Source organism: Cavia porcellus, unplaced genomic scaffold (assembly GCF_034190915.1).
Source record: "Cavia porcellus strain 051 isolate PalLab524CR breed Dunkin Hartley unplaced genomic scaffold, mCavPor4.1 scaffold_10, whole genome shotgun sequence".
NCBI classification, from domain to species: domain Eukaryota; kingdom Metazoa; phylum Chordata; class Mammalia; order Rodentia; family Caviidae; genus Cavia; species Cavia porcellus.
The window spans coordinates 41,998,141-42,062,582 of NW_026947493.1; the positions used below are offsets into that span (position 1 = coordinate 41,998,141).

At 37.6% G+C, this 64,442-nt stretch overlaps 1 protein-coding gene across 3 annotated transcripts; it reads right to left on the reverse strand.

Annotated features, from left to right (window-relative positions):
• Positions 1-18,914: 18,914 nt before the first annotated feature.
• On the reverse strand, positions 18,915-55,686 carry Armc1 (armadillo repeat containing 1). Of its 3 annotated transcripts, none has more exons than XM_063257384.1 (7): positions 55,497-55,686; positions 49,435-49,654; positions 42,696-42,787; positions 34,016-34,205; positions 22,420-22,536; positions 22,260-22,334; positions 18,915-21,043 (listed from the first exon to the last, which is right to left on the reverse strand). In XM_063257384.1, the coding sequence occupies exons 2-7, from the start codon at positions 49,615-49,617 to the stop codon at positions 20,852-20,854; spliced, it is 849 nt and encodes a 282-aa protein (XP_063113454.1). In that variant the 5' UTR covers positions 49,618-49,654; positions 55,497-55,686; the 3' UTR covers positions 18,915-20,851. The 3 variants fall into 3 exon arrangements, with proteins under 3 accessions (XP_063113454.1, XP_063113455.1, XP_063113456.1); XM_063257385.1 differs by lacking the exon at positions 55,497-55,686 and adding an exon at positions 51,516-51,592; XM_063257386.1 differs by lacking the exon at positions 34,016-34,205.
• Positions 55,687-64,442: the final 8,756 nt, after the last annotated feature.

Sequence of the window (64,442 nt, forward strand, 5' to 3'; positions counted from 1 at the left end):
TCAAAAATAATTGCAAGCAAGTCAGATCATTAGAAAAAGACATTTTTACACTAACATTTTGCTTTTTTCCTAATGTGTCTTTTATTATATACTTATGTATTGGTCTTCTATGTGTGATTTAGTTTATTAAACATTTTGATCTCAAGATGCATCCATTTTCCTACAAATGGCTCAAATTTATCATTCGTTATGGCAGAATAGTACTCTATTATGCATAAATGCCACATTTTCTTTATCATTTCTTCTATAGATAGACACAAAGACTGCTTCTAAGATTTAGCTATTGTCAACTATGCTGCTCTAAATATTAGCATGCATACATCATGATATGAAGTCTTTTAACTCTTTTGGGAAGATACTTAGAAGGGGAATTGCTGGGTCAAATTGAATTTCTAGTTTTCATGTTTTGAGGAATCTCCATACTGATTTTCATAGTGATTACCCTAGTTTACACTCCCACAAATATTGAAGAAAGGGTCCTTTTGCCCTGCAGCCTCTCTAGTGATTGTTATTGGCTGATTTCTTGATGACAGCCATACTTTATGGAGTAAAACAGTGTTATGGTTTGTGTTCCAATGTCCCTGCAAAGCTTCATGAAGTCATGGGAGATAGGCTTTTCCAAGGCAACTAAATCTAGAGTTTGTGATTATCTCATTGTCTAGTGCTGGGATGGGGCTATGAGTGCTACACCTACCTAAGGCAGGCAACTAGCATACAGTATAAGGGAGGGGAAAAGGCTCGCTTCCCCATTTTTGCTCTTGTTGCTTTTGCTGTCTTCTGCCACCATGAACTGTTGCCCCTCTGCCATGCCACTCTGCCGTGGAAACAGCCAGTTATGGATTAAAACCTCTACAAACCGTGAGCTAAATAAAATTTTACTCCTTTAATTCTGGCTATCAAATGTTTTGTATCAGCAATGAAAGAAAAGTAACTAAGACAGATAAAATCTCAGTATTGCTTTAATTTGCATTTCTCAAATGGTCAGTGATTTTGAACATTTTCATGTATGCATTAGTTACTTTTTTTCACAGCTAGGATAAAATACCTGACATCCAAAGTTAAAGGAGGAGAGGTTTATTCATAGCTCATGGCTTGTGGTGGTTTCAGTCCATACCCAGCTGATTCCAAGGCAGGATGGCATATGGCAGAGGGCAATAGTTCACGGCAGTGCAAGACAGCAAAAGCAACAAGAGCAAAAAGGGAGGAGCATAAAGACTGGGGGCTGCGGATTTAGCTCAGCGGCATAAGCACCTGCTTTGCAAGCAGGTGTCATGAGTTCAATCCCCGGTACCGATAAAGAAGAAAAAGACAGATTTAAGTGTTTCTATTTTAATGTTTAGGACTTTGATCCATTTAGATTTTTAGATTTTAGTTAGCATAGGGTTAGCTTTGTGCCTGGAGTTGTTTCTGTTTTATTCTATTAAGTCTGATTTTTTCTCAATGTCATGCTAGTTTTATCACTATAGCTTTGTAGTATAACTTGTACTCCCAGACTGTGATGCCCTCTGCCTTGTTCTTGTTGTTCAGAATTGGTTTTTCTATTAATTTTCTATTCCGTCTCTGCCTGTTCCATATAAATTCTGTGATTTCTCTAGCTCTGTGAGGAATGCCACCAGTATTTTGACTGGGACTGTGTTAAATCTGTAACAGTTTTGAAAACAGCCATTTTGATTCTATTGGTTCTGCCTATGCAAGAACAGGGGATGTCTTTCACTTTCTGATCCTCTCTTCAATCTCCTATTTCAGAATACTGTAGTTTTCACTGGTCTTTTACTTCCTTTTAAGGTTAACTACTAAGTATTTAATTTTTCTTGATGTTATTGTGGAAGATATTATTTAACTAATGTGTCTCTCAGTGAGCTTATTATTCATGTACAGGAATGCTACTGATTTTTTAAGTATTGACTTTATATCCTTCTGTACTATTGAATTTGTTAATTCTAGGGGTTTTGGGGGTCTTCTATGTAGAGGACCATGCCATCTGCATAGTGGTAATTTAAATTCTTTCTTTCCTATCTATATCATTTTTATTTCTTCCTCTTATCTAATTGCTCTGGCCAATATTTCAAGAACTACACTGACCAGGAGAGATGATAGCAGACACTTCTCTTGTTCCTGATTTTAGAGGAAAAACTTTGTTTCTATTTAGTGTGATGTTGGCTGTAGGACTGTCATACATTGCGTTTATCAGATTGAGATAAACACCTTCTATACCTATTTTCTTCAGGGTATTTTTTTTATCATGCATGGTTGTTGGATTTTGTTAAATGCCATTTCTTCTATTGAGATCATTTTTATGAGATCATTCTGTTTATGTGGTATTTATTAATTTGCTTATGTTGAAACTTCCTCCCTGTATCCCTGGAATGAATACTATTTGGTAATGATGAATGATCTCTTTGATGATTTCAGATCTTTATATATTTAACAGTATCCTACTGAGGATTTTTTTTTAATATCCATATGTTCATTAAAGAGATTGGCCTGTCTAGTTAGGTCCTTTACTGGTTTTGGTACCAGGGTAATTTGCTTGCAGCAATCACTTTGGGAATACTATTTTCCTTTCAATTTCATTAAAAAGTTTGAGGTGTATTGACATTAGCTATTCTCTAAAGTTCTTGTATAGTGTGGAAGTAAATCTGGCAGAATCTAAGCCTTTCCTCATTGACAGTTTCCTTTTTATGATACCTTTAATTTCACTGATACTGGATTATTCTGGATTTTTATATCTTCTTAGTTCAGTTTTGGTAGTTCATTATGTATCTAGGAATCTACTCATTTCTGAATTTTTCATTTTATCAGAATATAGGTTCTCAACATAGTTATCAATGATTTTCTGGATTTCAGCAGAATGCTTTGCTACCTATTTCGTTTCTATTTGCATGGATTTGAGTCTTTTCTTTCCTTACTTGAGGAAGACTGACTGAGGATTTTCTACTTTATTCTTTCAAAGAACCAACTCTGATCCACTGATTCATAATTATTCATAATTATTACTCAAATTCAGGAGAATTCTGGCTATGTGGGCAGGGCTTGGGGCCTTTAGTGAACTCCCTCAGGGGGTCCCTTTCTAGCCTGACCATGACTCTTTGATCACAACTGTCTACTATGACTACCTCTGACTCAATCACTATAGGACTATAACATTGGGAGCCCTGAACTGAAGCTGTCCTGTGGCTGCTGAGTCTCAGGTTCAAACAATCAGCCCTTCCTTGAATGATATCCAACCAAGCCCTCTCTGTCTGTGGGACATGGCAGATGCTTGGACTGGAGACACTCACCAGCTGTTGTCTGTCGAAGGATTCATGTGGGCGCAGTCACAGGCTCTCACCTAAGCTCACACCCACCAGTAGTTCCTGCGCATTTCTTCTTGCAGTCTCCTGGAATCTCCAGGTTTCACTTTGTTTCTGTATGTTTGGTCCCCCTTTCACACGAGTCAGGAGCCAGGAGAAAGTGCAGATTGTTCCTTCCCTTCTACTCTTATGTTATATCTCTTCAATTTCTCTGTCAGTATTACTTTCCCTGTCAGAAATTTCCTGGTTCCCAAGGATCAGCTTTTTTTCCCCCCTCACGCTGTTACTTTCTAGTGTCTAAGTTTTAAATTTTGAGGAGGCTGAGTTGTTGCTTACCACTCCACCATTTTGTCCTGTTTCTTATGTTTAATATTTACAAGTGGAAATTTTTGAAACTGATCAGCTCACCCTGCAAAAGATCATCTGTCAGTAAGAAAACATCTTTAGGGCTAATTTCCCAATAGCGATTTCTCTGTGAAATTTAATGAACAGATAACATGCAATTCATGTCCCAAATGTAAAATCTGAGGCAGTTCTAATTTATAGCAGGATAAAATGTAAAGCACCTACTTGAAACTTTGTTACACTGGCCAGTAAAAGTAGTTGTATGTGTTCACTGTATTACTATTATCTGTGTGCACTCACTGTGTTATCATTTCTTTACTTGTATTTTGAACAGACTGATCTTCAATATTTGGGACTTTCCTAAGTACTTAAAGACTTTTAGCATCCTCTGCCCCAAGAATTCCTCCAGTTACTATATATAAACCATGCATGTTTCTCCAGTCATTTCCAGAACCTTCACACACTCCTCTTCATACCTCTGTGATGAACATGACAGTACATTTGAACAAAGCTGACAAAGTTGGTCAGTTCTCTAAAACAGATCTTTAAGGTACAAGACATATTCAGTGTTACATTTTAGCTGAGAGATTTTTTTATAAACTATAGTTTGACTTGACTTGTCACTGAGATGCATTTAGTTTTGATGGAACTATTATACCAACTAGGAATAATGAACATTAAGTAAATGATTGGTTTCATTTACATTATAGTAGTCTGACTCATAATTCTAAACTCAGGAATTATACTTCATGTCTACCATATCCCTCATAACCAACCCCAATCACCATAGTTAAATTTATCTCATTGCTGAGAAAAATACCCAACATTCAAAGTTAAAGGGGGAAAGGTATATTTAGCTCAGTTTGTAGAGGAGTCAGTCCATAACCAGCTGGCTCCAAGGCAGGGTGGTACATGGCAGTGGGGCAGCGGTTCATGGTGGTGAAGATAGCAAAAGCAACAAGCAAGAGCAAAAGAGGAAAACAAGCCTCTTTCTGCCCCCTTTTAGCTTATCCAGACTGCTGGGATTGGAGTGGTGCCAACTAATCAGTAGAGTGATCCAGCAACCCCTAGCTTTAATCCCAGCACTGCACTATGAATTGTTACAAGATCTAGATTCAGCTACTTCCACAAAAGCCTGCCTTCCATGACTTCATGAGGCTTTGGGGGGACATCTAGATATAAACCACAACACTCTTCTTTTAAATGAAAACCTGTATATCTATATATTTAAATTTTACATATCATATAAAAATTTCTTTAAAGTACTTGAGCTTTAGTATTAATTTTGTAGTATATAAACATTTATATACTAATTTTAAGTTTAATTTTGGAAAATTGTTAAGCCTATGTATATCACAATTATATTATACTGCAGAGCCCTTGTACAAGTACAAACCAGGAAGCTTTAAATGAATAAACCTGCATAGAGGCAATTATTAAAATACATTTGAATCTGAATCTGAAATCTAAAAAGTAAATGTAAAACCAGTCTGTTTTGTCTTCAGTAGTTCATCTGCAAAAAGAAAAAAGGTAAACGTTCACAAGAAACTTTAAAATCTTATTGAAATTGAAACCATTTCTTTCATAACACACAGGCACAGAATGTTTTATATATACTTGTATTAAAAATAGGCCAGAATACTCATTGTAATTATATATTTAGTTGTTACAACTTGTAATAGACACTTGCAACTGCATATGTACATACCCTGGCTATATTTATTAGTGAGACTGCCTCTGTACAGTAAATGATATAATAAAGTGTTCAACTATTTTGAATGACTGCTACTCCCATTTTATGATTGAGTGATATGTGTTCATTGTTTTGGAAATGTGGGAATCTGAAAGTAAGTAGTCAGTTGAATTCCTAATTAACAAGCACTAATAATTATACATGAATAAAAAGGTTTAAAAACACATCTTATTCATTCCTTAGGAACAGGTAAAGAGAACAGCTAAAACTTGCTAAACTTTTAAAAAATAGTTGTCTTTCTACTGATAACATTTTTCTTTGTGGCATTTCAGATTAATATTTTACATTTGAAGAGTTTATAAATATATGGTAAGCATATGGCATTCACTAACCAACATTTATAGTCCAACACAAATAAATAAAACTATAACCTATAAAATACCAAATAATGATACAAGCTTATTACAACTATCAAGGCTGCTTCTTTATTTTAAAACATTTATGCTTTTAATTGCTGGTTCTAAGTTTTTCTATCCATTTTGTTAGGTATTAGATTATGCAAATTTATTAAGTATTTGATCCTGCAGAGTACTGAAAACTTTTAACCAATATTTTTCTCTTTAATATCTTTTCACTTTGACCATATTCTCGAATGTGGTATCTAGAAAATCCATCTACTTCAGGGCATATATGCAACAAGACATTTATTTGTATATCAAACAATACTACTTGGGGCTAAAGTAAAGCAGAATTTAAAGGTTCAAAGACTAAATTTATAAAGTATACGTGCCATGAAACTGATGGCACTGCACTAGTTGCTGGGAGAACAGGGTCTTGACGTTTATATTGTGAAGTATGTTAGATATACGCCCAAGAACAAAATGAGCAAACTAAAAAATCCTACAAAGATGAATAATTAATGAAATAGAAAAGACATCCAACTAACAATCAAAGGCCTTGTATACAAGATTTTGTTCTATATTATGATTCATGTAGTTTCTTAAAGTAACACAAGCAAAGGGCCATGTTTAGAGCCGGGGAGCCCTAGAAGATGGTAAATGCCCAAGTAATATAAAATGTTATTAGCAAGCCAGTAACAGTGATCCAGATGTGCAACAACTGAGATCCAAAGATTCAGCCCTACCACAGAAATACACTCTTATGATTTTTATCATTACAACTCATTCAATAAACACTTTCCAAATGCTCAGCATACAGAGTTAGGCTATATATCGTGGAAAATAGAAACAAAACCTAAGAAACACTCCCTCCCCGTTATAGAGCTTTGATCTTAATAAGAAATGTATTTACAGAAAGCAAAGAACCATAATAGGTCCCAAACAAGTGTAAGTCCATAGCAGATAGGAGAAAAAAAGATGGTTAAGTTTCAAATATTTGTATTCAGAAAACAGGAAAGAAATCTTTTTAGCATATTAGTTTCTAAAACAAGTAAGGAGATTAACTCCCCTCCCATTAAAAAAAAAAAAAAACAGCTCACAAGGAAGAAAATATTTAAACATCTATATATATCTCTTTCATTCATGAGGGATGCCATTACAGTGGTACCATGGCTTACGAGCTTAATTTGTTGTACAATTTGGGAAAAGATAGCCATGTTTCTTTCTGTTTGTATGAGAAAAATGGCCATGGTTTGTCGATGTCGCTCCCGGCCGGCAGGAAGGACACACGACAAAGTCTGGCAGTGGACAACCTTTTCTTTTATTTTCCTTCTCCGTACAGCCTGCCCTGGGATCGCTCCCAGCCGAAGCCTCCTTTGGTCCGCTCCCCGCGGCTCCTTTTGGGCTTCTACTTCCGGGCTTTTTCCTGGCTTCTTCTTTCGCCCAGGGGTGGCACCAGTATATATACGGATACAGTGTCCAATCATGTTAAAGTAAGCAAGGCAAGCTGATTGGCTAACATCATCAGTTGCCAGGCAGACTATATTGTTGAGCGGGTTGCTTACGCGGTGAGCAGGAAACTAACGTGCTCGATGGGAGGGGTAATCTACCTCAGGCTTTACTCTTTACTACAGGCCTCACGTCCGCCAAGTGAGGCGACCGGGCTCGGGGCTGCGGCTCCCAACATCTCCCCCTTTTTTATTTTTTATGAATGTGCGCATCGTAGCCCTTCCTGGACTGGGTGCAGAGGCTTATGCCCTATGCGTAGGCCCACCGTAGGTCCTTGGCTTAGACCCTGGTCGGCCGTCCCATGGTCCGCCAAGGCCCTGAGGCCCTCGTCCTTTTTCTAGGGCCAGGCACAAACTGGACGGAACCTGGATGCACACAAGCTTGCACTCATTTCCTCTCCGTAAAGAAATCCCCTCGGAGAGAAATTTAGACCTGGGCAGCGTCTAACAGTCCAGCGGCTTACGTGCAGGATGGGGTAGGGCCTGGCTTAGGTTGAGTCGCACCGGGGGAGTACGCTCTTACCCGTCATTGACTCTCCTACCCAGCTATGTCATAATTTTTTAGAGGAGTGTGGGAAGCTCACCGTCCCTAGACTCGGTCGTAGGCTAGGCGAGCGAGCCATGCATATGCCTGAGGATCTTCTTGTCCATTTCGGGCTACCGCTATTTCTATTCATCTTGTTAGTTGGTCTGTGATGGATCTCCGGTAGGGCAGGTCTGATCTTCAGTCGAGGGCTTTGTCGCCCATGTCAGTCTCTCCGGTACCCACAGTGGTTCTCGTCCCGATTCCTGTGGGAAAACACAAACCGCGCCTCGGTTCCAGCTGATTACCGGATCCGGGCCCATCCATTGTCATGCCATAGATAACCGCGCCTTTGGAGGCAGGCCTTGGCTTACTCCCCCTTTTTGTTTTTTATTTTTTATTTTTTATTTTTATCTTTTTCTTTTTTTTTTTTTGTTTTTTTTTTTGTTTTTTTTTTGTTTTTTTTGTTATTGGTACCAGGGATCGAACTGGCGATTGCCTGCTTGCAAGACAGGCGCTTATGCCGCTGAGCTAAAACCCCAGCCCCCATTTCCTCGACCGGCGTTTTTCTCAGCCTGCTCGGCAGAGAACTCTGTGTACCAGGCTCGCCAATCCAGGTAACTACCCGAGGGCAGACACGCCTTTGCCAGCTGAATCCAGTCCGCGGGGGTGAGGGGCCCAGAAGACAGGTTCTCCAGCATGGCAATGGTGTAAGGCGCAGTCGGCCCAAAGGTTGTAACTGCATTTTTAAGTTCTCTAATCTGCTTTATCTCAAAAGGCTCCCATGCATTACGTCCCTGGCCCATAGCTACTTGTACAGGAAATATCCCGTAGGGGCCACTATCTATCCCAGGTGGTGGATGTACCTCATGAGACAAACGTCCCCCCTGCCATAGCCGCCTGTAAAAATACCGACCCGCCAGCGGCGGAGCATAAGACGGCGGCCATGATTGGGCGGAAAATGGGGGCCCGTGCATCACTTCCTGTTCTGGCGAAGGGGAAGGGAGCTCCCGGGCGGCCGCCTCGCGGCGAGGGATCGCCTCCGGGAACAGCCCCCAAGGTGGGGCGGAAGGCTTCGCCTCCCTCTCGCGCCGGGGAGCGCTCAGGAGCTCCCTACTCCTCCGCAGACCAAGTTGAGCAGAGCGCAATTCGCGGCGCAACGCTGGGAAAGAACCCTGCGACTCCTTATCGAGCGACTTAGGCTCCTGACAGCTGGTCTCTTTGGCCTCCTTGCCATTCAACTTTCCCTCGTCCTCGGAGTCAGACGACTCCGAGGCTAGAGCCCCGTCCTTCTCCTTAGCATCTTTGTTCCCCTTAACGGGCCCCTCTCGGGAGCTCCCTGACTGGGCCTGCTCAAATACCCTGCGTACTTTTGTAAGCTCTTGAGAGCTTTCTCCACAACCACCCTCGCTCTTAGTGTTGCTACCTAGCATGTTTCCCATCTTTTAATATGTTACTCACCGCGTGAGGCCCAAGGAATCCGCCACTTACGCGTGAGCCTGAGGGGAGTCTAAAAGCCCTGTAGGTGCGCGCCACCCAGAGCCCAGGCTTATCCCCAACTCACCTGTCTCGCAGCTCTGTACTGGAGCGTTGTCCGCTGTCACGTCTCGGGGGTGATCAGTCCCCGTGCGGGCCTCCAAATGTCGATGTCCGCTCCCGGCCGGCAGGAAGGACACACGACAAAGTCTGGCAGTGGACAACCTTTTCTTTTATTTTCCTTCTCCGTACAGCCTGCCCTGGGATCGCTCCCAGCCGAAGCCTCCTTTGGTCCGCTCCCCACGGCTCCTTTTGGGCTTCTACTTCCGGGCTTCTTCTTCCCCCCCAGGGGTGGCACCAGTATATATACGGATACAGTGTCCAATCATGTTAAAGTAAGCAAGGCAAGCTGATTGGCTAACATATATATATATCTCTTTCATTCATGAGGGATGCCATTACAGTGGTACCATGGCTTACGAGCTTAATTTGTTGTACAATTTGGGAAAAGATAGCCATGTTTCTTTCTGTTTGTATGAGAAAAATGGCCATGGTTAAGTTTGTCACCCAGTGCAGAGCTAGTAAACAAAACAAATTTTGCCAAACATTTCTGTTTGCAAACCAAAATGTTTGCAAACAAAACTGTTTGTGAACCAAAATACCATTATATACCTAAATAGTAAAGAGCTACCTTTGGGGTGAGGCTGAGGAGTAACCCAGGAATCCACACCTTGATGATGAGAATAAAAACAGGAATAATCTCCAAGGAGGCAGAAACCATCCAAATTAAAAACACGGGCTTTGACTCAGCAATTACACAGCAGGAATCCATCCTACAGATGTGCTTTCATAACATCGTTTGTTAAAAGCAAAAAAAAAAAAAAAAATTTTTTTAAACACCAGTTAAATATATTATAGAATATTAATATGGTATATAATACTGTGAATCTGTGAATTGAGGAAGTTATTTTATCATGAACATGGAATAATTTCAAGGCGCAAGTTAAATGAGAAAAAGTGTAAGGCACTTTATTCCATTTGCATAGGAAAAAATATAAAAATTTTGGAAACTAACCAAAATTAGTTGACAGTGGCTAAGAGGAACCAGTGACCAAGGTAAGGTCCAAAAGGAATAGTGTGACTTTCCACTGGATGCTCAGTGCAGCCTACTGAGAGTATAGACTCAGGACCAGACTGCCAAGGGTTTGAGTCCTGGCCCTGCCACTGACTAGCTCTGATCTAGCACTAATGAGTGACTGAATCTGCCACTTTTCTCCATCTCTAAAATGCTAACTGAAAGGTATATTAGTCAGCTTTTTAGTCAATGGGACAAAATATCCAATACTCACAACTTAAAGGTAGGGAGGGACTTCTGGGAAGATGGTGGCATGGTAAACAGCAGAGAAAACAGTGTATCTGAGAGTCACCATGCCAATCCTGGAATATAGCATTGTGAGGAAGATAAGAAGGAAAAAGTGGGTCCCTTGGGCCCAGGAAGAATCTGAAGTACAAACTGAAGCGCATGGAGTGAAAAGAAAAATTTTACGAAAGAAGGTGGTGTCTGACAGCATCTTCATCCTGAGATGGGACTCACTGTGTGAGAGGAGCTGTTTCAACCTGGGGACTCATGGTCATGTTGATGGTGATGACTGGAGACTCCAGAGGACTCTGCAGAGACACGGCAGTGGAGGGGAGCAGCAGACCCTAGAACTGCACTGGCTGGTGGTGAGTACAGAGGACTCAGTCCTCCTGCAGGGAGAGAGGGATTAGCTGGGAGTCATTTTGGAGATGGGCCAGCTGAACTCAGAACCCAGAATTGCTATCACTTACACTAGCAGCTCCCAGCTGTGCACAGACAAGTGGAAATTGCTTGGTCCGTGGCAAGCACAATGAGTTGGGTCTCAGGGTAGCCCTACTGAAAGTATCCACTACTCTGCCATAAAGCAACTGCTGGCTTACAGTGATAGATCAGCAAAATTCAGGACTGCATCTCCCAAGGTTGTCTACTAGTGAAACCAGAGTATCCTAGAAGTGGACCAGTTTTTTTGTTTGCCCGTTTTTGTTTTTTCCCCTTCCCCCTTCATATTTTTATATAAATGTGAAAGTGGTTCTTAATCTCTTTTTTGAAATGGTTCTGGTGTATTCTTCCTTTTATCTCTTCCACCTCTCTTTTCCTTCATTCTTCTTGCACTAGTACCCCCAAGTTGGTATGATGCCTTTTTGTTCTCTAACCTTACTTTTAATCTCTTTTTCTTCTTCCACTTTTCTATTTTCTCCTTAATCCATTTTAAATTTTAACTCTCAAAAGCAAAACTGACACATTATGGACTATATTGCACAGAATTATCTGGTTTGTTTCACATTTTGTTATATAATCACAAATCTAGTTCATATGGTTAAAAGTTGCAAACCACAGATTAGCTCAATTTGTTGTTTGCTGTGTTTGATGCTCTTGGTACCACACTATAGCCAAAATTGTCATAATTACTCTAACCAGCTGTTGGCCCTGATAATCCATGGCTGAGATTGACTAAGGGTCACAGAAAACGCTGTAGCACAGTGCCAAACAACCAGAGATGAGGCCAAACAAATAACTCTTTATCTCTTACAAACTGGAAAGGTAAAATCTTCCAATAGACTTGAAATAATAAACCAGCTACATCTGGAAGATACCTTAAAGTAATCATCACCTAAGAGTCCTAAGTACTACCAATAAAGCAACTCACCATAGGCAACTTTACAAGTATCACCCCAGGAATTAAACTAAAACAAAGAGAAAAGATAAAATGAAAAGATATTTAAGCAAAATGCAAGTCCAGACATCTAGTTCACCACAGATAAATCCAGGAGTCAATGAGGTGGGACCCCACCAGGTCTCTGTGAAGTGGTAACAACCAAGCAATTGAATGAGGCTCTGGAAATAATGAAATCAGAAATAATCTCTCAGATAGCCACAAAGAATATCAAAATATACAACATGCTTAGCAATGGTGGAGCAGACCCAGACAAAAAAATAGATGATCTTAAGAAATTATGAAATCTCAGCATAGGAAAGAAATGGAATCCATAAAGCAGATTCAAGCAGATTGTCTTGGTTACTTTTCCCTCCTTGCTGAGACAAAATATCTGACACTCAAAATTAGGGAAGAAAATAAGCTCACTGTTTGTGGAGTTTCCGCTAGCTCCAAGGCAGGGTGGCACAGCACTGGGACAATACTTTAAGGCAGCAGCCAGAGCAAAAGGGGAAAACAGGCCTCTTCTCCCCCCTTATGTTGTATGCAGGCCCACCTCCTAGCCCCCAGGACAGATGTATTTCTCACAAAATCTCCTTGCCCTCCTTTGCACAGGATGAAGATATTTGCAAAATAAGATCCCTAGCTCTCTGCTGAGTCTCTCAGTTAAACTTCTACAATGCTCGAGTTAACACAATATATCAACCATAACACAGATATCCAGAAGAATAAAAACTCCACTGAAACTATTTAAAGCAGAGTAGGCCAATGTGAGAACAGGATCTCAGATATTAAAGACTTGCGGGCTGGGGTTATTTAGCTCAGCAGCTCAAGCCCTTGCCTGGTAAGCATGAGGTCATGAGTTCAATCCCCAGTACCAAAAAAACAAAACCAAGCAAAAAACAGGCTTGCAATTAGTGACCAGGAAAAGAAAGATTTCTCAAAAATAGCAAAGGAAGAAATCAATCCACCAGCTGCTAGATGAGATAAAAAAGAACAACTTAAGATTTATTGGAGTCAACGAAAAAGCAGGCGATACCACAAATGATATTAAAAATTTTTTCACAGACTTCGTGGCAGAAAACTTTCCTGGTAGAGAAAAAGAATTTGACGACAGATAAATGAGGCATATGGAACTCACTAGCAATAACCAAAAAAGAAAAAATCCACAGCCAGGCATATCATAGTCAAGGTTCCAGAAATTCTGCTCAAAAACAGAATCTTAAAAGCTATTAGGGAAAAGAAGCAAACCACCTATAATGGAAAACCCATCAGAATCACAATTGACTTAGCACAAGCTCTCAAGTCAAGGACAACTTGGAGTGAAGTACTCTGAATTCTAAAGGGAAACAATTTTCGACCCAGATTGATGTACCCCACAAAACTATCTTTCAAAATTGATGGAGAAATAAGGTACTTCCATGACAAAGAACATCTGAGGAAATTTATGACCATCAAATCAGCACTCCAGAATGTTCTCAAGGACATTCTAGAGAGAGATAACAAGGACTACAAGTCCAAGACCAGGAAAAGCAAACAATTAAACAGAGGTGGGGGGGGGAGCCAACAACAGGAAAATAATAAGACAAGGATAAGTTAGTGTATATCAGTTAAAACCATCAATTTTAATAATCTCAATTCAACAATCAAAAGACACAGACTGTCAGATGGATCAAAAAGAAAGATCCAACAATATGCTACATACAAGTAACATTTAATTCAAACAAGTTCATAGGCTGAATGCCAAACCATGGAAAACAATATTCCATGTGACAGGAACCCGGAGAAAAGTAGGGGTAGTTATTCTATTTGCAGAAAAAGTGAAATTTCAAGTGAAGACTGATTAAGAGAGATAAACAAGGTCCTTGCATCCTTGCAAAGAGAACAATCCAAGAAAAAGAAGTCATAAATATATGTGCAACAAATACCAGTGCACCCAACTATATAAAACAAATACTACAAGGCATGAAAAAATCAAATAAGCCCTAATACAGTTGTATTGGAGAATCTAAATATCCCACTGTCACAAAAAGATAAATCAACTAGATAAAAAATCAACAGTGAAATATAAGAACTGAACCAAAGTTCTGAACAAATGGATTTAGTAGATGTCCAGGGAGTATTCCCAACCCTCAACACCAGAATACATATTCTTTTCAACTGCACATAGAACCTTTTCCAAAATAGATCACATAATAGCTCATAGAACATGCTTAAATAAATTCAAAGGAACTGAAATTATCCCACATATATTATCAGACCATAGTGAAATGAAATTGGAAATCCATGGCAAAAGAAACCACAAAAACTTCATAAACACATGAAAATTAAATAGCACCCTACTGAACAACCAATGGGTCACAGATGAAAATAAAGAAGAAATTAGACAGTTTTTACAGTTGAATAATGACAATACAACATACCAAAACTTATAGGACACAATGAAAGCAGTTGTAAGAGGGAAATTTGTATCAGTAAACACCCATAGCAGGAAAACAGAGCAAACATATAACATAATAGTGAACCTCAAACTTCTAGAAAAAGAACAGGCTAAACCAAAAGCTCATACGTGGGAGGAAATTATACAGTTCAGAGCAGAAATTAACACACTGGATACTAAGGAAAAAAAAATAATACTAAGAATCAATGAACTAAAAAGTTGGTTTTTTGAAAGATTAAATAAAATCAACAAACCCTTATCCAACCTTCTCAAAAAAGGGGTGGGGGGTGGGGAAGAAGAGAAAATACTCAAATCTACACAACTTGAATGAAAAGGATGAAATCACAATGGACCCTGCAGAAATTCAAAAGATCATCTATACACATTTTGAAAACTTGTATTATAATAAGATGGAAAATGCAAAAGATATGGACAGAATCATCGAAAGTATATATATGAATCATCAAAAGTAACTTAAGAAGGTATAAGAATCCTAAATAAACCAGTATCAATCAATGAAATCAAAGACATAGTTAAAAAACCTACCAACAAAAGAAAAGCCCAACCCCTAACAGATTCACTGCTGAATTCTCCAAGAAATTTAGAGAAAATATAACATCTCTACTTCTCAAAATCTTTAACAAAATTGAAAAGGAAGCGATACTCCCAAATTCATTACTGGAAGCAAGCATTACCCTGAAACCAAAATTGGAGAAAGACCTAACTAAAAAAGAGAATTACAGGTCAATTTTCCTAATGAACACAGATGTCAAAGTCCTCAATAAGATACTGGCAAACAGAATACAGCCATGAATATTTTGCACCATGACTAGGTGGAATTCATCCTAGGGATGCAAGGATGGTTCAACATATGTAAATCAATAAAATATATATTAGCAGAGCTAAGGACAAAAATCATATGACCATCTCAATAGATGTAGAAAGAGCATTTGACAAAGTTGAACAATGATTAGTGAAAAACATTCTACAGAGAATTGGAACACATGGTCTTTATCACAATCAGATAAAAGCTATCTATGACAAACCAATAGTCAACAACATACCAAGTGGAAAAACACTGAAATCTTTCTAAAATCAGGAACAAGACAAGAATGTCCACTGTCTCCACTCTTATCCAACATAGTCCTGGAAATTTTAACTGGAGCAATTACACAAAAGAACAACATAAAAGGAGATTAATGCACACTTCTCAGATGAAGAAATACAAACAGCAAATAAATATACGAAAAATGTTTAACAACACTGCTCATTTGAGAGATACAAATTAAGACAACACTGAGATTCCATCTCACCCTAGAAAGAATGGCTAGTATCACAAAATCAACCAATAACAAATCCTGGAAGGCTGCGAGGGAAAAGGAACCCTTCTCCACTGTTGATGGAATTGCAGACTGGCACAACCACTGAGGAAATCAGTGTAAAGATTCCTCAAAAAATTAGAATTGGAGGTCCCATTTGATCCAGCTATTACCTACTCTTCTGTATATCTTCCCAGAAGAATTAAAAACATCATACCACAGCTATGCATGTGTATCCATGTTTACAGCAGCACAATTTGTAATAACTCTATCTTGGAACAACCTAAATGCCCGTCAACCAAAGAATGGATAAAAAAGTTGTGGTGTTTTTATACAATGGATTACCACTCAGACATAAAGGACAAACTTGAGGTTTCTGCAGGTAAACAGATGCAGCTGAAGACCATACTCATAAGTGAAATAAATCAGACTTGCATGTGTAAAGATCACCCTAGTGTGAGAAGCTGAAAGAAATGTGTGTGGATATGTACGATAGTTATCCTAATTTCTCTTAGTTCATTCAAAATAATGGTTTGTGCTAATATTGGTTGGGCAAATAAATGCAGACATTTTGCACTCAGAGTAACTAAAGATAACCATACACTGTGTACTAACAATTTTTACTCTCTATCTTGTTCTGAAATTTTGTTTTTTCTCTTTAAAAAGTCTCCTCTGAAACTTAAGGCCAACTGAAAGGCACCCTGAGGTTCTTCTCAAAGCAATCTTTCAATTTTGCAATTTTGAGCCTGTGATGGGTGGGACTTTGATGGTCCATCACATACACTCAAGACATCTTTCATATTGTCCTGATGCAAATTACTTGGCTTTTTTTTTTTTTTTTTTTAATGTCCATTGTTTTAACAACCACGCTCTCCTATGCTTCAGTTTTACAGGTGCTTCCTTTCTGGCCAGGCTACAAATTTTCCAAATCACTTCTCAATTCACACTGTACACCTGGCTAGAAGTATCCATACCACAACCTGAACAGTGTGCTGACTTGAAATTTCCTCCCCCAAATCAATTTGCTCACCAACTTTAATCTTAGTTTCCTGCAAACTCTTGGGGTCTGGGCAATATGTAGTCAAGTTCTTTAACAAAATTAAATACACCTGACCTCTAGTATAGTTTCTGATAGAGTCTGTGTTCCCAACTAAAACTTCATGAGTCTCACTTTTACTTTTCATATTCCTGTCAGCATTGTACTCTTCTGAGCTCCCACCAGCAATACCTATCAACTTCTACTTACAGAATCTTAAGGCTCTTCTAACCAGCATCTCTAACCTTTCCTAACTCCTCCCACAAACCATTTCCAATGGCTTCTAAACCACCAGGTAAGGATATAGTCACCCCAACAATTCTACTCCTGGTACCAAATTTTTGTATTAGGCACTTTTCTACTGCTAGGCCAAAACACTGAACACCTCCAACTTAAAGGAGAGGTCTATTTTGGCTCATGGTTTTCAAAGAATTCAGTCCATGGTCAAAGAATTCAATCCATGGTCACAGGCTCCAAGGTAGAAACATACTATAAAAGGATGTTGGAGGAAAGCTGCCCACCACATGGCAGCCAGGAAACACCATGGAGGACCTACAGACTAAAATACACCCACCCAGCTGACACCTGTAACCCTAGCACTTGGGAGACCAAGGCAGGAGGATCACTGGGAGTTCAAGGCCAGCCTGGGCTACCTAAATTTACACTGAGACTAAATTACAAAGTGAGATCCTGTCAAAAGACAGACAGACAGACAGACATCTAGGTCATGCTCCCTCTGACCAGGTCTTACCTCTGAGAACATGAGACTTCTGGGGGATACTTTAGATCTAAGTCTTTATAAATCACAGAATACTGATGTCAAATATTTGCTAAGAATTTGTAAATATTTGTAGAACAATTATAAAAGTCCTTGGCACATAATTAGCTTTTAAATGCATTGAGACTGCATCTAATAGACATAAAACTTCAGACTTTACATTTGGTAGATAATGCAAAGGAAAGAAGAGTTGTCAAAGGTGACAGGAGAGTTAGAGGTTACCTAAACAAAAATAACTGAAATCTTAGAACAGATGAATTGTTCAATGAAGAAAATTTAAGTAACAGCATATATGAACAAATTTTTTAAAAAACCCTCTGAGTTAATCTAGTTAGAGCATGATTACAAACTATAGTGCATGAGAATCAAGGATAAGAAAATCATGTCAAATAGCTAGTAGCAATAATTCCACTACATGATGGTAAGCTTTGTTTTCAAAGCACTCATGTTACTGAATTCTAACAGTGATGCCAAGTAGAAGTTCAGAGATCAAATTATTGTATAGCATCACATAGTATAACACAAGAAATAAAAAACTATTTTACATCTATAGAACATCCTCTTGTATCAATTCTTTAAGAATGATGATAAAATGAAGGATGACAGGGTACATACCGTAATTCCAGGTACTCAGAAAACTGAAGCAGGAGGATCCCAAGTTCAGTCAGCTGGGCAACTCAGTGAAATGGTATCTAAAAAGATACTTTTTAAAGGACTGGAATGAAGTTCATAAAAATGCTTGCCTAGCATGTGTAAGGCCCACGGTTCAACCTCTACTAGCACACACATACACATAGAATGAGTTAATCCTAACTTTATTCAATGTAGTATGTACCCCTTTTCACATCAAAGAAACAAATCTCAAATCAAAATTAATGGAAGCATTTTTAAAATAATAAATGAGTAAGTATGTTCATTTGTAGTTTTCTAAAGAATTTTTTGTTCATTCTTTTGACCAAATTTGACCTTCTATTATTGGCCAAGTAGAGTTAAAATGTTAATATAAAGACTTAAAAAACTCATTCTCTTCTCAAAGAACTTAGTAAGGGAGAGACACTAGTCAATATGCAAATTTTAACATAATGTGATAAGTGCTACAATCAGTACATGACCAGAAGCAACCTTCCCAGCCCTAGGAGAGGCACATATGGTGTGGGAAAGAAGGTGAATAAAAGGCAGAAATGAGTCAGGTAATACAGGGATAAAGAACTGGGAGAATGTACCAAGCAGTGTGTATACAAATAGACTTAAGAGTAATCAGTGGGCAGAGAGTATAGCTCACTATGATAGCACTTGTCTAGCATGAGATTTAATCCCCAGCACTGATGGCAAATAAATAAATGCTTATATAAGGACAAGAATGTCACATTCACTCAATTTTAATTATGTTGCCTTTTATTACTGTACAATATATTTCAAAAAACGTCATTACATTTGCCTTAACTGCTCTATAAGACCTGGAATAAAAGAACACTTAAAACACATAAACATCAAGCTGAAATATCTACTTATACTGAACCATTACTTCCAAATTAAATAAGCAGATGTGTGGCAATGCAAAATAAAATAACTTGTTAAAACAGAAAAGTAAACTTTGTTTTAATGGCTGTAGAAAGGAGGTGGTTTTGTTTGCTTTCTTTCAACACATCTGGTTCTGGCAGCAAGTAGTAGTATGCATTAACGCAATATGTGCCCTGGAAGCCTGTATTTTCTGTTTGTGCGTATTACTTGAATCAGAGACCAGACACATGAAAAATTATTGTTCTCAATACCCTCAATACCTCTTCCTCTCCCTCCAGAATAACCCAATGTTAGCAAACACTAGACTCTTTTTGGTGGTAGTATTTTACAATTACTTTTCTCCAGTAATACTGGATGCTTTTAATTTTCTCTAAAAGAGAAATGATGAAAACATAAGGAAACCCTCCAGGGTCCAAATTTTTTTCACATTCTCTGAGTAGTAAAATAGCAGCTCTACAAGGTGATGAAAATGGACTTCAATTTCTATTAGTTTTTAATCATGTTAACATTACAACATATCTGGATATGGCTGGACTTCTAAAACAAATTGCCAAGTATTTTAGAGCTTTAATAATGCATTACATAGATGTAATTAGCTCTTACCTACCAAAAGATACCATCTATCTGTGTATATTTATTTACCTTACCTTCACTGGAGTTCTTTTCTTTGGGCTAGACATGAGAAACAAGATTAAGTGATCAATGCTGGCTTTATTTCTTTATAAGCAATAAATTGGGTTGCTTTTTTCCTCCAATATGACTGCAGCATTTTCATTATGTTCACAAAGGCAATACAAAGAAATACCTACTGAGTAGGTCTCAGCCAGGCAATTCGTCTTTTAAAGTTAGATTCTACCAGAGTGGCACTATGGCATTATAGGCATTCAGTTTTTGTTTTCCTTTTTTCAAGTTCGTCAGTTCTTTACTACTCTTTTTTCCCTCTAGCAGGGAATGTTCTGTAATCTCAATGTAAGGCCAAGAGACCATTTATAATTACAATATCATGGTGGACCTCATCTTATGAGCTAACATAAACAGTAAACAATTAGAACCACATTTGGTCATATCCAAATAGGTCAAAAAATACTTTAATACAACATGTTTCCTTCTTCTGACTGATTTTGCATTATTCTTATTAAAATAATGAGATTGCAAAATTTTTATTGAGTTGTATTTTTAGATAACTACTATGTTTCAATGAATAAATTGTTTGCAAATTGTCATTAGTAACATCCTTTCTATAAACATGGTTGGCAAAATAAAAAAGGCACAAAAGGGAATAAACTCTTTTGGGAAAAACCAAAAACATTTTCAACTTTCAGTGACAAGTACCAAAGCATGTATTTGTTCATGAAGAAAAGCAGAGAAAACTGTTCAGTAATTCATGCACAAATTGAACTACAAAAAAACTTCTCTTCAGATAGATCCTGAGGCTTGAGGAGAAATGAGTTTTCCTAATCTCGTGCTTGATATAAAATAAAATGTAAAGCTGCACATACATGTTTGGTTTAACAGTGGACCCACTTTTTTTTCTTTAAAGTGACACAAATAAAGGAAAACAAAACCAAAATACTTTCCCAAGCAAATAAATTCCACCTATAACCTGTGTTCTTTTTACCACTCAGTGGAGTAAAATGTCCAAGAAAATGTAAAATGCAGCATACACAATCATATAATCTAAAAACTTTTCATGATAACTTATTGCAAATTGCACCTGACAGTTCACCACAATGGAACACTGGCCCCTTGTTGGTTCACACAGTCCTTGAGCCCCAAACTGAAGACGAAGTCACCAGTAAAATGATCGGGATAGAAAGTTTGCAGCGGTGCTCAGCCAGCTAGCGCCACCTTCAGGGTGGGAGCCAACCCGGGACACTGCTCTGTCCTGCTCCTTTGTGGGGCTCTCATCTTCAGGCAAGTAATCAGGCAGCTCTGTGTTCTCCTCTACTTCCACAGGAGTATCCTGGAACGGGACCAGCATCTGATACAGAAAGCACATTAAAAGCTATTACAAAATCAACTTAATGTGATGTAATGCACATGTATATGTGTCAAGTTTTTGTTGTGTTTCTTTGCGGGGGGTGTTGAGCTTTGTTTCTTTGTTCGAGCCAGGGCTAGTTCAGGCTGGTCTTTAAAAATATGTAGCCAGGCTGGCCTCAAACTTGTGATCCTCCTGCTTCAGCCTCCCAAGTATTGGGATTACAGGTGTGCACCACCACACCTAGCTGTCTTAATGGTCAACTTTATTCCTCATTCTGATTACCTTGTCTGTTTATTTACTTGTTTTTGTTGTGCAGGAACTTCACATTGAACTACATCCCCAGCCATTTTTATTTTTTAAGACATGGTCTTACGTAAGTCATTAAGTAGTCCAGGCTAGGCCTAAACTTGTAGTCCTTCTGCCCAGGGTGTCACAGTGCTGGGATATCAAGTTTGTGGCACACACTTGGCTCCATATTTATTTTTCTCAGAAGCACTAGCTCTCCTGAAATTTTCCTCCTATGTGATAGCAGGAGGAATACTATGTAAAAATGGAATACTATGTAAAAATGGAAGAATTACAAATGCTGATCTGCACAGGTTCAAAGAGTAAATGAACAACCTTTGTCTATCTAAAAATAACTAAGCCAAAGGTTGGGACCCTTTGGGCCCCCAAGGACCCACAGAACCCAAATGAGTTTAAGGTACATAAACTGATATTCGCAATCACAAACTATTGGAAAGAATAGCAACAGCCAGGAATTTTTCCATAGGTACTAGTCCAACAGTTGCACATTTATTTTCTGGATTGCCAAGACTATTTAAGGTAGGGCAAAACACTTTTTAAAAGATCAATGCAAGGAAACTTTTATTTCCATTTAAAATCAGTAAGGCATCTACAATGAGTTAAAAGAAGTTTTCTTCACAACAGTGGACAGTGAAATCCACAAAACACTTCAATATTTCTAAAACAGGCATTAACCAAGATCATCACATTTATTATACATTTGTTAACTATGGACCTACAAATATTAGCAGTCTGCTAGCCACAAAAATAATCAGAGTCTAAAATTAAGTATTTAAAAAATGAACTGAGGGGCTGGGGATTTAGCTCAGTGGCATAAGCACCTGCCTTGCAAGCAGGTTGTCGTGAGTTCAATCCCCGGTACCGATAAAAAGGAAAAAGAAAAAAAAAAAAAATGAACTGAAACTCTTACCTCTTCGCCACTTTCACTTTTCACAACTTGCTGAGCTTTCATGACCTTGGTTGATGCTATTGCTGATGCCAACGCCTGGGCCAGAATGAAAAGGAACAGTTTTGAACACTGATTTGTTTGCCTGTAACCTCAAGCATTTTCAGATATTAAAAATACTAACCTCTGCTTTCAAATCTGAACGAATGCGCACCACACATCTCTGAACGGCCATTTGAAAAGTAAAGCTAATGACACCTTTAATTTTTAACAAAGCCTCTTCACAAAGATTTCTTCGAGACTGAAAAAGAAAGAGCAAATTGTTATTAAAATAGATAAAATAATTAAAGGCAACCAATCAACTTAAGCCACATTAAACTCATTATAATCATTTGTCACTTAGCACTGGGATACTGTCTGAGAAACAGATCATTAGGTGATAGACTGTACTTACATAAATCTAGATGGTATAGCCTACTACTCTATACACTCAGGCTAAGTTGGATACCCCACTGTTTTTAGACTACAAACATATACAGCATGTTATGGACTAAATTCCATAGGAAAACTATAACATATTGGCAAGTACTTACATGTCAAATTATAGGAAAGGTACAGTAAAAATACCGGGTGACAGGAATTTTTCAGTTTCACTAAAATCTCATGGGACCACGATTACATATGTAGCCAAATGTCGACCAAACATCATTATGTCCTATATATATGACTGTCTGTTTTGAGATATGAAGAGCAAATATACTTACAATGGATGAAGGGGGAATGCTTAGTCAAGCTTATTACTGTTTATAGGATCAACAGAATAATTCCTGCTAATTTTGAAAGCTTCAATATTATTATAAAGTTTCAGTAACTTTTATCAGAAAGACATTCGTCAATGTTAATTTACATGTTAAAATAAACAGAACAAATGAATAATACAAAAAACTACCAAAAACTAGAGGCTCCTTTTCAAGGGTACACATACTAGATAGCCTATCAGCTGTTTCAATAGGACTTTATTGAAACACTGTCATCCTGACTTGTTTACACACCATCAAATACTAGTTACATGCTAAGGCCAGGTTAGTAGCTGTTACAGAGACCGATATGGTCTATAAAATCTGAAATACTTACTCTCTAGCCCTATAAAGAAAAGGCTTACTGGTCTCCAAGATATTCAAAATCTGTAGGGCCACAAGAGGCATTATGGTAACCATTGTTGATCACCTTGTATTCTGTTTTTACATCATGTACTATGTCCATCCTTTTGATTTGACTGACTCTGTTTTGTCACATTTAGTTTTATTCTCTTCAAAAAAAAGTAATAAGAACTATGGGAGTAATAAAACCCAAAATATGTAATTGTTATTATAAAAAAGACAGGAAAAGAAAGTGCTCTAAAGGACACAACTGCATGTATATTTAAGTGTATAAGATATATAACCATATTACTGAGTTTTTGTTGGATCATTGAACAGAACTGTTGGCAGTCTCACAGTTTGAATGTCCACTTTGTATGCTTTAATTTTGTAACTTGAACAACTATTTCTAAGATGACAATATGTAATCTATTAACTAGTGATTTCTGACTGTTTATTTTTTTGAAATTCTGTATTACTTGTACACTTTTCTGTTTTGTTTGTTTTTTTTTTTTTTTTCTTTTTCTCTTTAAATAAAATTTAAAAAAAAAATCTCTAGGGCCGTGTCCTAATAGATTAAAACTGAATTCATAAGCATTCAGTGTTTTAGTTACCAATCCTTAAATTTCAAACTATTTGATGTATGCACTCAGTTCAGCAACACATATGTAAACTATTTGGTATGAATAAATATTATTGCAATCTTCATTTATGGCAATCTCAATCATTCCCTCTGCATTCTCAAGAACCATCAACATTTTTATTTTTCCTGTGATTATGTTCACAACACAACATAACATACAATCTTTGATATTAGATGCAGGGTACTACACTATCCTGGTCTCCCACCTTACACCACTGATGATTCCATCTCTCTTCTCACCTCCAAGGTGTAGTGCCTATACCTGAGTTACTTTCTTCGTTGACCCTCAGGAAACTATTTTTATCATTTTGACCATCACTAATTCCAATAGTACTATACTTGCTTATTTTTGTCTGTCAGACATATCCAGTGATCATCTCAATATAAGAACCTAAGTGAAAATAGATTCCGAAGTACAGTAACTGCATTTTCTCTTCATTTTCCTTCTACTTTGGGTTCACAAAATCACTACCTCTGAGTTTTCCTGTGTCTGTATTGAAACCAGATTCTGATTCAGTACTTCAGAGGGGATAAAAGACTAAAACTGACCTCTATGAAAGTACATAGAGGATACTGTTTTCAAATTTATTCTAACAGCCTGAAAAACATTTCATATCATTGCTCATTTCCTTACTTAAACCACTTTCTGCCTCAGCTTTTCAACACCACTCAGGGAGGAATCTTGGACACAACAGTCTATAGCAGAACACAGGCCCACAGTGGGCTTCCCTGTCTCTGGACTCCACTCTGCCCAGGAATGGATTCTGTGAAGTGCTTTTAGGAAACTGGCACCAAACAGTTTCATGCTTCTCATCTCCATGAATTCTATGCTACTTGTACTTAGAAGGATGTACAGTAAATGTAACATAAGAGAACAATGCCACTTTAATGACATTTCTATAATTTTGACATCTCCTATCTAGAAAAGAGCAGTCCATTCCATTTATTCAAGTCTTATACTATTTTTTTTTCTTTTTTTCGTTTTTATCGGTACCAAGGATCAAACTCACAACTGCCTGCTTGCAAGGCAGGTGCTTATGCCACTGAGCTAAATTCCCCAGCCCCAAGTCTTATACTACTGAAGACCTTTAGCTTACTTACATACAGCTCCTCTATTTTCTGGTTAAAAATATCCTTTTATTCTTCCTAATTTATTTTATACTATTTTGTTTCACAGAATTAAAATTACTTCTCCCCATTCCAGAAGTGACTAGCTTCCATATGCTTAATATTTGCCTGAGATTTTTAAAAAGTTGCATTAATTTTAAGAAATTTCACAATTCTCCCGAGTTTTCTGTATTTACAATCCTATCAACAGCAAATTACCAAACATTTCATTATATTAAATCATATTTACATTCTCAAGATAAAACTGCTTCTAGGAAGTTATACTACAGTTAAAAGTTCAATGCTGGAGCCATGCTATTTAGATTGAAATCTTAACGATTCCCTCTATACCTAAGTGAGTTTGGCAATTTTACAACTCTAAAATTCAATTTCCCTTTCTGTAAAAGGAAGATAATGTTCCTCTCTTTGTGTGTTAATGATCAGAACCAAACAAGAATCAATATACTACCAAAAATGCCAGCTTGTCACAAAAAAATGTTAACTAGCATGATAGTGCAGTACTACTATACTAGACTTTAACTTGCTAATACTTTATTTTGGGTTTTGCTGTGGGGTAGGAAAGACTGAACCCAGGGCCATCTGTGTTCAAAGCAAGTGCTCTCCCACAGAGCTTCAGGCCAAGCTCTCATTTTGGCAATAAAATTCTTCCTATATTCTTTCTCTATTTTTGTATGTGCTTTGTTAGGTTTATTCCTTGGTTTCTGGTTTAAAAAGAACTATACTATTCTTCTACTAGACTCAGGATCTTATGGCCCCAGTTTTATTAAGATGGTTGTTCACTTATTTGGATATACAAATTCAGAGCATGGATACTTGCAGATATCCATAAGCATAGACACTTGTTTACTACTCTTTACTAAGTCTTAAATCCTAAGTTCTAGGTAAGTCCAACAATTATAAAAGGTTCTACACAATCTAATATAAACTATCTGCCACAGCTAAAGAGATAGTTTTATGTTGCCATATCTAAATACATATATGTGTGTGTGTGCGCGTGCATACATATATATATATAAAACATCTCCTATCTAGAAAAGAGCAGTTCTTTTGTACATAATATAACTTATCACTGTATAAGGAACTTCAAGGGGACTTTCAATTCCAGTCAAGATGGAGTATTGCAGACTAGATTTACCCACTCACTGGGATTAAATAACAAAAATATACTTTTAAAAACAATGATGTCCAAACATTGAAAAAAAATCACCCTTAAAAAAAAATAAAAGAAATGAAATGAACTCCATACACCACACCAGCTTATTGCTTAGAAAAGTTCCTGGTTACAACTCAGGAAGAGAAAGCTAAACAGATCCAGCAGTCTTCCTGAGCTAAAGACAGATTTGAGGATTCAGGAAGAGTCAAAAGTGCTCAGTAAATCAGACCTACAGCTACAAAATGAAAAGGAGCTGGAGAGAGATGCCTGCTACGGAGTACAGGGTGCCCCTTTGAAAAACAGATCATCAGTAGATGTCATGCTAGGAAAAAATTTAGGCTGGGGAAACTACTACTGGAAGGAAATAGAACAGTTCTGTGAGCTTAGAGTAGACTGGAAATATATCATGTTCCCACCAAAAACTGGGGGAAAAGAAGCCCTGAGACACATAAAGGTACAGAGAACCCAAGAGTATTGCCTCAACAGTATAGGCAAAACTGCGTCCAAGTTAAGGGGTACATGGTCTGCCTAACAAAGTTTAAAATTAAGGCTTAAAAAGATCCACTAGTTTACAAGTAACTTAACTGTGATCCAGAATAAAGTTGAAAAATATTTAAAGGCTGTTTGGAAAACATGGGCTCTATTCAACAACATAATATTCACAATATATGACCTTCAATCAAAAATTACCAGGTGGGCAATAAAGCAGGAAAATACAACATACAATTAGAAAAGTCAGTGAGTAGGAACACACTTAGAAGTAACACAGATAACATAGTCAAAAGACAGGGTATTAAACAGTTATTCTAACTGTATTTTGTATACTGGAAAAGACAGAGAAAAGTATAAATATATTAAGACAAAAAAAAGGTCTAAAAAGATACAATAAAACAATGTGTGGTGGTGACAGAAAATGCACTGGGTGAGATTCACAGTAAATTAAATACTTGCAGATGGAAAAAAGTGAATAAAGCAACAGAAAATATCCAAAATGAAAGAGGGAAAAAAAAGACTGAAAAAAATTTAACAGAATATCAATAAGCTGTGTGAGAACCTCAAGTGGTAAAATATACATAAAGCTGGAATTCCTGAAAGACTCAAGAGACTGGAAAACAGAAAACATTTGCAGATATCTGGAAAAACTCATCCAAATTTGTTGTAAACTATAAATCCAAAGTATCAAGAAACTAAAATGAAGAAAATTATATCAAAGCACATCATGAACAAACTGATTTAAAATACAGTGCTAAAACAGAAAATCTGAAAATTGAGAAAGAGGGAAGATGGAAATATAAAACAAAAAACTACAATAGACAGGAGAATGCTAAATAGAAACAGAAGAAGGTAGAGAGGATCATGGAGCAATATCTTAAAAGTGCAGAAAAGAAAAAAAATGTCCACTTTGGATTTTATGCCTGTCAAAAATATCTTTTTTATAAAAAATAAAATAAGAGTTTTCAAATATACAAAGAATGAAACATTGGAGACTTCAAACCTTAAGTTTCAAAAATGAATGGAATAGCACGATGAAAGAGCTAAAGGAAAAAAGAGACTATAATCCACCTGTGGAATACTGCAACCAAGAGTACACACAATGTCAAGTACACATGAACGCCCCAAGACAGACCATCTGTTAGATAATGAAATAAACCTCAATATATTTAAAGGAACTGAAACCACAAAGTATATAGTCTCATCACATGGAATCCATAATGGAAGGAAACCTGAAACATTACTGAAAACACTCCAAATAACCAATGAATCAAAGAAGAAATCATGTGAGAAATTAGAAAATACACTGAGGTGAATGACAGCAATGCCAAAACTCACAGGATGCAGTGGTTTCTCTTACTGGGGAAACCCAAGTATAAATAAAGAGCCAAATCAAAGGTAGAGAGTGGGAAGCAGGGAGATCTTTTTGAAACAGAATAGGGAACAAGAGATGGAGGGAGAAGGATAGAAAGAAAGGAAAAGGGATTTTTTTTTTTAAAGAAGAATTGAAGAAAATGATGGAAATAGAGTTTTTTGCAAATAGGAAGGGAAACAAGACCGGAAGGAGCAAGGAGGGATGGGAAGACAAAAAAAAAGGAATTAATGTACTAACTCCCTGCAACAAATATAAACATTATACACTGCAAACATGTACTATAAAGTTTTAAAAACATGTGACTGAAAGAAATTAGTACTCAAGATGGAAATTTATGGGACTGTACTTTAAAAGAGAAAAATCTCAAATCAATAGCCCAACTTTTTCAACCCTGAAAACAAGAAGGAAGAGACAGGGGCTGGGGATTTAGCTCAGCGGCATAAGCACCTGCTTTGCAAGCAGGCAGTCATGAGTTCGATCCCCGGTACTGATATAAATAAATAAATAAATAAATAAAAAGAAGGAAGAAACGAGGAAAAACAGAGAGATGGGGGAGGGGTGGCCTTAAACCTAAAACAAAGGAAATTAATAAATTACAGCAGGGCATGTGGGATAGGATAGACTGAGAAGTGAAAAATAGGGAAAAAGGAGAGAAACAGAGACAAACCAGCATCAAAAGTTAGTTCTTTAAAAAGAGTCAACAACCAGGTATGGTGGCACACACTGGGGAGGCTGAGGTGGGCGGATTATCAGGAGTTTAAGACCAGGCGGGCCACCTATAGAGTCCAAGGTCAGCCTCCACAACAAATCAAAACCCTGTCTCCAAAAAAAAAAAAAAAAAAAAAAATCAAGGAAAGAAAGAAGGAAGGAAACCTGCTTCACTGGTGAATTCTCTGAAATGTTTCACAACCAATGCATCATAAACTCATCCAAATATTTCCCAACTCATTTTATTAAGTCAGAATTACCTTAATACCAACACCAGAAAAACATATCACAAGGAAAGAAACTAAAGTCCAACATGAACATAAATCCCAAATTTCTAAAAAAATCCCTAAATTCATCAGTATACTGAAATGATTATACAACATGGACAACTGTGATTTTCTCCAGGAATAAAATGTTGGTTCAATACATGAAAATGAATCAATGTACTGTATCATATTAAGAAAACATTTAAAAACAAAAAAATAAGTCATTTAAAATTGGACACAATGTGAATGGGCTTTGCTCTCAAAGATAAAATAAATGAAGAAGGTACAACATAAAACTTAGCTATTAGAATCACAATATTAGAAAAGATGGCATTACTAGTTGTAGGAAACCACAAATAAAAACCGCTTCACACCTAACAGAATGCAAATTTTAAAAACCTGGAAAATAAGAGAAGAGGTTGAAGAGAAACTACACCCTCATCCAATGCTGGGTGGAATGCAATATGATATAACCATTGTGAAAACAGCCACGCAGTTTATCGGAAAGTTAAATAAGATCACCAAATAACAGCAATTCTATTCCCCAGGTATATGCCCAAGAGAACAGAAAATACATGTTAATTGAACAACATATATTCATAAACAGACATATATCATCAGTCAAACTGAAATATTCACCAAGTGATTAAAAAATATGGTACGTCCATACAATAGAATGCTATAAAAAGAAATGGCATACTCATACATGTGACAACACAGATGAACTTAAAAGATTATGCTAACTGAAGGACAGACATATAAATCACACATTGTATGGTTTCGGCTATATTTGAAATGTTCAAAATAAATCAATACAGACAAAAAAAAAAAAGATTAGTGGTTCCCTGATACTACAAATAATAATCACTATTAAGTATTAAGAATGAAGTATCATTTGGGGGTGGGCAAAAGTGGTGGCTGCACAGCCTAATAATATAAAAGCTTCTGAACTCTACACTTTACAGTAGTGAATAGTATATGAATTACATTCCAATTAAAAACAAAAGCCAGGGGCCAGGATGTAGCTCACTGATAAAGTGCTTAACCAGCACATGGGCATCCATGGTTTAATGCCCCTAGCAATGGGAAAAGGTTTCAGTCCCAGTCAATAGGTACTATAAAAAATGTTAGAGGACGTTCTCCAGGTAGAAAGTAATGATGTGAAGAAAACCTTAATCAACACAAAGGAATAAAGAGCCCTAGAAACAGTAAGTATGTGAGTAGATATAAAAATGTGGGTTTTTTTTGGGGGGGGGGGCAGTACTGATAACCAAACCCAGGGCTCACACTGAGCTATACCCCTAATATTTTTATTTTGTAATTTTCAGATGGAGTCTCACTAAGTTGCTAAGTTGCCTAGGTTGAACTCAAACTTGCAATCTTCCTGTCTCAGCTTTCCAGAGTGCTAGGATTACAAGGAGTGCGCTACAATGCCCACCCCATTTTCTTATTCTTTAAATTTCTTTTTAAAAGGTCAGCTTTTGCCAGGTGTGGTGGTGCACTCCTGTAATTCCAGCACTTGGGAGGCTGAGGCAGGTAGATTATAGCAAGTTTGAGACCTGCTTGAGCTACAAAGTGAGCCCAAGGACAGCCTACACCCTATAGCAAGACCCTGTCTCAAAAAGACAAAAAAAAAAGGTCAGCTTTTTAAAGCAAAAGTAATAATAATGAAGTTTATGTCATATGTAGAAGTAAAATCCATAACAGCACAAAGGTGGAGACATAAAATTCATAAAATATCTTTTGCCAGGCAGGGTAGTGCATGCCTGTAATTCTGACATTCAGGAGGCTGAAGCAGAAGGACTGCCATGAATACAAGGCAGTCAGGGTTACAGAGTGAGTTCAGGCCACCCTGAACTGCATAGGGAGACCATGTCTCAAAAAAAAAAAAGGAAAAAGTAACTTAAGATACATGAAATGATATAGCATTAATTGACGACAGATTGGAACAAGTCAAAGATACAGAAAACAAGCCTTAAACCAATAAATGAAAGAGAATTATAGCTAATAAATCAGCAAAGGAGGTAAAATAGAAGCATAAAAGTCATCTAGCTAGGCCAAAAGGAAGGAGAAAAGGAAAAGGAAATGAAGAAACAGGCCAAACAGAAAGCAATTAATAAGATTTTTTTAAATCCAACCATATACATATGTATATAATAAATGTAAGTGATTCAAATATTCTAGTTAAAAGGCAGAGATGTTCAGAATGGATAAAGAAGCAAGACCCAAATATATGATACCCAGAAGATATTCAGACTACAGACACAATTAGAAGATAATCAAAAGGAAGTTTATATAACTAAACTTTATATAACAAAAAGAAACAAATTAAAATGTTTTAATTTTATGTTTACATAACATGTTTATATGGTTATAATATGTTTATATAACAAAAAGAAACAAATTAAAATGACTTCAGGAAAAAAGGCACAAACTATGCAGGACCAGTGAAGCACTACAGACTAAAGTATTTTATATAATTGGCATTACTTCTTCCTTAAAAGGTATAATCTACTAATAAAGCTATATGTGCCTGAAATTTTCTGAGGTTTTAACTACAAAGTTAATCTCTCTCGGGGCTGGGGATTTAGCTCAGCGGCATAAGTGCCTGCTTTGCAAGCGCATGGTCGTGAGTTCGATTCCCAGTACCTACTAAAAAAAAAAAGTTAATCTCTCTAGTAGATACACAGCTAATCATGCTATCTGTTTCTTCTTGAGTGAGATTTCCAATTTATATCTTACAAGAAATTATCATTATCAGAGTTAGGCAGTGATGCACACCTGTAATCCCAGCACTCAGGAGAGTGAAGCAGGAGGATCATGCAAGTTCTAGGTCAGCCTGGGCTATATGAGATCTTATCTCAAAGAAAAATCATTATCAAATTTTATTAACATAAATTTATTTAGTTGTTATCCCTTTAACATCTGTAATATCTAGTTATGTTCTCTTACACTTCTCATTTTGATAATTTGTAAATTCTCTTTTATTCTTGACCAGTTGACTAGGGTTTCACATATTTTGGTGATTGTATCAGGGACCTGCTTTTGAATTCATTAATTTTTGTTTTGCATATCATCGATTGCTGCTTCTATTTCCTCTCTTCTCTTTATTTCGAGTTTTATTTATTCTTCATTTAGCAGTTTCACAAGGAAGATTAAGTTGAAATCTTTTGTGCATAAACATTTAGACACTGGGCACTAACGGATTTCTGTTCAAAACACTGTTTTAGAAATGTGTTAGTTCCGGAGCTGGGGATTTAGCTCAGTGGCATAAGCACCTGCCTTGTAAGCAGGCAGTCGTGAGTTCAATCCCTGGTAAAATGAAAAAGACAATCCCGATAAAAATGAAAAAGACAAAAAAAAAAAAAAAAAAAAGGAATGTGTTAGTTCCACAAATTTTGGGAAGGTTTTTCAGGTTGTCTTTTTGTTCCTACTTTTCTAATTTGATTTCATTGTGCTCAGTTTGTAAGGTTTCAAACTTTTAAAATTCATTAACACTTGTTATATGGCCAACAATATGGCCTATTTTGGTTAAATTTTTCTTGCACATGTGAGTATTACCCTGTTGCTGGCTAGGCTGTTCTACAAATATTAATTACATTTAAGTTGACTGGAAGCATTATTCAAATCTTCTAAAGCTTGATTTTCTGTATACTTGTTCTATTAATATAGAACATGGTACTGAAATATAAATCTGTGACTCTATTTCTTCTTGCATTTCTGTCAGTTTCTGCCTCACATATTTTGAAGTTCTATACTTAGTGGCATAAATATTTTAAATTGCTATGTCCACTGGGCATGGTGATGCACTCCTGTAATCCCAGCACTGCATTTACGAGACTAAGGCAGGAGGATTCTTGCCAGTTCCAGGCCAGCCTAAGCTCCACAGTGAGTTCAAGACCAGCCTGGACTACATAGTGAGACTTTGTCTCAAAAACACATACAAACACTCATACCACCTTGTTTTGAAGGCCTGTATTGTCAAGTGCTCTGGGCTCTTTGATATTGTTGTTAATATGCCTTTTTCGTTTGATGTTTTCTAGGAACTTTTTGTCTTTGTGTTTTTTCCTCTAATATAGAAAGAATAGGTATACATATAGAGACTCATGCATGCACAGAACTTCTAAATAGTTTATGAGAATCAATTTTATACATGATGAAATGAACAGCTATTTTGAAGAAAAAGAGACACTAAGGTACCCAGTGCTGATTCCCAGTAGCGTCATGATGTGAAATGTTTGTTTCACATCAGCCTTAATAGTATTGCTGGATTTCACATCATGTAAGGTATCCAGTAGCGTCATGATGTGAAATCCAGCAATATTATTATTCTTTTTTCAGAGTGATTTTAGTCTATTTTGTTTTGTTTAATTTCAACTTATGTGAAGGTATGGACAGCTATTTTGAAGAGAATGAGAAACATTACGGCAGCTATTGTTGACTTCTTACTGTCTGGTCTTGAAGACCTAAAATGCCTTCATCATCCTGTTCCGATCAGTTTTATACTATTTTGTTTGAACTCATCATATGTGAAGATATGGACAACTATTTGGAAGAAAACAAGAAACAGTGTGATACAGTGAAGATCTGTGGTTGTCTTGCTTTGAAATCTGTCTCTTACATTGTTTCCTTATGATCTGTTTTGTTCTGTTTAATTTACCCTCTTTAAAATAAAAATTAAAAAAAAAACATATACAAACAAAAAATTTGTTATATCTTATTAATTCACCCCTTTAATACAAAATGGCCTTCTTCAATAAACACTGATAATGGGTCTTACTCGTAAAGACAATTAGGAAGTAACACTGAAGAAAATGGCTAGTTGACATGACTTCTCTTTCCCATCTTATGAGCCACATGTTTATAGAATTCTTACCGTATCATCAAGACCATCTATGTGCAAAACTACTGTTTTGGCACGTTTGTTTGTAGTTCCTAGAAAAAACTGAGCTTTCCTCCGACGTGAATTCATTTCATTAAAACTATCACCATCTGCCATATTGGAAGACTGAAGAATGTCATAGACTTCAGAGGCCAGAAGTTTTGTTTCACCAGGCGTTGTAGTCCTTACAAAAACACAAATTAATAAATCAGTCATTTCCACAGAGTCTCTAATTTTATTTTTCAATTTTTGAGGAGCCTTGTTTCTTTCATACTGTTTTGTTCAAATTAAATACAGTAATGTAGGCCAGATATGGTGGCACTGACCTATAATCCCAGCACTCAGAAGGCTGATGAAGGAAAATCAAGAGTTTGAGGCCAACTTAGGTTACATAGCAAATTCAAGGCCAGCCTATGCTATATAGCAAGATTCTGTCTCAAAAAAAAAAAAAAAAAGGTAGAAAGTAATTTAAACTTAAAAGCAATAATGCAAAAAAGACATCAACTCTATAGCAGTCTTCTAATGTGTTTAAAATCCATCATTTATTGAAATTCAAAATCTATACTGCAATACAAAAAGTACATTTAACCAAAATCATTAATTAAATAGGAAACAAACTAGTAAAATCAGGTTATGACATGTCCTTATTTTTCACTGATACTCAGCGTTCAAGACTAAAGTATCCTGACGTTCAAAAAAATCACAATATATAATAATAAAAAAAGAGAAAACAAAGATAGGATCATTCACATTATTAGCTTTTTAAACTTTCTTAGCATATTCAAAATGATTCTATTTCTTAACTTACAATTTTACATATCTTCTACAAAGCATGTATTGTATATGTCATAAACCACAACTCAAAAGTTTTTATTCTTAAACATTCAAATCCTACCATTAACTCTTTACATCAACATCTAGTACTCTGCTGCCTAACAACTACAGAGCACTTGAAATGCAGCTAGTGCAAAAAAAGGAATGAATTTTATTTATTTTTAACTAATTTAAACAGCACATTAGTAAGTGGCTACTATACTGGATAGATCTAATGGTCCTTAATTAGTTTGACAAATAATAAGTGCAAACAACTGAAGAAATTCACTTCACTTACAAATGGGCTCAATTAAGACCCAACTTTTTTTTTTTTATCAGTACCAGGGAGCCAACTCAGGACACCTACTTGCAAGGCAGGTTCTTATGCCGCTAAGCTAAATCCCCAGCCCCCATTACCCCCTAGGAGGGCAAGGCAGAATACTAGGCTCAGATGTAGCCTGGGTAACTTAACAAGACCCAACCTTAAAATATAAAAAGGATGCGAGTGTGGTAGCTCAGTGGTACAACACTTGCATAGCATATATGAGGCTCTAGGTTCAATCCACAGTATGCCAAAAAGAAAAAGAGTAAGCTAAAATCAACAAAATTGGGGGCTGGGGATTTAGCTCAGCGGCATAAGCACCTGCCTTGCAAGCAGGCAGTCGTGAGTTCGATCCCTGGTACAAATAAAAAGGAAAAAGACCAAAAAAAAAAAAAAAACCACACACAACAAAATTTTATAGAATCATGTGGCGGTTACTTAGGTTAGCAAAACAATTATTTGAAATGTTAAATACCCATACTAGAACTATTCTAAAATTCCATACTTTTACCATGCTCATATAGTAATAAATTACTTTCTGAACAATTTTTTTACTTTTTGGTAAAACCATGTGAACCATGATTTTTCTATGCTTTTTACAGTTGCTGTTCAGTGCTGAGGATCAAACCCAGGGCCTCATGCATGCAAGGCAAAGGGCTCTACTACTGAGCAGTCCGAATTTTTCTCCACCTAAAATAGAAAGATTTTATCCAGGCATGGTGACACACACTTGTAATCCCAACACTCTGGAGAAAGAAGCAGGCATTAACAACTTGGAGTTGGTGTCAGAGTTTACAAGTTTAATGCTTCCACAAACTTCCCCATTTCAAATGTCAGTTGCAGGTATTGGGTCCCTAGAATTGCCCACATTTCTGTCCAACTTAGCTACAAAATTTGGAAGGTATACACAACTTCCCTTTCCAAGTTCAAAGCTTTGCTAGCAAACAATTCACAGAATACAGGAAGACAGTTTAACTATGTTTACTTGCTTATCATGGTGGCTATAACTCAGGAACAGTCAGATTAAAGAAGATGGGTCCTAAGGGTTAGTATGGGGTACAAGGAGCTTCCCGACCCTCTCTAGCATGCCACTCTTCCTGGCAGCTTGTTATATTCTCCAACCCAGCTTACCAAACCTCATTAAAAAAAATTTTTTTTTTTTCCTTAAGACAGGATCTCACACACAGTGTATCCTAATGACTTAGTATAGAGCTCCTACAATGCTACTTGCATTGTTTAAAAGGCAACCTTCAAATCTTGAGATCTGCTGCTGCCAAATGAACTACAAAATGTATATAAAAATTATTACACCAGGTCCCTTAATAGGGCTACAGAACCAAATTATAATGAAATACACAGTGAATGCCTTTCTTCTTTTACTATTAGAGAAATAACCAATTATCACCATATTGTTCTAGAAATATATACTTTATTTCAATTTAAAAATAAGCCACTTGCAGAAGCCATCCAAATACAATGCATGGGTCTCCGAGAAGGATTTGCCCTGCTACAGTCAGTTACTAGCTATCATAGCTTTAAGATCTACCACAAATCCAACTAAGTTTTCCTCCCAGGAAGCCACCAGACAGTGACTGAGTGGTGGGGTCCCGGCAATCTCTGCTTGAAGCAGGATCCCTCTGTAGGGCGGTCTTCACTTCTAGCTCCACTTGGGGTTGGTTATCAGATCTATATTGTAAAAGGAAGCTCTGCCTGCCCTTTGTTTTCCCTCTTCCACAAACAGCTCTGCCCTGCAGCTGCCTAGTGACTTTCCCTGCCCAATCTTATTCCTCTTTATCTTTACAGACCTTATTCTACAACAAACCTCATTTGTTTGTCTTGGTTGCTTTGTTTTTTGAAACAAGGTCTTGCTAATGTAGTTCAGATCAGGCTGGCCTCAGACTCAAGAGAGATTCACCTGCCTCAGCCTCCTGAGTGCTTTGAGTACAAGAATGTGCCACCACACTTGAGATCTGCTGCTGTCAAATGAACTACAAAATACATATAAAAATTAATACACCAGATCCCTTAATAGGGCTACAGAACCAAATTATAATGAAATACAATGGCAAACTTCATTCACTTCTAAATCTCAGGATCTACTTCCCTTATGATTTGCCAAGATAATGCCCTGAACTGATACCAGTCTCCTGGAGAACAAAAAGCAGTCTTCCTATTTTACTGATATGGGTACATGTAATCAATATCCTTGAGTCAAATAAGCTAGGAAATTGTTTTATAATTGTTTTATAAGTTTGTACGTTTTATAAGTTAAATCTATATCTTTAAGCTTATTCTAAAATTTTCAAGCTCAAATATATATTTTAATATTCCAACATTTTTAAATATAATTTCCCATATTTTTTATTTGTACTACTTTTACTTCTAATTCCAGTGCCTGTACTATTAAACAACACACAAACCACTCGCTTTTTTGTTGTTGTTGTTGTTGTTTTTTTTTTTTTTTTTTAATTTTTATTTAAGGAGAAAAGAAAAGAAAGAAAAAAAAACAGTGAAGGGGTACAAGTTATACAGATTTATAGAATAAAAAAATGTGCAGTAGGAAATCACTAGTTAGTGGATTACATATTGCCATCTTAGAAATAATTGTTCAAGTCACAAAATTAAAGCTTGTAGAGTGGACTTTCCAACAATGATACTGCAAACAGTTCTGTTCAATGATCCAATAACACTCTGTGATATCATTTTCTATCTTATACATTTAAATATACATGCAGTTATATAGTTTAGAGCACTTTCTTTTCCTCTCTTTTGTACAGTGTCTATTACACATTTTGGGTTTCATTGCTCCCACGGTTCTTATTGCTTTTTTGGAAGAGAGTAAAACCAAATGTGACATATCAGAACAGAATCGGTCAAGTCAAAAGGGTGGACATAATAGATAATATAAAAACATAATACAAGGTGATCAACAATGGTTACCATAATGCCTCCTGCTATTTCTAATAGAATTGCCTATATCATTAGTTGTAATACAATTGAACTAAACCGTAAAGAATAAAACCGACAAAACCAAAACATTGGAGATATTGTAGGTCTTCAAAAGTAGATAAAAGTCAACGAGAATGGGCGTTTTAATGAATCTCATTATCTTCTCAGCTGATGCCTAAACTTTCGAACCTGGTACTATCCAGCAAAACAGAATAGAGGAACCTCAGTCAAAAACAAGATGGTGAGAGTAATACAGGGCTTCAAATCGAGATAATAGAAAGTCAAAGTGGGTTACTATATTATATCCTGCTATATTTTTCCCTTTAATTAAATGGAGAAAAATAAAAAAGTAAATGATGGAGTGGAGATTGAGAAAAAAGAGGGCATAACAGCGAAACAGCACAGATCAAAACATAACCATTTAAGCAGAATAGTGTTTCACCACCAGATAATCCTGACCCAAAACTAGTTACCATATTGACTCCCTCCCTGAAGTCCTTGAGTACAACTTCATATACTGTAGCATTAAGTATATCAAAACAATGTAAATCCGTTTAAGAGAATGACAGCATTATAGAGTATTTAGAATCGACTAACAGAAAATGAACAATGGTCTCTGTATAATCTCCTTGTCTTTAAAAGGTTTTTTCTTATACTATCGTACATAACAAAATCCAATAAGATACAACCTGTTTAGACCATTGGAGACAGAAGAACAAAAGCTAGATGAGACTTCAAAACAAGATGGTACTAAATCAGCATTACCTATTAAGATGTCATTTTCTCCAAAAAAAAGCTGTTCCTATCATCCAATCTTCTCTGTCTCATTTCTGTTGAGCTCTTTTTCTGTCAGTAGCTGTCAGTTTGTCTTCTACATTTTGTTCTCTGCTCCATTTGTTGTGGCCTCCCCGCCCCTATTTCTGGGTTCTTTGTATTTTTCTTTTTTTAGAATATCCTGCAATACTTTCTGTAGGGTTGAATTGGTGGTTGCAAATTCCCCCAGTTCCTCTTTATCCTGGAAGCACCTCGTTTTTCCATCAATTTCCAGGGACAGTTGTGCAGGATATCTCAGTCTTGGCTGGAGATTATTATCTTTCAAAGCTTGAATTATTTCTCCCCATGCTCTTCGTGATTTGATGGTTTGTGAAGAGAAATCTGCTGTAATTCTGATGGGTATTCCCTTGTAAGTGATCTGTTTCTTGTCTCTTACAGCTTTTAATATTCTGTTCTTGTATTGAATTTCTGGAATTTTTATTATTATATGCCTGGGTGTTTCTCTGTTAGGGTTGTAGGTAGCTGGGGTCCTGTATGCCTCATACATTTGAGTATCTTTACCTTTTGCTAAATTAGGAAAATTCTCCTGGATTATTTCTGTGAGTAGCTTTTGTAGTTCACTTGTTTGTGTCCCTACTTCTTCTTTTATGTTCTTAATCCTTAAGTTATGGCTCCTCTTATCATCTTCTTGTCTTTGTATTATTGCTGTGTGTTTCTTTGTTATTTTTAAGAAGTTTTTCATTGCATTCTCCCATGTTTCAAGTCTGCCCTCCAATTCAGATAGTCTGTCCTTAGTTTCTTTCAAGCTGTTATGCCAGTCTTGGGTAGACTTCTTAATGTCTTGATAGTCCCTTTGCACCTGCTTCACATACTCAATGCTTTCTCTGTTTTCTCCATCAAGCAATTCTCCCCTCTTTATCTGTTCTTCCATTCCACCATCTGCTTTTTCCTGGGTGGTGCTTAGCATTTCTCTAACTATTCTGCATACTTCTAGCTTCAGGTCATAGATAACTTCATTTCTGAATTGGTCTATGAGGCTCTCTAAATGGCGCTTAATGTATATTGGTGCAGTGTCCACTATTGCCTGATTCTCAGGATTGGGGGCCGAGGAGCCTTTTTTGTTGCTTCCCTTCCCCATATTTTCTGTTCCTTATAAAATGCAATCTTACACAGGAGGTCCGGCTTCCCTGCCTGTCAGCCACAGCCTGATCAAATTGCGCTGGCTAGTTGTTCCCACCCACCGCTGCGCCCCAGGGAGTTGCGGAGGAGGCAGCCTACGCGGGAGTCGGTCGCTCCTCCGGGCCACCGTCAGGCTCTGGGATCTGGGTTAGGCCAGCCTAGGGAGTCCGCGAGCAGCGTCCCTCCGGCCAGGCACCTTTCACCAATCCCGTCCGAGAGGGGAATGTGCGGCTGCAGTTGCCACCGCGCCCTGCTCTTACAGGACTGCCCGAGCCCAGAAAAACCTCCGCTGGAGTCAAACTGTGGTAGGGAGTCAGTTCCTCGCTCACCTCACCACCAGTCAGCCTTCCTCCCTGTCCGTCGCGTTTCTGACTCCGTTCGCAGACTCCCGTTCCCGAGCCTCTGCGTGTCTCTCCTTGCCGAGCCGCTGTGGAGGTAGCCAGCTGCCGGGCGGCGGGAAATCCAACCCGCGGTTTCCGATGGCGCGGGGACTCCGTTCCCAGACTCCCGTTCCCAGAGCTCGGCGGTCGCGTCTCTCCTTGCCGAGCCGCTGTGGAGGTAGCCGGCCGCCGGGCGGCGGGAAATCCAAACCGCGGTTTCCGATGGCGCGGGGACTCCGTTCCCAGACTCCCGTTCCCAGAGCTCGGCGGTCGCGTCTCTCCTTGCCGAGCCGCTGTGGAGGTAGCCGGCCGCCGGGCGGCGGGAAATCCAAACCGCGGTTTCCGATGGCGCGGGGACTCCGTTCCCAGACTCCCGTTCCCAGAGCTCAGCGGTCGCGTCTCTCCTTGCCGAGCCGCTGTGGAGGTAGCCGGCCGCCGGGTGGCGGGAAATCCAACCCGCGGTTTCCGATGGCACGGGGACTCCGTTCCCAGACTCCCGTTCCCAGAGCTCGGCGGTCGCGTCTCTCCTTGCCGAGCCGCTGTGGAGGTAGCCGGCCGCCGGGCGGCGGGAAATCCAAACCGCGGTTTCCGATGGCGCGGGGACTCCGTTCCCAGACTCCCGTTCCCAGAGCTCGGCGGTCGCATCTCTCCTTGCCGAGCCGCTGTGGAGGTAGCCGGCCGCCGGGCGGCGGGAAATCCAACCCGCGGTTTCCGATGGCGCGGGGACTCCGTTCCCAGACTCCCGTTCCCAGAGCTCGGCGGTCGCGTCTCTCCTTGCCGAGCCGCTGTGGAGGCGCCGGCCGCCGGGCGGCGGGAAATCCAAACCGCGGTTTCCAATGGCGCGGAGTCGAGCCTCCACACCGAGATTTTTCTGTTCCTATTTTAGCGCCAGGACTGTATTCCAAGTTGGATTCTCTCAGCCCAGTTTGTTCCTGAGTCAGTAGAGCATATCTCTACTGGTTCGTATCTCCTTAGTCCGCATCATTCCTGGCCTCTGAGCCGAGCCTTTAGAGAGCGTTCAGTAGTTGCTGTTGTCTGTCCGCCATGTTCTCCTACAATCTTTTTTGTTGTTGTTGGACTGAGGATTAAACTCCATTCCTTGCACAGAGCTCTATTTCCAGCCATTTTTTCTGCTTTTTTTTGTTTTGAGATAGAATCTCAATAAATTGTCCTGGCTAGACTCTACTTTTCAAATGGCCAAGATTACACATGTATACCACAAAGCCCAGCAAAATTCTCATTTCTAAGAAATCAATTTAATGGTTTGAACCTTCTAACAAACCTCTCACTGAGGTTTATGAAAATCTCACTGAAAAACTTAATTATCACAATCCTGATGATGATTATTCTGAGTAAAATCAGAATAAATGAACAAAAGAATTGTAACATTCTAGAGTACTGCTTATTGTCAAAAATGATCAAATATTTATATTGCTCTGCTACTTATATACAATTAATAAAACTTCTTACAAAGTTAAAATGTTCTTTTTTTTAAAAAATTATATGTAATAGTGTTAGTAAACCTATTTTAAATAAAATTTGAAACCAGGTATGATAGGGCATACCCATAACCCAAGAACTTTGAGAGGCTATGGAAGATCACAAGTTTGAGTCCCACCTGGCCAACTTAGTGAGACTCTGCCTCAAAATAAAAAAATAACCAAGGTTAGGGATGTAGCTCAGTGTGAAAGCTGTGTGTTCAATCTCTGTACCACAAAACAAACACATAAATCAATAACAGAATCTCAACATTTTTATCAGGAGTATTAGTGTTAATATCAATGTTACCAATAACCTTAAAATTAATCATCACAATATTTTTAGCCATGTAGCATATGAAAGTATGCCTAGCTGGGCATGATGGTGCATGCCATTAATCCTAGCACTTAGCAGGCTAAAGCAGGACTGCCACATGCTTCAGGCCAGGCTGTGTTAATAGTGAGTTCAAGGACAGCCTAAGTTACATAGCAAGACCCTGGCTCAAAAAAAAAAGAATGCCTATAATTAGAATTAAAATTTTTAAATGAAATAAGCAAGAAAACAGAGCCTGGCATTGTGGCACATGCTTATAATCCCAGCACTCAGGAGGCTAAAGCAGAAGTGGCCCAAGTTTGAAGCCAACCTGTCCTACACTGCAAGACCCTGTTTCAAAAAAACAAAACAACAAAAACACATGAGACACATAAATTTACCCTAATAGTTTATATTTAACAATATCTATTTTTTTAGCCACAATAGGGGTCTCTCTTGTACTTACTTCTGTATAACATTTTGCAAGCTTAACATCATACCCAGTTCGCCTTTCATCTTTTCTCTGTTTGCACGACATTCTGCCAAGTATCGAAGAGCCTACAGCAGTAAACAACAATAGGTTACTTTACATTCCCATACTACTCAAAATTAAAAGCACTAACTTACTGCAAGAAGAAAAAGAGAAAGTGCCTTTCACTTTTAGATTCACTGATTTTGAAGTGTTTAGATATTCTTCTTTAGAACCAGGAGGTTCATCTCCTGGTAGAGAAATGACCCTCAGAGTTGTAACGGGTGAATTTGCTCTTTGAAATAAAGGTTCTAACTTATCTAGAGGTCAGAACTAGATTGTTCTAGTTTTATTTTTACCACTTTATCTTGACAAGGATACAACCAAGGAACTATATCCCATTTATTAATTTCAAGTAGTCACAACATGTACTAGCCACCGTGTCCCTACATGCTTTTTACCCATTAAATTGTCAAGAAGGAAAACATACACCTCTGTAAAATGAATTGATTCTATTTCACTACATCTTTAAAAAATAGTTTTTAAAAGAAAAAAATCCAAAGACAAATGGTCACAAATTGTGTGTGAGCTAAACCAACTTTATTAGTGTTTTTCTTTTTCCTTTGTCTTTTTGAGTTATGCAGTTCCGGCTGACCTTGAACTCACCTTGTAGCCCAGGCTGATTTTGAACTTGCATCGATCCTCCTGTTTCAGCCTCCCAAATGCTGGGATTACTGGTATGCACCACCACGCCTGGCTGAGTGGTTTTTTCTTAAGCATTTAAAATGTTTCGCAATTATTTCTTTCATGAGCCTCATCTTTAGCAATATCATTTAGCTATTTCCCTTGAGACCTAAATAATACTGGCATCTGCAAGTCCTGTCTCTCATAATACCTGATACTTAGGGGAGTATCTGGTGGGCTACACCATCCAAAACTCTGCACCTCAGTTCACTGACCTTTCACTAATATTACTACTAGTCTTTTGACTTCCATTTCCAAAGTGATTGGTCTTTACAAAAAATGTACCATTTATAGTCACAAACCCCACAATTTCCTTGCATTCCTGCAAATTACTCGTACTGTAACTTGTACTTCAGCCCAAAAATGTTTTAGAAACTGTCCTCCTTAAAAAACTAATTGATAGGGGCTGGGGATTTAGCTCAGCAGCATAAGCGCCTGCCTTGCAAGCAGGCAGTCGTGAGTTCAATCCCTGGTACCGATAAAAACGAAAAAGACCAAAAAAAAACCACTAATTGACAGGACAACATATATCAAATATTCACTTCAGATACTGGTAAAGAGGCAATATAGGGCCAGGCATTGTGGCGCACTTGTAATCCCAGCACTTGGGACCCTGAGGCAGGAGAATCACCTGTTGAGTCCAAGGCCAGCCTGGGCTACAGAAATGAGTTCAAGCCCAGCCTAGAGAGTGAGACCTGTCTCCAAAATGGGAGGGCCTATGTAAGACTATAAAACACAAGAAAAGAAATGATGACATAGGTCTTATAATTATCCCACTTCCTGCTAATGAAGAAGTTCCTAGATTGCAGCACAGGACAGAGGAACTCAAATGAAGTTTAATTGTCTTGCTGGATTTAGGAGGCAGAGATCAAACCTAGAGTGGCTAGAATTTGTAGATCAGAGTAACAAGAGAGAAAGCATCTGCATAGCAAGAAGAGTTTCAGAGATCCACAAAGGGATGTCCAAGAATCTGACTGAATAATGATCTGTGTGTGCCTGGGATAAAAAGCTACAAGGCTAGGAAATAACATCACCAGAAAGTGGGGAAAACAAATCTTGAAACTCACAAAAGGTTGGGAACAGTTTGGGAAGTCACAAGCCAAAGGTATAAAGACCTCCCCACTTGGGACCAACAGGGAAAACCCTCAAAAGATCTTCACCTTAGCAGTAAACATATCATAGAACAAAGTCTCCTTTGGCTCCACCCTGATAAAGCCCAAGACAAATTTAGAAAGAATCAAACTTAGTTCAAATAATTTATCAGAAATATAGAACAAAGTTCAAGAATATTGAGGGATTAAAAAAAAATCCTGAAACTCCAGAACATTTTTAATTGGCAGCTGATTAGAAATTACCAGGTACCAAACAGGATACATCAAAAAGATCACAAAAAGATGACCAGGTAGGCTTCATCCTAGGGATGCAAGAATGGCCCAACATATGCAAATCAATAAATGTAATATATTACATAAACAGAAGCAAAGGCAAAAATCACATCATCATCTCATTAGATGCAGAAAGTCTTTGAAAGAATCCAACAGCTATTCATGATTAAAAAAAAAAAACACTGAAGAAAATAGGTTTATCTCAATCTGGTAAGTAATTTACAACAAACCAATTGCCAACATTTTATTACATGAGGAAAAAATAAAGGCTTTCCTCCTAAAATCAGGAATAAGACAAAAATGTCTACTATCATCACTCCTGTCCAACACAGTTCTTAAAATATTAGCCAGAGCAATCAGGCAAGAAAGAGAAATAAAACAGGTATGTGTACAAATGGAAAAAATGAAATTATCATTATTTGCAGATATGGTCCTCAAGACTAAAAAAACTTACCAAAAGACTCCTAAAGTAACCAAATTCAGCAGTGTAGCAGAATGCAAAATTAACACACAAAATTCAGTAGCACTCCTGTACACCAATATCAAAGAAATAAATTAGCAACAATATCAAGAAAAATTACACACTTAGGAATTAATGTAACCAAGGAAGTGAAAGAACTCTACAATGAAAACTACAGTACTCTGAAAAAGGACATCGAAGACATCAGAAAATGGAGAGATATTCCCTGTTCCTAAAGAGAAAGAATCAATACAGCCAGACTTCCAAAACTGATACACAGATTTAATGCAATCACAATCAAAATACCAACAGAATCCAGAAAATCCTAAAGTTTATATGGAACCAGAAGAGACCCAGAATAGCAAAAGCAATCCTGAGAAAAAAAGACCAAAGGAAGAAGCATCACAACCTCAGATTTTAAATTTTATTAGAGCCAATCATGGTGGTGCACAACAAAATCCTAGAACTTGGGAGGCTGAGGCAGGAGAACTTTCGTGAATTTGAGGCCAGTCTAGGCTACAAGGTGAAATACACAATGCACATGAAATACATAGTGAGATTCTGTCTCAAAAAACCAAATAAATAAATAAACAAAATTATATTACAAAATTACAATGACAAAAAGTACTGACACAAAAATAAGGCACATAGATCAGTGCAGCAGAACAGAGAATACAGAAGTAACACCAGGCACATTCAGCTAATTTAATCGTTGACATATAAAGGCTTCATGTCACTGTCTAAAATGTGCTGCCTGTGCCTCCCTCATCTCCTCCCCCTAGTGCCTGCTTCTCATGCAGACTTTGATTTTCCCTACTTGCAGTACCCCATGGCCAATGGCATTGCAATTTCATATCTTTATATTATTAAAAGTTGTTTCTATTGCACCATTTTTAATTTGGAGCTTTAACAAATGTTCATACACAAATCAATGAAAGAGTTCTATGGGAAAAAAATTGTTTAAAGCAAAATAAAGTACTATAAACATAGATGCTTAAACACATGTAGAAGTGTATGACAAAAATACAACAAAAGACGTGAGAAAGGAAAGGAAATATACTTTTAATTATTTGTACACAATACATGAAATATATGCATCATTTCAATGTAGACTGATAAATTAAAAATGTAGCTGGGCGTGGGAACACATCTATCATCCCAGCAGTTGGGAGGCTAAGGCAAGAAGAACACCATTAGTTTGAGGCCAACCTGGGCTATACAGTGAGTTCAAGGCCAGCCTGGATTACATAGCAAGCCTCTATCTCACAAAACAAAACCAAAAAAAAAAAAAAAAAAAAAAAAAGCATACTGTAAAACAGAGTAAATTAATACAACAACAAAGGGACAAACAATAATCACTTGTGAAAATAAGAGGTTATTATGAAAACATCACATCTATTCTTTAATTTCACTGTCCACTGATCCCTCTACTTAGCTCCATTCCGTTATAATTTTACTTCCCCTTACCATTCAGTCTAGTACCTATTTCAGCCACTCTGTTGCATAAAACACAAAATTCCGGGCTGGGGATTTAGCTCAACAGCATAGGCACCTGCCTTGCAAGTGAGTTCGATCCCTAGTACCACAAAAAAAAAAAAAAATAATAATAATAATAATAACCCTTGTTTATCATTCTATCCAATGTGCCTGGCCAAATATCAACCCATTATAGACAAATGCAACTATTTTTGGCTCTCAGGGCCTGTATTGGGCCCAAAAGAGAAAAAGGAATTTCACAACCAAGTCGTACAGCAATTCAGTGCTACCAAACTAATTATTACCTCAATAGTACTAACCAATCTTACCATCCTCCTCAGTGAGCAACCTTTCCCATTTTCAATAATTAGGAAATTCTTCTAATTTTCTCCTCTGGCCACCCTTGCCTTCTGAGCTTAGATATTCTAGTCTACAAAAAAACAAAACAAAACAAAACAAAACAAAAAAAACCACTTGCTTCAGCCCCAAGCTCCTCTGCACAGACCAGCACCTTCTCGTTCCTCCTCCCCTTAGTAAGAAAACTGAAGCAGTATCCAAACTAGAAGCCAGGCAGTTTTTCTTCCTTGTTACTGCTGTTCATATTTATATCAATGTCAGTTTTGCCCATTAAACTTTACTCTGTAAGGCCAAAATAGAAAATTCAAGTTTTTACAAACTTGTGAAATAAGACTAAACAGAAACTTTATCATGACTCTTTAACTAAATGACAGTGAGAAAAACATATTACATTAATTTTCTTTTGAACTTTTTTGTTATGAAAATTTTATAGCACACAAGATAGAATACATATATGCCAAACCTCATGTACCAATCATGCAGCTTAAACAATTACCAACCACTTGGAAATTTTGTTTTCTCTGTCTCCATTGCCCATAACCACAAGGATGTTTTATAAAAAAATCTAATAAGAGAATACATCATCGCACTGTAAATGTTTCAGTACATCCCTAGAAAATTATTTTTAATTAACTTAATATCACTATTACAATACCTTGCAAAAGTAATGATGATTCTTTAATATCTACAATCCATATTCATTTCCAGCTACTTAAAAATTATTTAAATGGGGATCCCAATGGGACTGATGTGGATCCAAAACCAGGATCCAAAATAGGATTGATATAGCCCTTGGTTATCTTTTAAAAATCTGTAAGAGTTACTATCGTCACTTTCTCCAATCCAACTGCCTTTCTTTTAACACTAGCTACTATTCAAAGAATCACATTATTTGTCCTCAAGAAATTATCACATTCTGAAACATAAAAAAAAAAAGAGAAATTATCGCATTCTGTATTTGTTCCCTTATGCTGTTTAACATGTTTCTCTAGCCCCCCATTTCTCATAACATAGTCCCTTTTGCTTGTTTTTGTTGTCTGAGACAGTGGCTCACTATACAGCTCAAGGTGACCTTTAACTCACAGTGTGTTCTAGGCTGCCCTGGAACTCATGGAGATCTTCCTCCTGCCTCAGCCTCCGGAGCACTGGGACTACACGCACCTGCCAACACGCCCAGTGTCCTTTTGAATTATTAGCTATGACTTTCTGTATTTTCCTAACTTTCTTTTTCATATTGAAATAACAAGTCCCAGGTTGCAGATTTAGCTCAGCGGCATAAGTGCCTGCCTTGCAAGTACATAGTCATGGGTTCAATCCCTGGTACCGATTAAAAAAATACAAGTCCCACATCCATCAGATAATGAATAAATAAAATGTGTCATGTCCATACAATGGAGTGTTACTCAGCCTCCAAAGGAAATGAAGTACTGATACATGTTGAGATACAGACAAACTTTAAAGATAATGTATTTATTTGCGGGGGGGTGGGGGGGCATCTTTTTGAGACAGGGTTTCACTATGCAGTTCAGGCTGGCCTTGAACTATGTAACCCAGACTGGCCTCAAACTTGCAGTGATCCTCCTGCCTTACCCTCCCAAATGCTGGATTAAAGTGTACACCACCATGCTTTCTTTTTAAGTAAAGGACTAGGGGATGTACTTTAGTGGTTGAGTGCTCCCCCAGCATCTATGAAGCCCTGGATTCGACTTCCAGCACCACGAAAGAAACACAAAAGGTTATGACTGGGTGGAATGGTGCATACCTACAATCTAAACTATTTAAAAGACAGAGGTATGATTACTGGCCTGAGCAACAGTGAAACTCTATCTAAAAAATAAAACAAACTAGGTGTAATGGCAGGTGCCATTAGGCTCATCTTCTTGGGAGGCTGAGGCAAGAGAATCACAAGTTCAAGGCCAGCCTGGGCAACTTAGCAAGACTTTGTCATAAAATACAATAAAAAAGGCTGTGGATAGAGCTCAGCACTTCTGTGGCAATTTCTTTTGCAGCACTTCTTTTGCAATTCCTAGTATTGCAAAAAACAAACAAACAAACTAGATTATCTTGTTAACTAGAAACAGAAAGTAGATTTCATATATGTAGTATCCTACCATTTGTTACAGGATAAAAAAAAATGTGGCTTGTTACTATTTGTATAAATAGACTATTCATGTACTGTAGTTTCTGTATGTTTTACATATAGAAATACAGACTATTATTTGGTCTGGTTTCTTAATTTTCTACCATGTTACCCAATACGTTTTCAAATTCTCCTTCATTGCAAAATTCAATCCCAATACTAAAGGCAACTTACAAGCAAAGCTGAGTGGACTACAGAGGGGTTGGGATGGTCCATAAATAAAATAAGGCCAGGCAGACATCCTTGATCCTGGACAATAGCTCGTCTATTTAACGGATCTGCTGCTAGATCTCGTAGCTGGTTAACTACTGATAGAGCATCAGGTTCTTCATTCATGGTAGAGGATGAAGAATTCATCTTCTATGTCATGCACATGAATAAATCTTCTTAAATTCTGTAGAAAAGGTTTGCAAAATTAGTTTTAAGCCACTAAAGTAAATTAGTATACTTGTTAAATAATGATTATAATATCTTTAGCAAGAAACATATGACTCTAAATCATACACATAGAGAAATGACAATTCTATACTTTGAGAAAAATAAAATGAACATAAAAAGCTGAAGAATCAAGTTATTTTTATGTACACAATGTTTAAAGAACATATGTTGTACTCAATATTCTAAGCAGCAATACATATTTTAATAATGCTAAAGTCACAAAAAACAAATCTTTACAGTTCAAGCTTGTAACCTTTGCTGTACTTCTCAAACTGTGACCCTGCCAGTTTTCTTCCCTTTGAACATGCCCAGCCTAAAACAAGTAAGTGTCTCGGGGAAAACTGACTAGCTGATAGTTTGCTTTTCTTTCTTCCTCTCTCTCTCTTTTTTATTCATCTATGAACAAAAAACCCAGCATATTGGCTCTCTAAAACAAAAAATTCCCTAAGAAAAAGGCATCAAAGAAGGTTATAAATGAAGAAGTCCAGAAACCTGTGCTCAGCAGCTTGAACTACCACAGTGAATCCAAACTGAATCTAGACATACCTGTCCATCTCCATCTCATCTTCTACTGCCTACTAAAAAAAGCAACAGGAAGGAGGAAGTAGAATTTGAAGTCATTTATCCAACAGACAAGAAAACAGTCACAGACAAGTTAAATAATTTGTCCCAAGCTATTTGGTAGAACTGGGTCAAAATCTTATTTACTATTTTTTTAAAATAGTCAGCAGTCTACTTTTAATACAGAACTTTTAAGTTCAGCATAATTTTTTCCATAACAGTAAACAAAGTATTTCAGACAATGTAATATGCTAGACATATAAAAGCCAAAGACACAAAATATCAAGGAATAAACTCATTAATGCAGAAAGTCAAAAACAGCCACTATAACCAAATTACAAGGTATATTTCTTATTGGAAAAAATACAAAAATGTAAATCCTTTAATGTTAATTTCAACAACAATGCCAACTTGTCAGGGATATAGAGAAAAAATTATTCTGGTTAAGACCAGAAAGATCTTTGGGTAAAATTCTTTTCAAGGAAAAAGATAAGACAGAATGGCCTTACCATGTACTGAAATATTCAAAGTTACAAGAACAAAGCAACAAGGCTGGGGATTTAGCTCAGTGGCATAAGGGCTTGCCTGGCAAGTACAAGGTCGAGGTCAATCCCTGGTACCAAAAAAACAAAAAAAAAACCCCAAAAAACCAGCAATAGCAGTAATGGTAGAAGGAGACAGATAAAACAGTTCTCCCAAGAAAATTACTTACACATTCAATATAAGAAAACTATCAACTAAGTCAAACCTAGGCTTCATCACTTGAAAACTGTGACTTCACACAAATCCCTTAAACTCTTTATATCAGTTTCTTCATCTGTAAGATGGATTTAATCACAACAGCTACCAAATAGCATACTATCCAGGTAAAATGACAAGAGAGCTTAAATTAGGGGCCAGCACAAAGTAAAGGTTCAATAAATGATAGTTTTAAATTACATGGTATCAAAAAATCAGTGAAAAAAGTTAAGATATGTTAAGTAGGGCTGGGGATTTAGCTCAGCGGCATAAGCACCTGCCTTGCAAGTAGGCAGTCGTGAGTTCAATCTCCGGTACCGATAAAAAAGAAAAAGACAAAAAAAAAAAAAAAAAAGATACGATAAGTAGTATTAGAGGAACTTCTTAGCATTTTTAAAACTACTGCTAAAGATCTTTAATCACATATGGCCAAAAAACAAAAATCACATTCCAGATAAAATACACTAAATTGATGAATTAAAAAGAAAAAAATCTCAGCCCAGTATAGTGGTACAGACCTGTAAGCTTATCTCTTGGGAGGTTGAGAGGCAGGAAAGTGAGTTCAAGGCCTCCTGGGCTACACAGTGAGACTCTGTCTCAAAAAAACAAACAAAGAACTCAAAACCACACAGGCACCTAAAAGGAAGAAAAAAAACAAAAGAAAGAAAATCTCCAAGCAAATGCAAACAGAGGACTCTAAGACTTTAAGAGTAGGATATTTGCCAGGTAAGGAAAATACTATAGTTACTATAGTCATTTCTAAATAGTCAGGATAAAAGAAAAGGCAATGGCCTGAGTACACTGATAAGACTAAGGGCCAGGCATAGTGGTACATTCCTGTAATCCCAGCACTCCTGAGACTGAGGCAGGAGGACTGCCCTGAGTTCAAGGCCATCAGGGCTAGGGAGTGAGTTCAGGGCCAGCCTGGACTACACAGCACACAGTCTCAGATAACAAAAAATAAAATACTAAGGGATTTGAAAGCATGTTGCCTGACGATGTCTCTGTAATAAGCATTCCAAATATCCTTATGTAAAAGCCAGCTTACCTGTAAGATTTTTATGCTATCACTAGCACAAGTTCTATTCAAAATGGAGCCTGTGGGCCAGAGATTTAGCTCAGTAGCATAAGCACCTGCCTGGCAAGTGTGAGGTCTTGAGTTCAATCCCCGGTAAGGGGGGGGGGGGGGATATGGAGGGAGGCTGCAGAACCAATTACTGGTTCAAAATCCCAAAAACAAAGTTACAGTTAGGAACCAAATATTCAGGGTGGTGGCTCTTTTATAGAATGCAAGTCTTGAAACTAGAGGGTTCTACTCTCATCTAAGATGCCCTAAGGTAATCAGGTAACTATGCAGTGAGAATGATTCTTAAAATTGTATACAGATATTCCTCCATAATGAGCTCTTTGTTTAACAACTCTTCAGACTTATGACCCACCACTCAGACTTACAACTCATCTTTTATTTTTGTACAGTTCTATACATTTTGTTTTTATAATACACCTTGCTTACAAAGTACTGTAATTTTTGCAGATCGTACAGTACAGTAGTTTTACACTATATATTTTATAGTACTGCATATGAGACTCACACAAATAAATGCAAACTCATCAAGTTGTGAGCTTCCTTTGACCATTTCTTTGTTCTGAATATTGTAATGTACATACTATATACACGACCTCAGTGTGCAACCACTTTAAAGTGACCTAGTCACAGAAACTGTACTCGGTTCATTAAAGAAGTAGTGTCTATGTAACCTTTCTTTTGAGATAAAAATTAAAATAGTTAAAACTTGCAATCTTCAAAACCCATTACAAGACAAGGGCTCAAATCAAGATCTAAGGAAAACTGTTCCCTAAGAAAAGGCTAGGAATACCAAGAGTCATCAAAGAACATAACAGGGAGAGCTGTGGTCAAGTGCCACATTTTTACAAGGCTTAAATGAAAGCAAGAAAGGCAGACAGAAGCTATGATTGCTCTCCAACTTAAGGAGGTTTTGTACAAACCTTCAAAAGAGAACCCCTCACTGTTAAAGAGTTTATTTTTATTTTTTAATTTTAATATTTTTGTTAAGTTACTCTGGCATACTTTCCCAACTACATTACCTAAATCCTTTTAAATGATCAGTATCTCTTTGGATTGCAGTTTATATGGCTGATTTTTATAAAAGCAAGCTATGGAATAGTTAAAATGGAAACAGATAAGCTACAATTAGCACTTGAATCCCAATTTATAAACTAGATATATTTTTGTGGTTTTGTGTTAATTCTATTAATTTCACTCAAGCACTCAAGTTGTTTGATAGAAATACATCCATTCAAAGGCTGGGAAAATGGCTTTAAAAGATTATTTCAGAATTCATTCCATCTACACTCTCTATTCCCAATTTGGTAGACATCAAAATATTTTTAAATAACCTGAAATGCTGATATGTGCTGTTTATAGCAGCCAATGAATCGTAATGTATTTTTAAAAAAACCACCAGGCACAGCGGTGCATGCCTGTAATCCCAGCACTCTGGAGGCTGAGGCTGGAGGATTGCTTCAAATTCAAGGCCAGCCTGAACTACATAGCCAGACCCTGTCTCAAAAATAAATAATAAAAAATCATCCTACTCCCTTATTCTTATGCTCAAGAACAAATAAATTTGTTTTCTAGTAGTGTTTTCATTGAAAACACTAATGTCAAGAAAAAAAGGAATAGAAGGATACAACGGAAACAAAGCTTTTGTAAATAAGGAGGGGAACAGAGGTTGAAGGGAAGGCACACAAATGGGAAAAAGAAGCAAGATACATGACGTACAGGTAAAATGTTACCATTGTGTATATCTAAAATGCACCAATAAAAAAAGATATGTGGACCTAGACACCCTATATCAGAATAAACTGTGACTATTATCAAAATGCAAATTCTTAGCATCAGCCCAGACCCAAGTAACAGTTGTTGGAGGTAGGACTCAAAACTTACTTTAATAAGTACAGCAGGTACTTTCTGGTGAAAAGAAGACATTAAAATTCTACACGAGATTTTCTTTACTCAATGAGTAACACAAAATTGTTATTTGGAAGTAGGTTTCAGTTTTCCTACCCAGAACAACACTGTGGGGTGATATTACAATGGGTGATACTACGCAGGTTATGTGGGTAAACATAAGTCTCTTGAAATTATAATTGGTAACATTAATACTCATCATTTGTCTCGGTCTGCTTTTTCTAAAATTAGCACCTGAACTGCATCTAGAGAATCCCAGCATTCTGAGAGACTGAGGCAAGAAGATAGAAAATTCACACTCAGTCTGAGTAACTCAGCAAATTCTCTCTCAGATTTCAAAATGTGTCTAGGAGGGAGGCTCAGGATGCAGTTTAGTGAGACTATTTTTGGCTACTATGCTAAAACTGCCACTACAGACAAAACTTACTTTTTAAAAAATCGTAGCCTGACTAACAACTTTTTCCTTGTTTTTCTACGTTCCATGCATAATAGAACACAAGTGGATATATATATATATATATATATATATATACCATGTGCCTTTATTTTCTCTTTTGTTAAGTTTGGACAAGCATATCATCAACACAATGAACGCTCCCCAAACTTTAACAAGCACTCTGATCACCATATAGATCTTGCCCTGATTCAGTAGGTGGAGCAGGGCCTAAAATTTTGCATCTTCTGTAAGAAAACAAGGAGTCACATTGCTAAAAGCAAGGAGTTAAGATACATGAAAGACACCTATAGTTGGGCAGATGCCTGAAAGATTCCTTCAGCTGAGATCCACCAAAAGACTCGGAATTTTTTTAGCTCACATACTAAAAACTGTAGAAAATACCCACATAACCTATGTCCTTATTGATTCATGGTTTAAAAAACAAACAAAAAAGCACTGAGACAGATCTGCCTCTTTACTAACAACCAACTTAACTTTGAAAAATTGAGCTACCTTCTGCTAGCCTCAGGGTCTTGACGTAACAACAAAGCAAACTTCAGGATCAAAGAAAATTAGTACGTAAGATGACAGAATACCGACAATCACTAAATAAGAACAATTTAACTTGGGGTGACTCCTGTTCTGTTCTGACTTGGGCATAGTATCACCAAAGGTGCACAAATGCCTAGTAAGTTTTAAATTACAGAGATGTGAACGCCAATATGTTTCCAGTATTAAGCCAAATAATCATATCCTGCTATCTTCCTAAGAGACAAGCAAGTTCATACAACTAACAGAAAGTCACCAACGAACAACCTGGCGAGGAAGAAAAGAGAGGAGATTACATCCACTACTAATAATGGCAGGGAAGTAGAAGTTGGAAGTTAGGGTGACGGCCAGTTAGACAGCATTTCCACAGAACACACGGGAGCATGGCGTCATCTAGCGCCTCAGCGGGACACGCCGCAGAGTCCCGAGGGGAAGGCAGGACCGCCGCCTGGGGTGCAGGAGCGGCTTCCCGCGGCCTTCCCGGCTTTGCCGCTTTGTCTGCCGCTCCCGGACCCTACCTACCGCTTTAGAGGTTTAGGAGTGCAGAGCCTGCCGCACCATCAAAGCCACAAAAGCAGGGGGACCCAGACAGCGTGAAGCAAACCCCGCGGTTTGCAGGCGCGGCCTGAGCAATCACAAATAACCAGAGCCACTGAACAAGCCAAAGAGCCAAGGCGCTGGCGGGGAAGGACCCGCAGACTCTAACCCAGTGACCCTGCTACCTCTGTCAGTTCTGTTCCTTTATTGGTTGATGTTGAGGCCAGTGTGAGGAAAAGTGTCCAATCACTGAAGGCTTCTTACACTAAGTCATCCATTGGTGAACTAGGGAAATGCAGTAAGCGTTCAAGGATCGGGCCCAATGAGGACCCAAAACACTGGATTGAACTTAATCCTTCTCTATCTCCTTTGATTCTTGGCGCAAAAACTACGGGATTTCTCGACTACAATTCCCAGCACTACTTTAGCTATTCTTTCATCTCTGCGTCTTTCCAAGTTTAGTATATGTGCTGCCAAAGTGAGCACGACTCTTTCATTTCTAATAAAGCAGTTTCATAATATTTGACTCGCCTTCTTGGGTCCTAACTCGTAATCTCAAAAAGAGTTATAGTTTTTTTTTCTACTTTATTTATTTATTGTTTGTACGGTTTTGCTTGTTTGAAGTAATTTGTTTTTGAAACGAGTTTTTTACTTTTAAGGATTTCTGACCAGAGAATTGTCTCGATTTGTAAATAATGAGGGGAAGAAGGTTTGAAGAGAGGATAGGGGAATGGTGGGGGAGAAGAATCAAGATATATCATGTACAGGTACAAATTTCCTATGATGAATGTAATCATTATGTATACCTACAAATGCACCAATAAGCTTAATTAATAAAAAATTTCATCATGAAGTATTTTTAATTTCCTTCTATTTATCAGAGTCTTATGTTTGTTTTATCAGTAGGGGTCACTGAAGGTTTTGATATAGATTTTATTTTTTAAAGTACAATGTTTCTCCGAAGTGGAATCCAAATTCCACAGGCAAACCTTTGAGAAAAATTCTTCAATTGCACTCAGCCTCACTAAGAGATATTTGATTGGCTCTTTCACAGTTTGATTCTGCTATGTAGCTCATACATTAAAATTAGATGGAATTTAAAAGGCTTCTAATGGAGAAAGAAAGTGGATAAGAATAAAATTCCTGGGCTGGGGATTTAGCTCAGCGGCATAAGCGCCTGCCTTGAAAGCAGGCAGTCGTGAGTTTGATCCCTGGTACCGATAAAAAAATGGAAAAGACAAAAAGAGAATAAAATTCTTGAAACATATGCTATATTAATATCTCCCATAGTTTAATTGTAAGTGAATTTTTAAAACAAATGGTTACTTGTACTAGAGTTTACTTATGTTCCCTTGTTCTTGGTTATCTTCTTGCAATAAATCAACAATAGCATAGTAAAGCTCTTTCACATTGTCTCTTTCATGCTATTTGACCTACAGCAAAAACAGGTCTGTCATGGCTTCTGTTTCCCAAAACTACAAGAGTGAGCCATGAAAAAAAAAAAAAAAAAAAAAAAAAAAAAAAAGAGTGAGCCATGGTAGGCAAACACTGACTTTAAATATTTAAAAAGGTGATACATAATGACCCTGACTCAAAAAAGGGGGGGGTGTTAATCTTAGCCAAAAACCCCCATACTTTTATGTGTTATTGAGATCTTGTCTCATGAAAGAACAAGCAAACACACACACACACACAATTATATTTATTTTTTTTTTAATTTTATTTAAGGAGAAAAGAAAAAAAAAAAGCAAGGAAAGGGTACAAGTTATACAGATTTACAGAAAAAAAAATGAACAGTAGGAAATCACCAGTTAATGGATTACACATTGTCATCCTAGAAATAATTGTTCAAGTCACAAAATTAAAGCTTGTAAAGTAGACATTCCATCAATGATACTGCAAACAGTTCTGTTCATTGATCCAATAAAACTCTGTGATATCATTTTCTATCTTATACACTTAAATATACATGCAGTTATATAGTTTGGAGCACTTTCTTTTCCTCTCTTTTGTACCATGACTATTACACATTTTGGGTTCCATTGCTCCCACGGTTCTTATTACTTTTTTGGAAGAGAGTAAAACCAAATGTGACATAACAGAACAGAATCGGTCAAGTCAAAAGGGTGGACATAATAGATAATGTAAAAACATAATACAAGGTGATCAACAATGGTTACCATAATGCCTCCCGCTATCTCTAATAGAATTGCCTATATCGTTAGTTATAATACAATTGAACAAAACAGTAAAGAATAAAACCGACAAAACCAAAACATTGGAGACATTGTAGGTCTTCAAAAGTAGATAAAAGTCAACAAGAATGGGCGTCATAATGAATCTCATTATCTTCACAGCTGATGCCTAAACTTTCGAACCTGATACTATCCAGCAAAACAGAATAGGGGAACATCAGTTAAAAACCAGATGGTGAGAGTAATACAGGGCTTTAAATCAAGGTAATGGAAAGTCAAAGTGGGTTACTATAATATATCCTGCTATTTTTTTCCCTTAATTAAAAGGATAAAGATAAAGTAAATAATGGAGTGGAGATTGAGATAAAAGAGGGCATAACAATGAAACAGCACAGATCAAAACATAACCATTTAAGCAGAATAGTGTTTCAGCACCAGATAATCCTAACCTAAAAGTAGTTACCATATTGTCTCTTTCCTTGAAATCCTTGACTACAACTTCGTATACTGTAGCATTAAGTATATCAAAACAATGTAAAACCATTCAAGAGAATGTCAGCATTACAGAGTATTTAGAATCGACTAACAGAAAATGAACAATGGTTTCTGTATAATCTCCTTGTCTTTAAAAGGTTTTCGCTTATACTATCGTACATAATAAAATCCAATAAGATACAGCCTATTTAGACCATTGGAGACAGAAGGACAAAAGCTAGATGAGACTTCAAAACAAGATGATACTAAATCAGTATTACCTATTAAGATGTCATTTTCTCCAAAATAGCTGTTCCTATCATCCAATCTTCTCTGCCTCATTTCTGTTGAGCTCTTTTTCTTTCAGTAGCTGTCAGTTTGTCTTCTTCATTTTGTTCTCTGCTCCATTCGTTGTGGCCTCTCTGCCATTATTTCTGGATTCTTTGTATTTTTCTTTTTTTAGAATATCCTGCAATACTCTCTGTATAGTTGAATTGGTGGTTGCAAATTCCCCCAGTTCCTCTTTATCCTGGAAGCACCTTGTTTTTCCATCAACTTCCAGGGACAGTTGTGCAGGATATCTCAATCTTGGCTGGAGATTATTATCTTTCAAAGCTTGAATTATTTCCCCCCACGCTCTTCGTGATTTGATGGTTTGTGCAGAGAAATCTGCTGTAATTCTGATGGGTGTTCCCTTGTAAGTGGTCTGTTTCTTGTCTCTGACAGCTTTTAATATTCTGTTCTTATATTGAATGTCTGGAATTTTTATTATTATATGCCTGGGTGTTGCTCTGTTTGGGTTGTAGGTAGCTGGGGTCCTGTATGCCTCATACATCTGAGTATCTTTACCTTTTGCTAAATTAGGAAAATTCTCTTGGATTATTTCTGTGAGTAGCTTTTGTAGTTCACTTGTTTGTGTCCCTACTTCTTCTTTTATGTTCTTAATCCTTAAGTTATGGCTCCTCTTATCATCTTCTTGTCTTTGTATTATTGCTGTTTGTTTCTTTGTTATTTTTAAGAAGTTTTTCATTTCATTCTCCCATATTACAAGTCTGCCCTCCAGCTCAGATAGTCTGTCCTTAGTTTCTTTCAAGCTGTTATGCCAGTCTTCGATAGACTTCTTAGTATCTTGGTAGTCCCTTTGAACCTGCTTCACGTATTCTATGCTTTCTCTGTTTTCTCCATCAAACAATTCTCCCCTTTTTTTCTGTTCTTCCATTCCACCACCTGTTTTTTCTTGGGTGGTACTTAGCATTTCTCTAACTATTCTGCATACTTCTAGCTTCAGGTCGTTGATAACTTCATTCCTGAATTGGTCTATGAGGCTCTCTATATGGCGCCTTATGTGTATTGGTGTGGTGTCTGCTATTGCCTGTTTCTCAGGATTGGGGGCCGAGGAGCCTTTCTTGTTGCTGCCTCTTCCCATGCTGCCTCTTCTTCTCTGTTCCTTACATATGCAAGCTTATGTAAGAGGCCAGGCTTCTCTCCCAGTCAGCCACAGCCTGATCGAGTTGCGCCAGTTAGGTGTTCCCGCTCACAGCTGCGCACCAGGGAGTTACAGACCAGGCAGCCTACGCGTCTCCCCTCCCGGCCACCGTCAGGCTCTGGGATCTGGATTGGGACAGCCTACCAGGTCCGCCAGCAGCGTCACGAGGCCAGGCACTTTTCACCAATCCCGCCCGAGAGGGGGATGTGTGGCTGGAGTCGCTACCGCGCCCTGCTCCCGCAGGACTGCTCGGGCCCAGAAAGTCCTCTGCTGGAGTCAAACTGTGGTAGAGTGTCAGTTTCTCTCACTCACCTCACCACAAGTCAGTGCACGCCTCCCTGCCATTCGCAGATTGCCGTTCTCAGAGCTTCTGCGCGTCTCTCTCCTTGCCGAGCCGCTTAGAGGCAGCCAGCCGCCGTGCGGCGGGAAACCCAAATCGTGGCTTACAATGGCGCGGGGTCCAGCCTCCACACCGAGGCTTTTCTGTTCCTGTTTTAGCACCAGGACTGCATTCCAAGTTGGTTTCTCTCAGCCCAGTTCGTTCCTGAGTCCGCAGAGCATATCTCCACCTGCTTATGTCTCCTTAGTCCGCACCATTCCTGGCTTCTGAGCTGAGTCTTTCAGAGAGCCTCCAGTAGTTGCTGTTATCTGTCCGCCATGTTCTCCCGGAAGCTCACACAATTATATTTACATTTCCTAGGATTACAAGCCTCAGGGAATTCTTTAAAATTTTAAAAATTGTATCCCCATATAAAAAGTGTTTGGACTTGACACTAGTGAAGTTATACTACCTATCATTATGAGTCACTGCTGGTTTTTAGCTTTGAATATCTTACCACAGGACACAACTGGAATGTCAAGTTTCTTAATAGTGTATTGCTTAAATCATTGTCAGACGCTGGCAACTTCATTCATTCAAAATGACTTAAACATATTTGGAAAACATAGCTCATGCAGGAGACAGTCTAAGATAAAGAACAACAATCCCTACTCTTACAAAGCTTACATCCTAAACAACTGAAGCAGCAGTGGTTTCTGAAACTTTTTGATCAATCAGCACTTTTCTGCTTAAAAATATTTTCTTGAACATGCAGTTCTGACAATGTGTGTGCTTCAGAAATTCTACACACTATTACCCAACAACTATATATATATATATATATATATATATATATATATATTTTAATTTATAGTGTTATTTATAAAGGTCATCCAAGGAGTCAAATACAAAGAAACTGCAGAAAATCTGTCCACACACTAAAGATCTAGAGAATTCAGCTGAGGGCCTGGATCCCACAGCAATATGAGTCCATCAAGGACCTAGAGTCCATGAAATACCCTCTCTGAGTCTAACTAGAGGACTAGAGCCCATGAGAATGATTCATGCAAGTGTATTTCATTAATTTGTGCTGGGAAGGCCCAAAGGTCAGCGGTGGAATCTGTAAAGTCTACTCCAGCAGAGCTAAGAATCTGTGCCAGTGGGTTAAGGGTTCTGCATTGGAGCCAGGAAGCAAAGTAAGGGCCAGGGCTCCCCCAAAAAAGTACCCCATCCTCCATGACAATGATGCCCCAAGCTCCTCCAATGATGAGAACAGCCGAGTTCATATCAGGAAGCCAGCATGACAGGCTTCTCTTGGATATTGAACAGCACACATCTTTCACTCTGGAGCCAAGAAGTGATGCTCCAAGACCTGAGCCTCCCTAAAGTAAACCACAGCCATTCTTAGTGATATCAAGGTCCCAAGTTCCTCTGCAGACAACATCCAAGTTCATATCAGGGAAGAAGCTTGACAAACTCCTTCAAGAGAACCCAAGCAACAGGAGAATCAATAGGACCAAACAACATCCTTCCTTTCCAGGTAACAAACCTGGAGCCATCTACATGCAGCACCATGCTGATTTGGTTCAGCTGGTATTTAAATTGACTATCAGTTTTCAATCCACCACTGGCTCTAAGGGAAGTGATTCAGATTCACAATTGAAGTGATGCAGTCCTCACTCGCATATTTCAAAGCCAGATATCTCATCTCAATTATATGAACTAAATTTAAACCCAGGAGAAACAAGAAATGGGTTGTATCCTGAGAAGATAGCACCCAGGCTCCCAAATCCCCTGACAGCTCCAGATTCACTTCCTGCTTACAATTATATATTTTTAAAGATGAATATATATATATATACTTAAAAGCCTACATAGTAACCAACATTTTTTATACCAAGATGCAGCTGGGCATGATGGCATAGGCTCATAATTCTAGCAATTGGGAAGCTGAGCAATTGCCAGGAGTTGGAGGCCAGCCTGCATTACACAGTCAATTCAAGGCCAGCCTTGACAACAAAACTAAGACTCTGTATCAGAAAAAAGAAAAAGGAAAAAAAAAGGGGGGGGGAGAAAAAAATAATTCCAGCATACAAGAGGCCAAAGTAGGAAGGTCTTGAGTTTGAGACTGACTAGACTATATAGTTAGACCTCTCTGTAATAAATAAATAAGAATTAGTTAAAATGAAAACCCTGGTTATTTTATCTGGCTGAAAATGAAATTAGATTCATAACTCATTTATTATAAAAAAAATTGACTAGATGAAATACAAACTTTTAAAATAAAAACTCTTGAAGATTACACATACAATTTCATAATGGGGGAGTGAAGGAGAGACTTACAACTAGAATCCTAGTTCAAAAAGAAATAAATGGACATATTTGACTTGTTTTAAAAATACAGTGGTAGACTGCCCAGGTAGCACATGCAGAGCACTGGGTTCAGTCACCACCAGCACTATAAAAAACAAAACTAATAATTTCTTTATGTGGAAAAAACACATATCAATGTCAATAATTCTGAGGGTAAATTGTCAACCCAATGGACAATAACAAGAGTAGTAACAAGAAAGAAAGAACCAAACATAGAAATTGGACAAGACTATAAATCAGCATTTTATGAACTGAGAATTCATGTAGCAGATAAGTACAGAAATACATATCAACTAACAAAAATTGATATAAAAAAGAATAATCACTTGATACTGATCAGATTTCAAAAATCAAAATAATGCAACATTAACGAGAATGACAGATAAAAAGGGTGCTCTTTCCATATTTTTTATGGAAGTGTAAATAATCACAACATTTTAGAGAGCAACCTAACAAATTATAGTCTAAAAAATATTACTTATCACCCACCAATTGTGACCTCATAAATCAAAATCACAAAAACAAAAATCAGCATATAAAAAATACAAAGACTGCGGGCTGGGGATTTAGCTCAGCGGCATAAGCGCCTGCCTTGGAAGCAGGCAGTCGTGAGTTCAATCCCCGGTACCGATAAAAAGACAAAAAAAAGAAAATACAAAGACTGATGTCTTTGTTTTTTGATTCTTTGCTTATATTATTTTTATTTTTAAGACAATGTTCTTTATTGCAACATTGTTCATGATGTTAAACAAAAACCACATCCAATAAATTCATCACTAGTACACTGTTTTAGTAAACCATGGGTGTGTGTGTGTGTGTGTGTATATATATATATATATATATATATATATATATATTATGTGTCATTATAGAACTATTAGTAGAAATAAAGTAGAGCTTTAGGAAAGAACATGGAAGAGTTTCTACATTAATATAAATGCCAAAAAGTATGGCTGTTATGATGTCACTTTTGAAAATCATAAATGAAATCTTAAACATGGTCATGGAAGTTTAGATATTATATGAGCATGAAAATATATGAAAAGAGACAACCATGTTTCCAAGCTGCTACTAGTGGGATGACAACTGAGAAACAAGAGTCAATCACACAAAGACAAAATTTACTGGAGAAGAGGATTGTGTAAATATTTTATATATAGCATGATTAGTTAGCAGTAAGAAAAATCATGCAGTTTTTGACCTTGTGATACTAGGAATCCAACCTAAGTCTTTATACCTCTTAGGCAAGAGCCATACAATCTGGCCATATCCCACCCTTAAAATAATATAAATAAATGAAATAAAATGTGTTCAATAGGGGCTGGGGATTTAGCTCAGCAGCATAAGCCCCTGCCTCAAAAGCAGGCAGTCGTGAGTTCGATCCTGGTACCAGTAAAAAACGAAAAAAGCCCCCCCCCCAAAAATGTGTTCAATAATGATTTTTTAAAGCAATACATTAAGCATCAGGCAAAAGAGTGTTTAGAGGGTCCAGGGAGCTGCTTTTCCAAATACGAGTGACAAACTTGGGTTATAAAGCAATTACTAATGCGCAGAATCTGTGATTTAAAAATTAATAGTAACACAGGAGGCTGAAGGAAAAATAGGTGCGCTCTCTTTAAAGGTTCAGTGTCTACAAGACCCTCTTAAAAATGCTGCATGGTGTCATATGGGTCAAATGAATCTGACTCTAGTTTCTTGCTTGCTGTATCACTCTGGACTAGTTACAGACTTTGTTTGTTTGCATGGTTTCTGTAATGGGAATCAAACTCAGGACCTTTTGTTTGCCAGTCAGGCATTTGTGCTGCTGAGCTACACCCCCGGCAAAGTCACAGGCTCCTTGAGGATCTGAGTTTCTTCCTCTGTAGAAACAGAAATTATAGCCCCTACCAAGACTACTGCAAGAATTAAATACTGTATGCTAGAGCACAGTCTGTGTCTCGAATATATTTCATAAATGTAAATTCAGTCTAAAGTCTCTCTGTATCAGAATTGATTCTCCAGAAAAGATCTGATAAAAGTTGACTGGTTATGATAAAATTATGTTACTGATACTGAAAAGAAAAGTAAAAGAAAAATGTACTGGT

Bases quoted from the DNA above. Each gene is read 5' to 3' on its own strand.
- Armc1 (XM_063257384.1), bottom strand. From the start codon at position 49,617: ATGAATTCTTCATCCTCTACCATGAATGAAGAACCTGATGCTCTATCA. The intron at 42,788-49,434 runs GTAAGTTGCCTT...TTACTGCTGTAG, and splicing joins TAGTCCACTCAGCTTTGCTT to GCTCTTCGATACTTGGCAGA. The intron at 22,537-34,015 runs GTAAGAATTCTA...TTTCTTTTTCAG, and splicing joins TAGATGGTCTTGATGATACG to TCTCGAAGAAATCTTTGTGA.